The 72,089-nt window shown below is 31.8% G+C and overlaps 2 protein-coding genes across 10 annotated transcripts in view; both read left to right on the forward strand.

The window, feature by feature from the left end:
- Positions 1–18,466: 18,466 nt before the first annotated feature.
- On the forward strand, positions 18,467–48,728 carry LOC108767065 (sodium-coupled monocarboxylate transporter 1). Of its 3 annotated transcripts, XM_018516734.1 has the most exons (7): positions 18,467–18,944; positions 36,651–36,693; positions 40,478–40,877; positions 41,845–42,019; positions 42,900–43,054; positions 43,514–43,654; positions 46,941–48,728. In XM_018516734.1, the coding sequence occupies exons 3-7, from the start codon at positions 40,522–40,524 to the stop codon at positions 48,091–48,093; spliced, it is 1,980 nt and encodes a 659-aa protein (XP_018372236.1). In that variant the 5' UTR covers positions 18,467–18,944; positions 36,651–36,693; positions 40,478–40,521; the 3' UTR covers positions 48,094–48,728. The 3 variants fall into 3 exon arrangements, with proteins under 3 accessions (XP_018372236.1, XP_018372238.1, XP_018372237.1); XM_018516736.1 differs by lacking the exon at positions 36,651–36,693 and having other exon boundaries at positions 18,467–18,935; positions 40,475–40,877; XM_018516735.1 differs by lacking the exons at positions 18,467–18,944; positions 36,651–36,693 and adding an exon at positions 39,959–40,305.
- Positions 48,729–51,943: 3,215 nt separating this feature from the next.
- The window catches only part of LOC108767066 (putative aminopeptidase W07G4.4), a 20,686-nt gene continuing 540 nt past the window's right edge, over positions 51,944–72,089 (forward strand). The window contains exons 1-9 of one of the 7 annotated variants that reach the window (XM_018516737.1): positions 51,944–52,044; positions 52,196–52,511; positions 57,927–58,208; positions 61,527–61,635; positions 67,240–67,387; positions 68,845–69,191; positions 69,757–70,035; positions 70,570–70,809; positions 71,978–72,089. The exon at positions 71,978–72,089 is cut by the window's right edge and continues 540 nt beyond it. In XM_018516737.1, coding sequence (XP_018372239.1) covers positions 52,495–52,511; positions 57,927–58,208; positions 61,527–61,635; positions 67,240–67,387; positions 68,845–69,191; positions 69,757–70,035; positions 70,570–70,809; positions 71,978–72,089 — 1,534 coding nt within the window. In that variant the 5' untranslated portion in view covers positions 51,944–52,044; positions 52,196–52,494. Of the gene's footprint in view, positions 52,075–52,195; positions 52,512–57,926; positions 58,209–61,526; positions 61,636–67,239; positions 67,388–68,844; positions 69,192–69,756; positions 70,036–70,569; positions 70,810–70,909; positions 71,570–71,977 lie in introns of those variants that run through there. The other 6 variants (XM_018516744.1, XM_018516740.1, XM_018516742.1 and 3 more) reach the window with 6 other exon arrangements.

The following is a 72,089-nucleotide window of genomic DNA, read 5'->3' on the forward strand; positions in this document are numbered from 1 at the left end:
GCTTCTTGAGAATCTTCAATAGTATCTCTCAGTCCGCAGAAGAGATTTCTTTTTTGCGAAAAAATTACATCTCGTTTCAAATGATGACAGGTACTTTTACGTTTGTATGGATATTGAATTTAATTAATTGAAGCTCGTTTCTGCAATTTATTTCAACTATTATTTCTTGGAGAAATGCTTGATTTTCTCGGCAAATCTAGATGCATAAATATAAGATTCATAAAACTTCAACGTTTAAAAATATTTTTTCATATATTTTATGGTTTCGGCGATATTCGCAATCGTAATCGAATATCTCGATTTAGTATCGGGAGACTATTTCAACTCCTAAACCTATAAATCGACACATAAAATATATACAGTAAATGTATACTTTTTATTTTGAGTTACCGTATCATATATTCAAAGCTCATAAAAAAGTTGAAAAAGATAGGTCCGATCTTTCTTTTCTGGAAATAGCATTTCTATAATTCTTTTAATTCACTGCTGTCAAAGTCAATAAATCTTGACATCCAATTACCGCGTGTTTAAAAATAATATTTTTCAATTGAAATTATCACGCAAATACAATCTGTCAATATAGATTAATTATAAAATGTATAAAAAATTCAAAAAATTTTCAATATTTTTTTTCTTATATTTTATACGAATGATAATTTAAATTTCCTGATATAAAAAAATTATAATAAATTCAGCAAATAGGGAATTAGCGCTGTAATACGTGCGCAATCAATTTCAATATTATTGAATTGTATGTATCCTAATTTAATTATTGATTTGTAGAATACATGTTTCGGCTAACTTTTTAGCCATCCTCAGTACGTACAGATAATTCCACGTGGAAACGTAAGCGTTGAGATATATAAAATTAAGCTACGGTACCCGCATGATTTTTCTTATTTATGTGGATATTAAAAATAAGGAGAATCATGCGATAGTACCTTAACCGTAGCTTAATTTTATACATCTCAACGCTTACGTTTCCACGTGGAATTATCTGTACGTACTGAGGATGGCTAAAAAGTTAGCCGAAACATGTATTCTACAAATCAATAATTAAATTAGGATACATACAATTCAATAATATTGAAATTGATTGCGCACGTATTACAGCGCTAATTCCCTATTTGCCGAATTTATTATAATTTTTTCTTATATTTTATGGTTTCAACAATATTCAAGTAATCAAATCTCTATTTTATAGGGAACTACATATATATTTCAACTTCTATGTCTGTAAACAGAAAGAAATAAACATAAAATATGCATAGAAAGTATCTCTTATTTTAAGTTACCACACCGTTATATATATGTATATACATATATATACTTTAGTATTAACAAACTTTCTGCCTCATCTCTTTTTTAATTAAAAAAGATATAAACTCTGTTAATAGCGCAATATATGCATCATTTGCAGGAAATAGTTACAATAGCTGTCTTGATAAATAAGTGATTAATTTAATCGATTTGGAGTGCCGCCTATTCGGAGCACTGGCACCAATTGAAAGAGTCGAGCTCTTTCGACCTTTAATTGGATATAAATTCGGCAAAGTGGGAAGATAAGCGTGTATTTTCTTTTTTCTTGTTTCTGCCCTGTCAACTCGGTACTTGCTCGTCTGTCATGCTCTGGTCTATACCTTCCTCAGTCCTTCTGTCCGCCTCCTTGCCGAAACTTTCTCCGGAGTAAGTTCGGGATATCGTCCTAACTCCGGTCGACATGCAAGTCCATGCCTCCTTTTGCGCACTGGCTCGTTATTGGTGAAAGATATATACGTGTATCGACATTGTTCTCACTCGAGGACACGCAGCCACAGTCGTGATAGAGAAACTAGTTACGAACTAGTTCTCCCTTTCGGCCCTGTCTTTACATTGAGATACAGGTACGCGCACTGACTCGTCCTTACCTTGAATGCTACTAAATTCGATTGCAACGAAGTGCCAGTCAGCAATTGTGCTGATTCATCCGTAATGTCTACGAACATCAAGCGGAACATCTTCGATGTATTTGAACTTTGGCGACGTGGATACTGTCGGGGATTAATAATAGATAGTCTGAGTATGCTTGAAGAAACTTGATTACACACACACACACAAGAGAGAAAGAAATCTCTTGTTTTGTAAAAATCTACTTTTATTATAATATATGTAACTTGAAGGTCTTGAAGTAATACTACATATATTTAATAAAAATCGACATTATAATTTTATTATATCAGTTACTTGAAAATTTATATAATGATTGCAATACTCGCAAAATCGGTCATTTCGCAATATGCAAAACTAGTTAAAAATATGCGAATCTTACAAATAACTACATCAATCAATACTTCAACACTTTGAAGTATCCATGTGTAAATCTGAAGAATTTATAAACTCCGTCGGTTTATTACTTGCAGATGTTGCTAAGAATATCAGAATGCAAATATTGCGCCCGGATATGTGAGACAAAATTAGATCAAGTAAACTCATATAATTTTTATTAAATACGAGATGTACAATAAGTTATATGATATGTTCATATTCATTTACACATGATAATGTGAATTAAAAAAATATAATTTATCTAAATATTAGCTTTAATTCATTTTCATTGTGATATGTATTTTCGAGGCAAACGTTTCCATAATTAAATGATATATAACAACAATTAATGTTTCAAACATTAATTTTTAAAGAATTTATTTTTGTTGTATTCGTATATGGAAAAAGATATTTAGTTACACTTTCATAACAGGATATTTGATATTTATTCAACTATAATACATACATGTGTGTGTGTAAAAAAATATTCCATATCGGATTTCGTATATTGTAATTCTAATTGGTACACAAATTTCACAGCTGGCTTCTCGGAAACACGCACAAATGGTAGAGCCAATAATACAAACAATATGCGCTTATTTTAATTAGCACCTGTCAAGGAAAATTCTGTTCTGGCCTATTATGCCAATATTTTACACATGCTAAAACTGCAAATATCCAGATCGTGTTGCCTGAATATATTATATAATACAAAAAACAAATGTTGGGGTAAATAAAAATTAATATCATAATAACATTGAAAATGTAATAAGATACGTGCGGCTATTTGATTATGCACTCTGTTGTAAAAATATAAAAAACAAAACATATAACATACATAATTTCTTAATATTGTATATTATCGAGAGAGAAGCGATGAGGTGGTATACCTAACTGAATCATCTCATTAAACTCTCGATTACCCTTCAATCTCTTGCATATTGACTGACATCATGATCAATAGAGATAAAAAGTATAAAATTGTAATGATATTATTCCGCCATTTTTCACACATTTTTATAGAAAACATTTTAAGATATTATTAAAGCATACAAGATGAATAATCTTTTCTTTTATTAAAAAAGTTGGCAATAATAGATAAATGAAATAATTAATCTATTTAATTCAATCACACGTGGTATGGTTCGCTTTCAGTAGAAATACACATGATAATCTATTTATGTTTATCATTGCATCATCCTTCCGCAAGCCTTACCAGTGCGATAAAAATTTGTACATTTCCATAATAAATAGCCTAGTACTACAAACGTAGATTATTTGCATTTGTAAAAATATCTCTTAATGGTGTGTTATATTTGTGACGTGTTTACGATTGAATTGTAATGCCTCATGAATAGCTTTGTAACAATTGACTTATTTAAACTAAGTCTTTTAGCATTCTTACAAAGATGATATTTTTTATATTATTAAAATTATGTTGCATTTCAGGCAAAAATAGTTCTGTTTGTAAGACTGATAAATTGCACAACTTCAACGAGATGAAGATTGAGCTGTATGCATTTAAGAGTTATAATTCTATTATCTTTTTTAGTAGAGTTATTTCGAGAGAGGTAAAAAAAGCTAAGGTCAAAATGCATTTACATCGTTGGTCAATAACTCATACGAGTTTATAATGTAGCTTGCTAAAAATTCTAGATATTTTATCCTGCACGCTAAAAACCATCTAAACAATTGGGCATCAATATGGATGCTATGGTTTTTAACAAAAATATGAGAAGTATACAAGCGTAATGAAGTGCATCGTTTTATATTCCTTTTTACACGCAAAATTGACGTGGCGGGATTCATTCATTTTTACGTTCATGTGAGATAAATTTTCAATACAATATTATTGAGGTAGAATAACGTTATATAGAATCTATCTTTTATATATATATATATATATGTATATATAGCTAGAAAAACAAAATCTCTCTCTCTTGTTTCAATTATCTATAAAATATATTTCCAAAGAAATTTCTTTTTAATGTTGAAGTATTCAAAGTTAAAAAAATTCGTTTTTCAATTTCATCATTAAAGACTAGATCGAACTGATTAAATGAGAAGTAATATTAATCGTTAAACAAACCATGCAGATAACAAAAATGAGAAATCTTTTCTCTTTTTTGTCATTCCTTGCCCCCCTCTCTCTCTTTCTCTCTCTATCTCACTCTCTCTCGATCTATTATTGCATCCTCGTGTTTCGAAGCTTCCGACACGCACTCGAAACAAATCATCCATTCCCGTTTACTACGGAATTTACTTCCGAAATTGTACCACGATCGTCGTGAAACTCGACGATGTCTGTTCCGTGGGTGCAATCGTGATCGGTCTTTCGGTGTAGTTCTGCGGATGCATCGAGGATTTCCCAACATACCTCTTCGTGGTTCCATGTAGACTGATCAGAGTATCACAGTCGATCGCAATTCTCGCACCTATGTAACCGACCGATTGCGCTTTCCCGTGATGCACATAAGTCGTCATCCACTGTAAGAACTCCTAACATTCTGTTAGGGATTCCTACTACAATTACGTCTCTCGATCCGTATGCGCCCTTTCACACGCATAATCTACACAGTAGATGTGCCTAATGTGCTATCGGAACATATGTTTTTCTGACCTATCGTGCGGTTAAAAGGTAGAAAATTGAAGCCCAATTTCGATAGATGCACTGACGAAGTACTCGGTACTCCACTGTCGAATACAGATAGCAATGTTATTAGACGGAAAACGACTCTCTTCCGAGACTCTCCGCCGAGAAAGAAATTATCGAGTGCATTTACGGCAAACACCTTATGCTCGGCCATCTATCGCGTTTGAGTTCCATTTTGACGAAATTGCGACCAAAAGCGATCCAAATTACTCGCAACGTTTCATTTTTTAACTAAAAAAACTCTATCTCTACAATTTCATGTTTATAAAAAAAAAAAAATATAGTTTAACGTTACAATGATTATTTTATATGTATTAAAAGATATTCCAAAGGATTTTATTTATCAAAGCGAATATTCAACAGCAGTAACGAAATATAATATTGGAGTAATATATCCTGCGCGAAAATGTCATCTTCGCAATAACCCTTTAATGACTTCATAAAACGCGGTAGGGAGCGCACATTCAAAGCATCTGCTATTAACTCTGATTCTCACGCTCTTTAAGTGCCGTAACTGTTGGGCGGATCAAGACCTTTTTATGGATATTTTGCGCCTGCAGGAGTTGTAACCGTGGTTAATTCGCCATTAAATAGTAATGAGGAATAAAGAGAGGCTGCGAGACAATAGTCCGAGAGTTGTTTAGCGTGCCTGCATCTCACGAGAGGACAACGACAGCACGCGTGGCCCACTTTTCACCCTTGACGGCAAAACGTCGTCGCGACTACTTATCGAAGGGCAAGAGGATGTTCTTAAGAAGAGCAACGTTACTTTTTCAGGACGGTACTGGCGACGATGCGCCCGTCCGCGTCGGTCATCCAACACACCAACCCCATCCCACATGTTGCACACCCTTTCGCCGAGCGACGATGCAAGCAGAGTGCCTTTAACGAGAGGACCCCGCCCTTGTGACGTCACAGTAGAGGGCGCACCTGTGTGCGTATTGCGTTCACACGCAGACACTTAAGCCAACATCTCCATACATCCCTTAAAACATCATATCACTTTCATCCTTTGCATCTTTTATTACTTAATCGTTTTATTTAAATACTTAAGATCCAGCTTGACCACACTAAAGGTATTTATTTCACACTTGTTGTGTAATCACATTTACGATTCTAAGAAATATTTTTACTTAACATTGTTAATCGTTTTAATCTTTCTTAATCTTCCAACCTGCTGTTTGTTTAAGTTATAAGTATTACTATTTTTTCTTTACTCTGCTATATTTACCGAGGTTAATGAAAATACATTATTCACACCCAAAATCGATCTCTTACCATTGTTTCAACTGATTTTAAAGTCGAACGTTTCTTTGATTTCTTCCTTGCGAAAAATTACCGGAAATGCATATGACAATCCTGTACATGGAATAAATACATAGAAAAGTCATCAAAATGTCAAAATCTTGAAGTAATCAATCGTATTCCTAGTTATCAACGTAGATAAAAAGATAAAGAAGATATTTTGCTGCAGACGTAAAATATTTATTCCCAACGTAATCTCTTTTTTAGAGTAGCATTGCCTTCGTTAATGTGACTTTTTTCACCATCTTTACACCAGTCACGATATTATGATCTTACATTAGTGCGGTTTTTCCTAATTTTCTACCAAGATTTTGCGTCGAGATTTGATTAAGTTTCATTTTAATTATTGTTTATGCGATATTTAGCGTCGATTGTGATATATTCTCTGCTGTGATACTCCTATATTTTCATCCTATTCGGATTTACTTTGATCCCGATTACTTCCTTCCTATCAGCTTGCTCGAACGCGATCACGTTAATGCTCTCTTCATTTGTTTTCCATTTTCATCAATATAAAAAATCGTTCTTTCTCCGTTTCGAAGTTACGTTTCTCCACTTTCTCATTAGCTAAAAATGATTTTCTCTTATGTCAATCTATTTTGACTATTTCTAATTTTCGTTCATTTACACACACATAACGCTTTGATAAACTTTTGAAAAGCGTATTACGGATATTTATTTCTCTTCAGTTTCCTCTCATTCGCTCATTTTAATATTCCGTCCATAAATCGCTCCCATTCTTCTAACTCGGCCGTCTCGCATTATCCGCATCTCAACTTCGTTCAAAACGCCCCGTTTTTCTCTTTAGACTACGTCCTTGTCGAATTTTCGAGCGTGCAAGCGCGCCGTGGCTATAAATTTGCCCTCATCCCCTGCTTTCTCTCTCTCTCTCTCTCTCTCTCTCTCTCTCTCTCTCTCTCTCTCTCTCTCTTTTTTTTATTCTTTTTCTCTACTCGTATTCATCTATCTATCTACCTATCTATTTATCTATCTATCGAGCCATTTATATTTTACAGTTTCTTTTTATGTCTCTCATTTATCCACATCACCACACACTCTGTGCCATCGTTATGTTCTTATTCACCTTTGATTCTGTTCGTCCTTAACCCTTATTACTGCTCCGTTATTCAGAACTTTCTTTCTTTTTCTTTTTTTCTTATCGTCCCTACGGATCTTGAAGTACGTGACCATACTAACGCCATTTATTTGTCTTTCTCTCCAGTGTGCTAGCTATTCTTCATATGGTAGACCATCCTTTGCCACCCATTCGCTTCGTTTAAAGTTTTCCTATATGTATATATATATATATATATATACACACACACACACACACCACACCGTCCACTTGTCTTCTACTTTAATTCTCGCATATGTATCCTTTTTCTGTTGCTCCTTTCAGCAAGCTTCTTTATTTTTTCTTCTTTACTGGAACATCTCTCGCTCCTTTTCCCACATAAGAAGATAACTTTTCACTTTCTTGCATATACCCTCCTTTTTTTTCCTTTCTTCCTTTTGCTTTCTTGCAATCTTTGCGTGCATGTGCGCCAAGCCATGTGTGCGCGGCTGAACCGTGCACAGACGGTTGAGATGGCAGAATCGTGCGAGTAGGGATTGGGGTGTATCGACCCCTGCCAGATTCGCGATTCTTTCTGCGACAGAGAAGATAAGAGTGTAAGCGAGAGGGATAAAAGGGAAAAGGAACAAAAGCAAGAGAGAACGCGCGCGCGCGCGCGCACGAGAGAGAGAGAAGGAAAGACGGAGATAGATCGCCGTGGGTTGAAGTGTGACCGGGTGACTGTGGTAGGGATAGCAATGACGTCATGGATGTGCGAAAGAAAGGATACGGGGCACAGAGAGAGGAGTATAACAGAACTTTGCCGACTAGGCCGACGCACACATCGTCATGGCGACTTGTACAGAGAAATACATACGATGTCTGCAAGTGTGCTCGTCAGCCCGACATCGCGATTCTCGATCGTAAGCATCGATTTTACATCATCGTTGAGCGCGCTGGTGACGCACGATGCCGAAATACGAAGATATCGAATTTGTCAAGGAACATATATCGGCCTCCTGGGAAATTGTTGAACGTCCGCGAACGAACTACGTTTATCATTTAGTCGCGCAAATTTATAAAATACGGCTGTATCACGACGATTTATGATTATGTACTTGTAATTCGATTTGAACTACAAAATGTAGCTTTTTTCGGAATGTAATTGCGATGATGGAATCGCATAAAATTAAAATGCTTAATAATATTTTTTTATCATCAAAATCAGTTATATCATAGAAATTATAAATAATTACTTGAGATGCAATTATGCCTTTGCAAATTACTTTACGAGTACACTTATAAATTTTTAATACTTCGCGTAGCTGAAGTTTTGAACCTTCAAAGTTATCTTCAAACTCCAAAAAATAATTAATAAAACACCAACGCTATTGTGAGAATTATACATCAAATTGACATAGTAATATGTAAACACTCAAGTAATGTAAGTTTACTGTTGCTACCGTAATAAATTTCTAGCATATATGTTACACCTTACTTTATAATTAAATTATATATACATTTCTGAGTAGAGAGTTAAATTTAAATTATCTTCGCCGAAACTTAGAACATAGTTATCATTGTAATAACATAATATTAATATTACTATTGTTATCTCTTCATAATGTAATTACTTTGAATGATACATCAATGTGAGTATCAATTAAATTACAATATAATTTTAGGAAATGTTCATCTTGTGTGTATAAGAAATATATACAATTATCTTCAGAAGAATATTGTGTATTTGTGCGAAAGTAAACATTTTCATAAAATTATCATTTATATTGTGAGAAGCATACAATTTGCACAATAAATAAGAGAATGAAATAGTAAACTCTTACACATCAAATATTAATATTAATAATAATATTAATAATAACGGTAAAACTGCAGAAAAGGGGAGCACCTATCGACGACCTTGACCTTTCTGCAGTTTTACCATAATAACTGTAATACTGATATTATTGATAACTGATGAATACAATCCAAACCTTTCCATGATTTATAAAAATACATTTGTGAATTTTGTATAAATCTTACGGAATTCATTATAAAAGATATATTTTCCTGTTTGTGTTCCATTGCATATGCACGGAAGATATACAGTACGCACGACAGAGAGATATTAACAGACATAGTAACAGTAACATTAGCAATCCACGAAACAGTGCGTGACTGTACGTAGCTATTTTGAGCTTCGCTCAGAAGCTAAAGTTCAACACAACGAATGAAATTCGATAGAACAACGTATGGCAAACATCGCGAATTATTATGTATGCAGCGACATAAACCGCTATACTCTGTATTCCTTTAAAAAACTCAACGATTAATCCTACACTGAAAAAAAGGATTGGCTGTTGCAGCAAATTAGATGGTAAAATATGGCATAGCATTTTTAATTGATTGCAGCAGCCAATTTTTGACTGTGTTAACCTATCGAAATCCTATACTGACATTGCGGATAGGCTAACGCAACCAAAAATTGGCTGTTATATAGCCAATTAAAAATGTTATGCCATATTTTACCATCTAATTTGTTGCAGCGCCAATCCTTTTTTTCAGTGTACGAGTCATTAAAAAACCATAAATATTATTATAACATTCTTGTGTAAAAATTATAGATATATATGTTATTATTATTGCGCCATAATTTTTTTTTCTGTTATGTATCTCAATATAAATTTTTTAATTTTATATTATTTAGTATTTATTTATTTATTTCATATGAAACCGGTATACAAAACGCAATTAAGTATAAAATTTATAATACGCTATAATGACATATCTTTTTCTATCTTGGGCGTATATTATAAGGAATAAATTTTATAGTCAAAAATAAAACTTATTTTAAATATTGTATATTTAAATATAAAAACGATATTTTTTATATGTGCTATTTAATTACTTGTAAAAGTTTTCTACCGATTATTTCAGTTCGTCCATCATGAGTAGGATTTTAAGAAAATGTTTGAATATTATTACAATTCCATTATAACAAAAAAGGCAAAGGAATGAAGTATACACAAATAAAATAATTACTTTAAAAAATAGACCGTTAAAAAATTCCGTAAAAAGTTTCAGCAGAATTTTGTTATTATTACTGGAATCTACGCAAGAGTAAACGTTTTTAAAGCAGAAATAAAACAGCCAATGATTCTCATTTAACCTTTCTCAGATAGAGCATCAGATACATTTACGCGCGTGTAATTCAGTGGAGTTCTCTTCTCTTAAAGTAAAAGCCATATACTTTCCACCTAAATAAGATGATTTATGAACAGAGATATATATTTATCTTTTATTTACCGGCCATTAAATATGACATTGCATTTAAGAAAAACTTAGAGATACGCTAGATATTCTTGTCGATATATCTTTTGTCAGGACCTGGTACGCGAAATATTTATTAAAGATATTCTCACGAAATCTCTGTGTTCGTTATCAAAGGGGAATCGATATGTATTCCAGCAAATTGCTTAAATTCATGCGATAGTACAACCTTTCACTGAACAATCCTAGTGATGAATACCATGCGATACCTGCATAGCTATGTTCCTGTAGGCATCATAAATCGTGATACATCGCGCACAGCGGTTCTATGCCTGCGCGGTCAAGCGTGCCCCCAAATGACTATTCTCACGGGGAAATAACTACGATCGAAGTAATTTGATATGATTTAATAGTAACTCCTGTTACCGTTAAATTTCGTTGTTTAAACGAATTATTGTCAAATCGAATAATGGGATATCCTGATAGATCGTCAATTGCGCAGAATTGATTTTGCGTTGCACCTATATTACTCAATTTGCCTTTTAACTGTAAAATTTGTACATATGTACATGTTCAGTATGCACTTTATAAAAGTCTTTATTATTTATAAACACGTATGTTCCTTAGAATTAAAGTCGGATAATCTTTAATATTTTCAAAACGCATAAGATTATTTCGCAATATTAAAAATAAATTAATATTTCACAAATAGCAAAAATATATTAATAAAAATTCAATCATTTAGATTATTATAGTATAACTATAATACTCATATAAAAAATATTGGTACATTCCTAAATTTCAAACAAATTTCATTTTACAGATAAATCGCTTAATTTTTAGTATATGCAATTTGCCTATAATTTAAACACAAGGAAAGATAATTTGCACTTGATTCGCGTTGCATGCAAGTAATATTATACGTTAAACACTGTTAATTGCGTTCTAAGTGAAGAAACAATAAATTGGTAGGATCATCCAAACAAGGAACGCAGCAGTGTACGACAGGAAGGACAATGGCTCATCCACTATCCACAACACGTGACTAGATGGGATTTATAAGGTTGTAAATTATGTCCGTAACAGAACAGCAGTCGATATACCTCTAGTAACATGCACGACTGGACGCTGACATGAGTTGCTTCACAAACAATGCCCGTTATAGAATGGAAAATAATAACAGATTGTAATCTTATTTTCACGTCATCAAAATATCGCATCAGAATTACAATTTCCATGCTAAAAATCGTTCCTAAATTCCATTTTCAAAATGTAATTGTATGATTTAAAAAATACTTGTAGATAAACGTAAGTATATAAATGTGTATATGCGCGCGCGCGCGCGCGCGCGCGCATGTGTGTGTATAAGAAAACACTTACGTAATATAAAAAATAGAAAATTTAATTTAATTTTTCAATAATCTAATTAAATTAGAAATTTAGTTATAAAACTATCAAAGTTGGGATATGATGATTGATAATCATCCTACCAAATTTTTACCAGAAAGAATTTTTATTTTTAATGTCAGGTAACAAAAATGGATTGCAGATTTTGAGTTTCTGCATGTGCTTTCCGTTTAGTATATACATAATCGCACACATATTGTCAACAGAGGACTGTCTCACACATATACCCCTCACACACACACAGCCACCAAAGCAACGTGTCGCAACGTCAGGCACGAATGCTCATGGATACGCTCTACCAGTCGCAAACCGCTTCGGAATATATAAGCGCGGAATATACCTCAGGAAGTCATCTTCACTCCCTATTCGGAGCATGAGAATTCGCAAATGACAATTACAGATGACACCGAAACCAACGAATTTAACTTAAGATGCAATCAATAGTATGAATTGCTTTTAATAAATTTTTATATAATGCAATACAACATAAAATGATGTCCTATATGTTTTGAAGAATACTTGATAAATTTATAAAACTTAATAAAATATGATATAAGATGTAATATAAATTTTTAGAAAAAATGCAATTAAAATTCAATAAATGTAAAAAATGAATTACTGTAAATAATTAGAATCGTACAATTTTGTTGATTATATAAATAAAGCAGAAATATAAATATAAATCTTCAATCGATTAACAAAAACTTCACTGGGACAACGTCCCATTTACAACGTATCGGATGGGACACGCACGTGAACAGAAAAAAAACAGCGGTAAATATATTAGGTGTTAAACTTAATTCCTGCCGTTTTTCGTCTCCAAAATTGATTTGTTTCGGAGGGAAATACCTTAATCAAAGTATTATTAATAAAGTATTATTAATTAGTAATAAAGTAGAAAATGGAAGAAATTACTTTTAAGATATTCATTCATCTTCCCTTCGAAACAAATTTAACACCTAATATAATGCATCTCCATATTCGAAGAAGAGATTGATAAATTTAAATAGTTTAAATTACAAAATTGTTAAAAATGCAGAATAGCATGACACGATCAAGATAATATTAAATTGTCATAGCACATCTCTCTCTCTCTCTCTCTCTCTCTCTCTCTCTCTCTCATATCCTTTTACATCGCAGTATGTCCGAACTTCAAAGTGACGCATAAGTTTTACAATTGCACGTCGACGTCTTTATCAAAGTACGGAAGCAATAATTTTGCATTTTTTTGTTCTTTTATACTCTGTAATCATAGTGCTTTAATGATAAAAAGAGAGATAATATCGCTCATTTTGCTGCAACAACAATATGACTCAAGAAAACAAAATTTTCCAGAAAATAAGTTTAAATGTTTTAAGTTATTAAAATTTCGTAATATTAATTTTAAAATGCAATTTTAATATAATAACTGATTTTAAAGGGATAAAATTATGTCCTTTCAAAGTTTTTTTTCTTTTTCTCTTTATATTTCCGTTCTTTTTTTTTGCAAGCAGTTCAACGACATTTTTTTTTGGATTATTGTAGCAAAAAAGCGATTCGATAATAAGGATAATAAGGATTTGTATATCTAATATACAAATATTTCGAGATAAGATAATTTAATTAGCCGTAATTAGCAGCCTATATCCTTAATTTAATATTTTAATTTCAATTTTTTTTAAATAAATGAGTTTTTAGTGTGTTTCTTTTTTGCAAGTAGTAATAATGCATTATGTGTTGAATATTATTATAATTATACATATATAATTGTTGTGTTTTGTATAGTTATATAGTCATATAGTTACACAATTTGATGGTGAATTGTGTGTGTGTGCGTGCGTGCGTGCGTGCATGTGTGTGTGATACAATTGTATGTATATTTGATTTCGATTGTTTGTGGCTATATTGCGATATACACATCGGTTTTGTATCATATTTCCGTTTCCTGGTTGCAACTGTAACGTGTTATGCGTTGCTATGGCTGATGAAATTCTACGTTATATGATTTGAATTTCCTAAATATAAAGAGAGCATTTTTTGAAATAAAAATCAAATATTATGACGAAGAAAGCTTCTTAAATAAAAAATTATACATTTTCTAGCAACGTTTATTGTTAAATACAAAAAAAAGAATTAATCGATTCATTTCATAAGCAATTCGATATTGATCGATAGCAATCCCTGCGTATGATCGTATTTACAATTGTAACAATCTGGTCTGCAAAATTCTGCAATTTAATTTTCAATTGTAACGTGTATGTTAAGTTTAGTTATAATGTGTATTTTAAGTATGTAACTGTAATAGCAAATGTATACTTCGATACGCAATCCATGAATTTGTGTCTCGATGAGAGCCGAGACCTATTTTACGTGGTCGATTGCTGACGTCATAGCTGTACTACATGTACATAAGAACATACACCAGCTTATAGAGCAGTGGAAGGATGAATGGACGAACATATACACTCAAATAGATGTTTTCATTTTCAAAGTTTTGCAAAATATTCCGTATCATGGTAAGCACAGGACATAATATTGTTACGGATTTTTGCTGAAGGGGTCATGCGATCTGTTTGTACGTAGCGAAATTCAATAATTCAATTCCGTATCGGATGGTAAACATAGAAAGTACACTTGTCGTAGCAAAACTTTGAAATATGCAATGATTAAATGAAGCAATACGATCAATAGAAAATAGTATACTGAAGGAGTAAGGCCTTCTTGTACCGTTATCATTGTGAAATGGCGCACAATATGCAGCCGGTGCATGCATGTAACTCAACCTTATCGGATTTAACCACCTGTACGTAATGGTACCTGCTGCAGGCAGCATTCGATTATCTATCTGCAAACTCCGCGTGTATCTACAAACGCAATTAATCATCAGCGCCAAATATAAAGCACGTGACGAATTGACGTCATGGGAATCTCCTAATGCTGAAACAAACAGTTGCAATCTTTCGCGGCCGCGCCGTTTTGGCAAAAGTTTGGGACACGTCGACGTCTCTTACTAATACTATTGCTGTCTTTTACGCAACGGTCCATTTTCGAGCGCGAGTATTTATAGACCATGTACCTTACTTACAATCATCCTCGGCTGCAGTGCGGCAATTGTCAGGCGCATATAATGGAATATTTACCGGGTACGAGTATAAAATCTCAACTTCCGGACTTACAGAATCACTGTGCGTAAAGATATCAGCGTCGACATTATGCAAGCAGACGTGAACTGAGCGCAAAACAACAAAGTCACGAGTGGAAAAAGACGAGTGTTAAACGACGCAAAGCTCGAATTGGTGCAATCACGGTGGGATGTAACGACAAATAAACTACAGGCTCAATGCTACTTGCGTAAGTGTATACTGCTATTTTGATGCGTGTAACACGTTGAGTAAAGTGCTCGTACAATCATAAGAAAAATCTTCTGTTCTTTTACACTGAAAAGTAAAACATACCATGTAGGTTATCTATACGTTATATGTACGTATGAAACTAAGAATAACCATATCTAATCTATACGTTATTTATGTTTTCTTTACGTAACATGTAAATTTAAATGGTTTTCAAATTTGATAATAAACCATCAATTATCTATATCTATAACAAATATCCATCCTGGAGCAAATGTTTCATTGATACTGCAACGAATAATATGTAAACTTTATCACGGAGCTAATATTCGTTACGCAAGGGTGATTTGCAACTTGCCAAATCCAATCTCCATAATTCTACAATTACATTATGGAAATATAACTTTCGCTGAAAGTGGATTATGTGATTGAGAGTCTGTTCGCATCCGCTACTTCGCTCGCGAAATTTCGCGCGCTACTAAATGCGCACGTTAATTAAATAATCCGGTTACCAGTGCTGAGCATTCTGTACATTGTTGCAACAACAGATTTTCTATGTTAAATAAATCTCGTAAAACTGAGCGTCAACAGCATCGGTACGTATATCACGGGATACATATGTCAATCATCTCGAAAATTGCGATGCCAAAAAGGAGAAACCGTGAATGAGACAAAAAATAATGAAATTGGCTGAATTCACACAGGAATGCTCCATTTCGCTCGCCAAGCGCTTCCTAACTCGTATCAATCTTCATTACTATACATATAAGTATACTATATAACTCGGCACAGTTGGGGGTGCTGAGACGCAAGTTACTTTCTACTTCAGACGCGCGTTTTAGGTTTCGCGAACAATGCAGTCCTTGAGGCGCGTTTGCGCGTCATTTGCGGTGCAAGTGCTCTGAATCCTTCACATTTTTCTCCAGTCAGGATACAATAATTCCACATTTTTAAGTATTGGCCATATCCCAAGAATTTTCAAGCGAGAAGAAGCCGAACTAAACAATTTGACATTTCGTTCTTGGATAAAAAAACAATGTCTCGAATAAAGAAACATAAATAAATAAAAAATTAACGAAATGAATAATTAATTGAATACTTTTCATTTTTATTCCGATTCTTTTGCATTTAAATGCTTTTTTCTACGTAAAATATATACAATTTAGAAGAGAAAAAATACAAACAGAAAGATTGTAAATATAAAAAATATAGATAATAATAATAATATAATGATGATACTTGATAGCCGAAATTATTTTTTGTAGCACATGACAGTTACGATTACGAATTTCTTATCAGAGATAAACTGAGAGATAGTGATGAATTAGTGAAGATTTAACGAGATTATGTAAGTAATTAGCTTGTATATGTATACATGCAAGTGATACAAGTAAATGCAAAATGATATATGTTATTTGATAAGTAAAGTCTGAAACATATTTGTAGGCACTTGTATCTACTCGTGTCATTCGCGTATGTACAAATGTAAGCGATTGCGTGCTTTTTATTCGCTCAATTTTTGTTAATTTATCATGTTTTCGTTCTCTTTCTACCACTGATAATGAATTATCAATTAGAATCACGTGCTAATCACGTGCGATTTGCTTAAACGCATTGCGTCAAATTGATGCAATTCGTTTTGCCGTTCGTTTACGCCATAACTATGTGTGTCAGTATCATTAATTAAAGATTATACGATAGTCTTTTCTGTAAAATTCTATTCACGATCAGTTATGAGTTTATTTTTACCTATATGTATGCTAAATAATTTTTTATAAAAAAAAGGAAATTAGATCTTTCTTAGAGATGTAATTTAATATTTATTATTTTAGGTTTTAAATAGGTACACTACACAAAAATAGATAAAATAAAATAATAAATACACATGAATTATTTATTTTTCAATTAAAAGTTGTAACTGATTGGAATAAATCAAATATTACTTAAATAATTTTTGATCGAGAATAAATAACTGTCGTTAATATTCATGTGAAAGATAGAATATATGCTAAAAAAATGACTAAAGGCGATCTTAAAACCGGTTCTGAATAGAATATACGAATGTGCAGTCTACCCGAAGATGCGTTCACCGATTTAGCAAACGCAAAAAATAAAGTTCTGCAATTCACATCAACGAGTTCATATACAATGAGACAAAAAAATTTGATAAATAGCCATAACTTATGAGAATTCACTATTGACGATCAAAACTATTTTAATTCCGCAATGTATTTATAGGTTATTTCTGTTTCTGTACGGTATAATCCATCGAAAGAAAACTATTCTCCGAATAATTTCTAATAATTATCACTATTCGATCGTAAAAATAAATCTTTTTTCGAGATAGGTACAGAATGATCACAGGCGTGTATCATTAGGCCTGTTCCTTTTAGTTCATTTTTCTTCCTTTTCTCTTCAGGAAGAAAGAAGAAGAAGAAAAATAAACGGGTGCAAAAGTTCAGCCAAAAAGAACAGGCCTATTATTTTGATAATTCGTTACAACTGTACGACGAGTAAAGTCAGCGCAACTAAATAAATCAATAATAATATCAACAATAAACTTAAGATAAATTATATGAACTTTGACGAACCAATTTGCTCTAGTCACAATTTTATTGCTAAGGAGGACTCCAAAGTGAGTAAAAATGTCCAATTGAAAAAATTTAAAGATGTCATCTTACCCTTATAATACAATAAAGATTTTTACATAATTCCGCACATCGTAATCTGTGCTGCACTCTTATTAGCCCTTTTATGTTAACAATTAAAAGTTTGAATATTAAAATATATACAAAAATATATTAATATATTAATTTCATAAATTAATATGGTAAAAGATGATAATTTTGTTATTATATTTTGAGAAAAATAAATCATAAAATGTCATCAATCTCTCAAAATCATTATAGATGTGTGCGGTCTATAAAAATGATAACACGTGACTGATAAGTATTTATCGTAATACAGTTACTAAAAATAAAGTTATGTGTTATATATATATAATTCAATATTCGATATTGTTAATCTATCAATCAGCTGTTCTGCATTCGACGTCATCAATGGACGCGCGCTAGTCACGATAGCAACTGACTGATACTTTTTAAATGTAGCAGCCGTACTGCGTGGACTTCCCAGTATTACGTCGGCGGCTGACCACGTCGCATGGACTGCAAATTCACTTCGAAATCGGATTCAGCTGATCTGCGAAACGAAATGTACGAAATGTACGGAGTGCTGTGAATGAACTCATGAATGTCGTATGGTGATTGATTGACGACCATATATTTTCCACGACGTCTTATCCTCTATCTCGATCAGGAAATCTATCAAATTCACTTGGCCGGAGAACGTAGGAGCCCTTCGTAATTTTACGCCAGACAGTCAATCGTGAAGCTAGCATCTGCGTGCCCATAAGTGCTGCTGAATTACCCGAGAAATTTATCATCATCGTAAAATAAAATAATATGATGTTGTACAAAATAATGCTTACGCAATAATAATATTATCAGGTGAAGTGAAAGGAAAACGTACGACCTTGGCAAACAACACAAAAAATATCCAGAATGTGGATAATGCAGATATTCTATTCCATATCATCAAATATGTGACATTACACATACAGGTAATGTAAATTTTATAATGTTCAATAAAAACGGGTTTTATATAAATTAATGGAAATTTTATCATGTGTTCCGCGACTTCATCCTATAGGGATTTTGAGAAATCTAACATCATTTAAGACAAAATTCGATACCTTAATTCAAATGAGTAATAGCTTACGAAATTGCACTTGACTGTAACATTACAAACTTCCCGACAGCAAGTTTTCGCGTAAAAAACAAAAGATAAAACTTGTAATTTTGTATTTGTGGAAAAACTTACAATATTAAGCGAGTGTTTGACGTTAGAACATAAGATAACAGCAGAAATAATAGAAACATTAGGTAACAGTAGAAATAACAAAACTAAACTCCTTTTTTGAATCATTCAAACCATCTTATTCGAATTAGTTCAAAGTCTAAAAGTCTTGCAAAGAATTCTTAATAATAGTACTTAGCGATATAATAACTTTGATAGGATGCTATTAATTTTATTATGCTCTTTATCCTTCTTGTGAATCGCGAGCGAGAAAAAAAGAGCGAGAAGGACATTTACTACGTGTTCTGATAAAAATAATAAAAGTTTCGTTGATAAAAATTCTAAATATTAAGCTTACGAACTGTTATGATATAGATGATTCTCTAAAAATTTAAATTCTAAATTGTTATTCGATAACAATTCACAAGCAATATTAAGTAAAAATAGACCGAAATGGGTTCAATATAAATTGAGTAAAGATTCATATTCTGTGTGTAAATTTTGTTACAATTTCCAATTCAAGCAACATGTGCGTCGATTATTTATCGATCTTGAAAGACAGTCCTAGACTGAAGTTAAAGTACCTAATATCAGAAATTAAATTGACAAGCAATTTAATATTACTAATACTAATGAGTATCTTTAAAACACCGTGTAAAGAATTTATTGAGAAAAATATCCGTGAGGGCGTTTTATCAATTCGACTATTAAGGTGATATTAATCACGGTAATCAATATACGTGGGAAAAGCATTTTTCAGGCAACATAAATAAATAATATTAAAAATAAATCAAGGAAAAAGATTCAATGCAAATAAGTGAAGAGGGCCATATTCTGTCAAAGCGGGTCTTGGGGCATAGATAATAATTTTGTATGAATTTTTTTACAATTTCCAGTTGAAGCAAACATACGTACCAAGAATAGCCATTCGAGACATATTAGTTTCTGCTTAGTAATGTTACTAGCAGTAGTTTAGATTAGCAGTAGTTAGCAGTTCCTTACGCAACTATGTTTGCCGTCACGAGCAATACGTAATATACGCTATTACTTTGCAACACTTTTTATGTAAACTTGAGATCGCGATAATTATTTAAAAGCATCGTGTAAAATTCTTAAAAGTTCACAACTGACAAATTCTCAGTATACATCTTTATCTATCATAATAAATAAAACATAGTTTAAAAATGATAATTTAAAAATTCATACAACACTACACAGATAAGTAGACGACATTTCTGCATTCAATCAATACATTTCATAGGTCAACACATTTTAAAAACATGTTTAAAGATAATCCATATATTTAATATTTTTCCCATTACTAAATATATATGTATACATAAGAACTGCACATTTTTACTATCATATCAATGCCATTATATTTTACATTATAATTCACTAGCTGAGAACCGAAATGTATGAGTTTCATTATAATTGCAAATCTGTTCGATTGCTGGATATGAATTCATTCAAGGAAACGCTCGGATATTACCCATTTAGCATCAGAAACGCGATCAGACTATGGCTGTATTTGAAAATGCTGTGATTATTCGTATCAAGATCGTACATTTTTATCAAGGATACCCGAGCAACATAAAGACGGTTCGAGCAATGTATCCATTGATCTAAAGCGACGTCAATAAGAAAAACTTACATAATTCCTTATAAAACTATTATAAAACATCATCAAAGGCGGAAAGGAAGAATAATCTTTTGCTATTGAAGCTATTTTCAACGCACATTTACATAGCTTTGTTATTTTGCATGCTATATGTACAGACACACACACATTACACATAGGCAATATCGTGATATACACATTACATAGACGAACAAACTTGAAAGGTTGTGATTAAATAACGTTATTTGTAGACACAGAATGGGTTCTTATTGGCATAAATTTACTTATAAGTACAATAATTGTTAGGCAAATAAGTAAAAACAATGCAAAGATCTCTTGAAAATAGTGCGATTGTGCAATGCACGGAACAAAAGCCGACCTTTGATAAATGTACCGACCTTGCTTTTAAGTACTATGATTCAATCATGTTTCATGTCGCTTAAGATAGATATGTTACTTATTTTCGCATTGCGAGACCGTTTTGCTAGATGATAAAAATAGTTGTTGCCGTCAGCGAGGTCCACGTTCAAATGGAGACTTAAACATGCTCACACGCAGAAGTAAACTGTCTTTTAATAACCGCGTCCGTCTAGATGTTTTTTTCGGACGCAGCTGCATGTCAGACCGGAGATATGTTATAGAAAGAGAAGAGAAAAGGAAAAAAGCAAGAGTAGTCGAAGTGGTATCTTCTCGCAAAACTTTCCGCAATAATCCGGCGCAAAAAACGCAGCATCTGACGCTGTCAAAAAATCCCTAATGCGAATTGGGGAGATCTTGTAATACGGCAGACGCGACCCTCGAGTTTTTGCTGGAGTAATGGGAGAATGCTTCCTCTACCGTCATCAGCAACTACCGCTACGAGCGACACGGAGAACAGTCCAGGTCATGGCAGCTAGATTTGCATTGTAAAGTTTCCCGTCTCTCGCGTCCTACGTGCGCAATTTCGCTCAATTGCGCCGTCGCTGCTAGTAGCTGTTCGAACCGGGTAAAGGTAGTTACAAAAGCTCCTTCGCTTCGTTCCACCCTCGTCTTCCTTCCATCGTCTTTTGCGATCTGATAAAGGTTCGTGCATTTCGCTCCCAGAGGGCCCTCGTTCCGTTTCAGTAAAACACGCGCGAGAGTTTTGATAGAGTCACAATGGAAAACCGTAACGTCGATGTTAGTTACTAAAAAGATATTCGGATACTATTTCAACTACAGATTCTTCGATAAATATGCATTTTTCGGATAAATTTCCGAAAACCGAATCCCTCCGATTTCGATAAAACTTTGCAAAAGTTGCTTCGCTTCATTTTAAGTCAAAATGAAAGCCTTTAAAGGGATTTTTAGCGATTCTTAAAAAAAGCTATTTTTTTAGATAAAGTAGTAAAATGAATAAATATTCGCGTGGAAGTCGTGCGCTCCTAAGCAGGGGAGGAGGTGGAGTGAGAGTCGCTTCGCATGGAAGTCGTGCGCCCCTAAGCAGGGTGGGAGGTGGAGCGGGAGTCGCTTTGCGTGGAAATCGTGCACCCCTAAGTAGGAGGGCAAAGGTGGGGTGGGAGTCGCTTCGCGTGAAAAATCGTATGTCCCTTGGCAGGAGGGAAGTGGGATAAACTTGGCTTTGCCTGGAAAATCGTATTCCCTTTAGTTTATACAATAAAATTGATAATTTCATCATTAATATAAACACAACGTGTATTTTATTATTTTATTTAAAAAAATAGCTTTTTTGTAGCAGTCGCCAAAAATCCTTTCGAAGGACTTCCATTTTAACCTGCAAAATGAAGCTTTTTACAAAGTTTCATCGAAATCAGAGGGATTCAATGACAAAAGTTTGATAATATAAATTATATTTTTCTAGATCTTCAATATTAATTGTTCTTCCAATTATGTCCCAATTATAGTTCAGAGATTAAAGTTTTCTTAAAATAAAATTTAGATAAAGATAAGATAAAAAGTATGTGATAGTTGAAAAAATATCAACTGTAAATAGGAATAGTTGAAACAAAATAATAATATTTAAATAATAGTTTAAAAATTTATGTAGCAGTTGGGATCACGCTAAATTCCATTTGCACAAGATGGGTATCAATGGAATTACAAGACTTGGATGACAAGATTTGATCTTGCACAGCTTCACATGTTAATTGGATGTCTCCATTTAAATAACTGATCAATATCAAGTAGAAATAATGCTAATTCAGTGTCATCTCTCGATATTACATAGAAGATAGTAGAAATAATGAAGTTCCTTATCGGATAAAAAATTTTGAGTATTGTGTACATAAAAACTAAAGTTCGAACGTTTCAGCACGATCACAGGACATACGCGGAGAACCGCTGTATGCGAGAGTGAGTCAGGTGCTTGCTGAAGTGAGGGGTTGCAACATTTCAGCTGGCGCGCGACCTCTTAAATATAAACAAAACGCGCAGCGGTTCTCTGCGCAATTTAAAACCCTAATAAAAGAACATATCAATGATATTGATTCAATAAATATAGAATGTGTGTGTACACATGCACGCACGCACGCACGCACGCACGCACGCACGCACGCACGCACGCATGCACACACATATAGTTACTTATGATGATATAATATTGATTTTTGATAATATATATTTTGTAATTTTTCGAAGTGTCATCCTTTTTTGACACAATATTCAAGTAAAATAGTTTGTAATATAATATAAATTTTTCTTAAATTACGTCTACAATTAAAAAAATAAGAATTGCTTCAGATTGTTATGCTCAGTTGTTAGTCGTTCATTACTTTGCAATGCGACATATAAAATATGCTTTTATAATATAATTAAAGATTTCGTAAACTTTAAAACTTTGTTAGATAAATAACTTCTGTATATTAACATCATGCACACATAACACTAAAGATATAACTAAAACTTTTACTCTTTTTTTTTTACATATTATGTTTAATACAAATATTTAACATGTATCTTTAGTTTAGTTAATAAAATTGATAATACAGCATCATTATATTTAGTTTAATTATGAATATAGATCATATTATTGTATATTATGAACTGGAAAGTAATAAATATAGAAACAGTACAAATGTTTATTAATTACTTACTGATTGTCCATTAATTATCTATCACAATGCACATACAAAATTGACATACGATAACAAAATTAATGCCTCAATTGACGATAAACTTCACGTGATAAACAATTTTATCATATTTCGTACGATCATCCATTTTTCACAGAATTGTCAACGGATATACAGACAGGAAGAACTGCAGCGATTAGGACAATTATCATGCTCAACGAAACATACATCACGCAACACAATGTAATATACTAAATGTGCACTAATATATACGAATATTTATAGCTAATTTTTTCAAATCAGTTGTTAAAAGAAAATGTTGAAAGAGAAAATACAAAAATTGCAACTACCATGCAGTCTTAAGTTCCATTGTCAAGATTATTTGCAAAACAGAAAAAAATATTTCTCGATTTTTTCTGGTATTTTCATTTTTTGACAAAATTTCCTGACTGAAGCCTGAAAGACTTACTTATCCAAAAGAATTACTTATCTTAAAATAAGTTATAAACTTGTTATCACAACAAATTAATAACGATGACTTATTTTAGTCCGTACTGTATCAAAAAACAATAAATTACAGGAAATATTTCGTCTTTGTTTTGTATATTCTTTATTGATATTTAATCATTTCACTTAAACATTGATATAAAAAAAATTGAGATTTCGCAAAATGTTATTATATGAATAATTAAAGACTATTTTTAATTCAATATTGATCATTTAAATCTAGTGGTAAAAGAGTATAAATTTTTATTGATATTTCAAATAAAAAAAAGAGAGAGAGAAAGGGAAAGAGAAAAAAATCATTTTTAGCATTATTCAAGACTAATTACATATTTTTTTTTATATAAAATGTTGCAACTCAAAATATTTCTGCAATTTAGTCTTGAATGATACTAAAGATGATGCGCTCTCTCTCTCTCTCTCTCTCTCTCTCTCTCTCTCTCTCTCTCATTCGAAATAATTCAACAAAATTTAAAGGCAAATTTATTTGAACGAAATATAAATGTATAAACAATATTAAGAATATTTTAGAATTTAGACTTCATATGTGAGAAACACAATCAATACTAGAAATTAAAAAATGCCTATTACAGTCGAAGCTGGATCTTCATTGCTTTAAATAATTCAATCTTGAATTACTAATATATACTATATATGTACTTGCATATATACCATATTGTAGTCTTTTCAAACTGCGAATTGTTTTTCCGAACTATAAACTCAATTAAAACTACTTTAGTAACCGCGAATTAAATTGACAAGCAATTTAATAATTTAATGCTATCATCAAGCATCATATTATAAAGATGTTAATATGTTGAAACTGTTAATAAATTTATTGTGAAAAATATTAGCTCGGCCAGGACTTGAACCCGGATCTATTGTATTCCATACGAGCATCCTAACCCATTAGATCACCGAGGCCTTAGCAATATTCTTCGCAATAATCGGTATAATAAGGAAACAACGTCTTTCTTTCAGGCGACATAATATAAACAATATTAAGAATCTTTATTTTAGACCGTATATGTGAGAAACACAATCAATACTAGAAATTGAAAAATGCCTATTACGGTCGAAGCTGGATCTTCATTGCTTTAAATAATTCAATCTTGAATTATATTAATATACACTATATATATATGTACTTTCAAGATTGAATTATTTAAAACAACGAAGATCCAACTTCGTAATAGGCATTTTTTAATTTCTAATAAATCTATAAAATAATGTCCTGAACGTAAAACTTTGTTTAATTTTTTATTAATGCTGTCATCTTATACCTCGCGTAGATCGCAAAAAGCAAAACTTTTTTCTATGAGCTAAAAGCAAAAGAGGAGTTTTCCAACGTGCTGGTTCGCAAGCTAGTTCGTTGATCGGAACAGTAGTGTTAGAAACTTTGTTAATTCCAAAACTTTGTAATTAATCCACTGACAAGTTATCCTTGAGTTGTATTAGTGTGAAAAATATGCTAAAATACGATGGTAGATGTCTTGATGGTATGACTTGACAATCAAGATGAGTAAATAATAAATTTGTAAAACGGTAATAATAAATTTTTAGGGAATTATGCAAAAACCGACGAGCAACACACACGTTTGTACTCGAGTAAGTGTGTTGCAATTTTGACAAATCTTACGGTATATAACTATGACATATGCAGCCACGTTAATATACATTGTCTCATTCGCACACGGTCAGATATATATACCCTTGACAAGTTTCTGTCGAGAGAATACATTATTTGAAACTGTAATGGTTAGGTAATGCAAACTCGGTATGGAGACGAGTCAAGTGGACAAATTACTTGCTGCAAGTTACCTGTCGCGTGCAAAACATCTGCCCACCTAAAATTAACGACAGGCCCAGGGGTTGCAAGCCAAGCTAAATAGATAAGTCTTCATTTGGGCGATGAATAGAAAGGTCTTCTATTTTTGGACACATATGAATTCTTCTATTACGTATACATGTATATCTCACATGTCAGTACAATTCCATTCCGTTTTTGTAAATTCCAACCTTCCTTCATACAAGAAGAAAAATTACCTTTTGCCGCTTTTACTGACAATATTTCGTACTGCGAGGACGAATCAGAATAAAATTACAGTTATTGAAAAATTTAACAAATGGAATTTAATATACTTAATATAAGACTTTTAGAAATATTATCGTTATATACACAGATATAAAATTTATGATTTATATATGTACAATATTCTTTTTAACATTAAGGAAAGATTTCTCTATAAATCTTGAACGCTCTAGCTTCGAAATAGGACAACAATATATAAATCTACACGAATTTGTAAGAGATGTTGCTACGAAAGAAGGACATGCATAAACGTTCTCATTTTATTGTAGATTGCGAAACGTTGCAATAATATATATATTTTTATAGCAAGTTATGCAGTTTACGAGATATTTCAAAGAAAATTTCATGACTATGCGCAAAATATTCATCAACGAATGTGAAGCATTCTATAACAGCTAGCTTTTTTTTGTTATGAAATCAGGGTGCAAACGGATGGAGCGTACACACGTCAGCGAACCGAAACGGCAATCGATTCTCCGTTCGGACGAAATGTAAATCGTCAGGTAGTTCTGTCGAATAGAGAACACTTCATGTTAGTTGAAAGTCTGGCACAATACTTCTCTCATGTTCCGTTATTCAACGATATACAATATGTTCGCCGTACGGCACAGATACTATACGACCGATTGACTTTCATGAACACGTCAATCACGGCGTGTGACTCATGTAACATCGCCACGCGGGAAGTAGCGCGAGGTACAACGACAATAAAATATCCGTGGAAAACTGTGGTTATCGCACTTATAATTGTGCATCGTTCTAAGAAACTTGCAATGCTGATCATGCTAATCAATGGATCGGAATACATTATCGGCGAGATGAAGGAAAGATTTATATAACGTAAGCTATAAACACTTTGTACTTTGCGACAATTTATCCGCTTATCCTCGAATGATCTCTGCAAAGATGTAATTTGGAAAAACCAACGCTTGTTGATACTTCGCGGAAACACGTATGTGTATGCCGCTGTAATAACATCCGGTTATTTTAATTATTATATTCTTGTAACAAAAGCCACATTATTCTATAAATGTTACGCTGATTTGTTAGTTAAGTATTGTTGGACTTGTTTTCCGTAGAGTTAAAAATTACGAATAATTATATAAAATCATTATTAGTATATAATAGATATATCATTAGTACATACAATTGCAATGAAAAATTTTCCTAAATTACTTTCATTCTATCCCCCCGATAGATATTTATTATAACATTAGAATAGAGTTAATCTCGGAATTAATTGTGTTAAAATTACGATAATTCAATAGTATAATTTATCAGTTTCAAATTAATATCGAAAATAGAAATTATCTAATAACCATAATATAGCATCTAATGCAAATAGATATGTATTATGTACTAATTAGTTATTACAATTATTTAATGCAAATAATTGTAACGTGATAAATAATAAATATATATGATGCATTTTATCTTTAATTATATTCATTCAATTCTTTGTTTTTTTAAATTTAAATTATATATTCGTTAAAAATAACATTTCAAATATTTACATTTTTTACAATACAATTTAATAATTGATAGAATGATGGTGATTAATAATCACGAGTAACGCGAATTTTCATTTAAATGCTTTGCGGATTAAACTCTAAACTTACGTGCTCCGTCAGAAACTTGTTAATTTATGTTGTAATGTCACACGTGACGAGTGTTCAAAGCTACAAACTTTAATAATTGTGATGCTTTAACAGGAATATGGACAATGTGCATATATATCAACACTAAAATTCTTCAATTTTTATTTATCAAACATTTTAAATTTTTGTTTCTTCCCATGAAGTTTACGTTCTATATTTTCTATTCATGAGTCTAAACATTGTTTAATGTTTTTTTTTGTTACGACAAACATTGAAAAAATTTATTAAAATTACAATAATGGGAAAAAACATAAAGTATAACAATTTATAATTTTTCTGTAAACAGAAAAATAAATTTACATCTATTTACACCTATAACATTTTTTGCCTCAGAAATTAAGATGATTCGTATCTATCTATTTATAGAGGCGGAATATTTAAGTACAACGATCAAATTAACATAATCAAATTAACATAATCAAAACATCTTTAGAGATGTAGTATGCAAATTTTGAATAATCACAGACAGTGTGAAAAAGGTCAAATAGACTATCTAAGTTTTGTAAGATGTTTTCTTCACTATAATTAAAGATAAATTATCTTAAATAAGAAAAAGAAAAAGGTGTTTTCAAGAGAAAGAAGTTTTGTTATTTTCATCAATTGCATTGCATTGCAACTGTTGAAATTCCAATATAAATGGTAAAAGAATAAGATGGCAAATAGCATCGCGGTTATATCTTCTTATTCTTATATCGACATAATCGTTGTTACTGACAGAAACATATCACGCTCACAATTTCATTCTGCTTTCTTTATACATGCCTTGTACATTCCCTTTTACATTCGCAAAGATAGCGCGCGAAGAGAGAGCGGCTATTACATACGCTCCATTTTTATCAATCCAAGCGATTTACCACTGAAAGAACTGTAATGCGGAAAAATGCCCGAAGCGAAATTTTCAACGATTTCAACCGGGCGAGTCGCACTCTGAAATGCAACGATTGAAAACGTCTTTTGTCCTTCTTTTGTTTTAAAATTAAAGATGTACTTGTACACATATCTTCAAAATAATGAAAAAGTTACAATTATTTTAGATCGCACTTAAATGTAATATAAAAAATTTAGCGACATCTATTTAGAACATGGATTAAAAATTATTTCAAAATAAGAAATATTATTTTTTATTTGTGTTCTAATGGAAATCTGTAGAAAGATATTATAAAATAACAAAAAATCTTAATCTTTTTATTTTTAATACTTGAGGTATTCAAGATGATTTATGTAAAGCTATACTCTGCGACGCAGAGATTAATTGTTTAGTAAATAAATAAAATATTTATTTCTTCAAAATCTTCGTAATTAAATCGCAATGATACTTTACATAAATCATTTTGAATATTTATAGTACTTATATGAAAAGATTTAAATTATTTTTTCAATAGTTTTCAGTTTATAAAAATAACATAAAGCGTAAATACACAATAAAAAAAATATTATTTAATAAAGACAGAATGTTATAAATAAAATTTTCATATGTATATAGTTTATTTACAATATAAATTCAGTAGGCAAAATCTCAATCGGAATGCGACACACACAACAATCGATTTAACACCAATATATATATATATATATATATATATATATATATCTACATCGTGTCAATGGTTCGATCGCGGATTACCAAGTTTGGTGGTAGTCTAATATAGTCAACTCTAGTCAAGTTGAGTTTATATTCCATGAAGTGTGCGGAGAAACTTGGTTTACAAACCGGTTACTAATGCTAAATTTACTTCGCTAACTGTGCAAACTCGTTACTGAAACATCGGTACAAAATCCACCAATCCCATTTGTTTGAATTTTAGGAAATCCGTAATTAAAACATACAGACATATATATATTATATATATATATATATATAGACATATGTATATGTATAAATATTTCAATAATCAATGCAATTTACCATCAATGTACATTAATTTTAATTTAATTTTAACTTTACTTTTTCTAATCCTAAGAATTAGTCAGTTGAACCGAGGTTAAAATTAATTACATAGTGGAAACAGACATTAGTCATCTTTTTCCGTGAGATTACATGCCCATATTATAAATAACAGCATAAAGAAATAAAGAATGCTAAAAAATAAATAGCGTTTCTTGCGTTAGTAATAAATTGGAAAAAAAAACCAGAAAAAACGTAATTACATCGTATCAATATAAAAAAATTAAAATTTATTGTAATATCAAAATATGAAAAAATGAGATTATATCACATATAATGATGTAGTAACACGTACCTAATATGATATACACAGAAACGTTCCATAATATTATTCATTAATATACGATATTGATTTAGTATTAGTTTTGTTTGCTATTTCACTTTTTAATGACAGCGTTGTTCTATTTAACTGTTATAAACATGTCAGTTTAGTGATTCAAATATTTTAAGTATTATTGATAGGTCTCTTGATAATTTAACTCTTATTCTATCTAAAATCCCGTAGATAAATTATAATCAAATATTCTTGATATATTTTTAATCTAATACAAACATAAAATGTATACACTTTATATAAAATTCTACGAAAATTTTCGTCTGATTTTAGAAACATAATTTTTCACTAACAATTTCTACATTTCTAGTGGAGTATAATAATGAATCTATTTAATAAATATTAATTTATAATGTAAACCATTTACTAATTTAATTATTATTAAAGATTATGTATTAATATTGGTAAAAAGATCCTTATAACATCAATTAGAAACAGTAATGTTTTACATCGGAAACTATACTATATTATATATGAAATCTTTTAGATGTTGCGATTAACACTGAAAGCAAAATTTATCAGCCGGTACGTAATGATAATTTATGATATACAGCAGTGTATGCAGAATTCCATAAAAATATAGCACATAATGCTTTTGAGGCTTCCATATGTACTTTCTATACAAGAGCTATGTGTTTCGTGAATTATTTCCATGTCCAAATCCATTATCAGAATACCAAGATTTCGTGAACATTACAGTTTCATCAGGCTGCAAGAAGCAGCCTGATACTAAGCTCCTTGATCGCTCTGATGATATAAACTGCAATGGTCATGAAAACATTAGCATTCTAATAATGGATGTGAACATGGAAATAACCCGCGAAACGCATAACTTCTGAATATGACACATATTCATAAAAAATTGTTTAGATAGATAAGAATGACACTTAATGCCGACTTGACCTCCATGATAACTGCGCGTGTATGTATGATTAACCGTTTTAATGTAAGCATATTCGTGTTGCGCTGAGATAACGACTAAAATATCGATATGTGATACAACGTGTACAAAGGAACGTAAGAAATGCAGCAGTGGCCAGTTTTCTGACATTACATCGAGTACGTCTAATAGTCGCGCACTTGAAATCGATGATCATTCACAAGGTAAAGTGCCAATGCACCGAACATAGAAAATTGCGTCATTTTAATAATGTTACAACATCTATAGATACTATTCGCAAATAAGCACGTGTGATTAAATGTTTGATGTTTGTAGTTGAGTTTAAAAAACAATAATGAATATAGTGCATATTCATTTTCAAGCCAAATTGATTTATTGATAATTTACTAACCTTCAACTAAAAATTTAATGCAAAACACGTTAAAACAATTTTTCATAAGAATGTAAAAAAACTAATTTAAATTTAATTTATATTTCCACTCTTAAAACTTTTTTGTAAAAAAAGGCAATTAAATGTCGCATTAAACACTTTAATTATACAATAATTCTACAGACGCTTATTTTAGAATATAAATTAATTAGTATTAAATTATTATTAAAATTATTATTACCTCACAAATTATTATCTCAATTATCATATGCCTAAAAAAATAAAGAACCGATATCAGAGATCTCTCAGTCAACGTGTTTCCAGTCAAATATTTTGGATATTTAAGAATTAGAAAGAAATTTACCATCGGTAATGCTTCGGAAAGACAGAGTGCCACGACTCGTCGTCAATCACGCGATTATCGGGAATAAGATCGCAAAACCATATCTGTCATACTGCTATTACGTATCATATGCGAGTGAGTCACGTTCAGAATCACTGGAATTTTATACGTATAACAAAATAGCATCTTCGCAACTACAGCAAACATTTGCATATTTCGTGCGATAAATGCAGTCATTTTAAATTTTTAATGAACGATTATCGCTATATGCGCGACGTTTATCACTCATGGGTTATTTTTAACTTCTAAACCATTATTATTTTTTGTAGTTTCAACGAATATTAACACATGCGACGTTTTTTTCCATGGAATAAGCTACACACTTCCGGATTCAATTTTTTACGATCATACATTATCAATCTGACATATCGTATATGTAGATTAAATAATAATGAAAAATAGACATAATTAACTAAATTACACTCGCGTCACATTGTCAATTTAATGACAATATGACGCAAGTATAAATTAGACAAAATCTAATACGTAAATTTTATTATTTTTTTTTTGCTATTTTGTTAGACAATATAACAAGAATATTGTGATTCTTATTGCCAATACGACAAAGTTTCAACTGTAAATCTATTAATTTCTAATTATGTTAAATATTAATCAACAATTAAATCTTTTATTTCATGTAATTTCATGTAATTTCACAAATAGAAAATGCGCGTATTAATATATAACCGAGAAAAATAATGATAATATACGATGATTACATTTCAAACGAGATTACTCACGTAAGTACATGTTTGTCGATAATATCAATGATCACGTTTTGCTATATCACGTGAAAATGTTTCCTCTAGCAAACGTTAATGGATATATTTTTATCACAGCTACAGAGGTCTGATTAATAAATCGATGCATAATATTTTGTCTCTAATCTTTTAGAATTTAGATACGAAATTTATTTCTTTTAAATAAGACAAAAACAGCAAATTTTTATTTTTGTCTGACAAAAAATTAACAAAGAGTTGTGTTCTCGTTAATATTGCAAATATTAATGGGAACACAACTCTTTGTTACACATTGCAAAATTAAATTTTCAGCAAAAATATTTACAAATTTTCGTATACATACATATATATATTTTTCATTAATTAATTGAAGAATCAATAATCCGCAAATTAAATCTTATTTCTTTATTAGCTTGCGGCAACAATCAATTAAATATAGCAAAATAGACAATGAGTTCTATCATGGGACTATGATATGTGTCACATGTATTAATAAGGCTATATTGTAAAATATATATTGCAAATATTATAATTTGCAATTAATGGCAAGCTTATTTTTTAGGAATATTATTTTTTTGTGAAAAAGAAGATTTTTACGATGTAATATTTTATCAGATATTTCCAGGATATTAAACTATGACGTATATTTATTAAAAATTGCTTTGCGGTAACATAAATTATATTCTCAATAAACGATAATCAATATCATCATTCCGATTTCATAAATTTAAAGAAAACAGAGGAAAGAAAAAAAATAAGAAAAAGATCTTGGGACACGAGATTTAGTATCATGATGAACACGTGTCGATTTGCTTGTTCGTATGCAATGGGTTTAAGCAAAAAGCAGAAAGAATAGCATGATAGCACGAACCACGTGATGAGGCGCCGTATCATATTCGTAAACAGCTTTTAATGGCTTTCACTTTATTGAATGCCGTTGACTCTTAAATAATGATCTAGGATAATTTCGCCAAATTTCATTTTATTCTTTCATTTTGTCAAAAATCTTATAAAAAATATAAAAATAGAAAATTGAATAATAATAGACCTAATAACAACTGTTTCTTTTTAAAGAAATTTATATTATTTTATTGTAAATTAGTGTGTGTGTGTGTGTATAAAATAATACAGATATTTTTTTATAATTTCTCTATTAAAGTAGATATATATTATATATGTATATATATGTATGTATGAATGTATGTGTGTACATATATATATATATATATATATATAGAGAGAGAGAGAGAGAGAGAGAGAGAGAGAGAGAAATTCTAATTTATATATATAGATTCGTTTAGATTCTAACACACATTTAAAAGTATTTTAAATGAAAGTAAATCACATTTATAATTAGCATATTATTATATATCGTGCATTAAGTCGTATAAATATTTACATCGACTAGATTATTGTAGCAAATGCAAATTGCGATTATAAATAATAAATTAATAATACGATGAAAATGTGTTCTCTAAACTTTGATAAACTCCGATTATTCTGCAATAGCCACTGAGAACGGTTTCAGAGTATACACGCAAATATGGCGATAAATCTAAAGGTAACGGAAATGAGAATATATGTACACGGAAGCGCAGTATGATTTAAATCCGCTCGAGCTAGCGCGAGTGAATTAGGCTAATGGCGCGAGCGTGTTTTGTACTCTGCGCTATAATAAACTCAATAAAATCAATAAAATCTGAAGTAGCAGCGAGAAGTGGATTTTTCTCAGATGGGAAAAAATGGTGGTAATATACGCATGAAAAATTACCCGTTGCGCAGAATTTAGCAAACATTGCGTTAAAACGTGCCGCTGCTACAGATGTACACGCTATCAACGACAGTGTGAGAAAAAATTCTTGGCACGCTTCGGGCTGTAGCTAATGTACGCTGCAATGGTAACTGGATATTCGGCTACAAAGAATTCGCTTTGTACTCGACTCACGGATCTAGAACAACTGTATAATCTGGATGTACATTCGACACAAGCAATTATCACCCTATTCATCCTAGATCTCGAATGTATACTTTTTCAGCAATTAGAATGACTAAATTTATAGAAGTTTTATAGCCGCTCAATAAATGTCCTAACTGACATTTCTAACTCGATCATTACTTTTTCTTTGCGCGCGCACACGTTTGTTTTACTTTTTAATGATTTCATGATATATTTCATAAGTTGTATTGTATTGTATATGCATTGCATTAATACATTTGAATTTTCTTTCTATGATATCCACGCGACACTAAATATACTATGATATTGAATTTATCACGTTTAGAAAAGTCTAGCGGAATTTTTATAAATCATAACATTTTAAATTAAATGGTAACTAATAGACATTTTTATATTTCACCTAATGTATATATGGTTATATCACATATTTTATACATGTATAATGATATATTGTACATGATTAATTGTCCTGTTAAACAATCTTTGATATTTGTTCATATTTATTCTTTTTACAAAAGCTTTCCTTTCCAAGGAGATAACAGAATATAATTTGTTTAATAAATTAGGGCAGTCCTACAATTCTGGCAATAAGTTGCATATTTATCATAAGATTTAAACGCTTTTGTGTAAAGAGATAACAAACAGATGAAATTTGCAAATCAACCGAGTGTTTACCGAGTATTTCTTGCGGTACCGTACAACCGGTTTCGTAGAAGTCGTAACACATTTGCTCAGATATCTGCGCTATGATTTATGTACGTCCCAATGTTGACGGTGATAATTTGGACAAATGGCACATCTAATGGATAAACGAATGTTTCTTGTGATAATAATATTGACATTATAACGTTATTTTACTCCAAACAAAATATACGAATTAATATGTGAATTAATGTGATGAGATTATGCAGACAGCAATAATTCGTGTTTGTTAAGAAAACATAAAATCTATCTTGATTTGTAGCTTGTTTCTTAAAAATTTAATCTATGCAATATACATGCGTTGAATTGCTATAGGTATTAAAAACGTATTGCGCAATGATTTATTATCAGAATTTTCTTACAAGTGAGCATTTAATTTTGCTGATACTAACTCGAAATATGTTTGATCTGTAGTAACAATGGAAATTAAAAGTTATCTTGATCCCGACTTGTGTGACAAGTCAATGGAAAATTTTTGGGGGATTTGATATTATTTGCGATAAAATCGTCACAGTTGCTTAAATCTTAAACTCGATCTTTCTCATGATTGTATAATATAAAGATTATAAAATGTCATATTTACTATACTAATTCATAAGTGCAGGCATTTTGGATTTTTATAAAAAACCAACGTAGCCTATCCAATATAACGAATGATGGTGATTAAAGTTGGTATAAAATATAGATATTAAAATAAATGTTTAGAGAGAGAGAGAGAGATAAAGAGCTTTTTGTCAAGATGGTATCTAATAAACGAAATAAAATGGGAACGTATCTGAAATGAAACATGTTCATACTTGAAAATTGAATAATTTTGCCTCGTTTTTATCAATATCCTCTTCTTCATTTTTATGTCAGTATTTTTCAGTTAATCACATAGGTATTACGAAAAAAGTGCTTCGTTGTTAAGACTCTCTTCGCCCCTCTTTTTTTTTCATTTCTTTTTCGTGTAAAAATATTTGTAATAATCACTTGTTTTATTGGATAACATGAGACGGTCATTAAAATCGTTTGTTTTTCTTCGCGTGACATTATCTCGTGAACAACATGGTATAAAGTACATGAAGAAATGGAAGAATGCAAATTTATCATTAAAATGTTGATAATAATTAAAAAGCATTTCATTCGATTTGATCTTTTCCATTCGATTTGATTTATAACATTTGATGATTTATTATATTTTCTGCTTTAAGGTAACGAGAAAATCATCTTCTATAGTCGAGCAGTATCAAATCAGTAAGTACCTATACGTGTATTATATTATTTGATGTCACAATTGTCGGTGCATCGTTGATGCACATTCGCGAATAATATGCAAGAAATAGTACCTTACTGGCGCCAATATGTATCCTAACGAGTTTTATCGACTTTCATTAATTAAACAGTCGAATATTAAATGATGACGTAAATCTTACAATGACAATCTTATTTTCTGTTTCGTTATTTATGTCAACGATGACAAAACGCGTTCTTAGTCTGAGTCACAAGATAATTGTGCCACCGGAAGCTATTCCACTTAGTTTCATCATTATGACATATCATCATTAACGTAGATAAAGTCAAATACATTGTTATAAACTCATCAATTTGTTGTCAACGATATAGCAAGAATTTATTGGTATTTTAACGTCAATTTATGAATTTTAAAGTGATACATTTTGAGATCTTATAAAAGTTATTAAAAAATAAAACTTTATGTGATAAATATATATAGACAAATTAAAGTTAATTTAGTAAAAAAAAAATTTAAGAAATTAGATAATACTGCAATAGAAATCTGTCAAATTATATATGTTTTTCAAGAAAAAATTGAACAGGAGCCTTCTATTGACGTTATAGGCATATTATTAAACATTTGGAAAAATTATATATATGACAAAAATTAAATATTTCCTTGAATAATATCATTACTCGGAATAATCCAAATTACATTCCCCATGATCCGAAGGAGCCGTGAAATAACGGTATTTCCTCGGAACTTGTTTCGCTCGAATTGGCGGCAACCTCATCGGATGCATGGTTTACAGAACATTTAGCTGCGATTTTCACACTCGACTAGCTTGCGGTTCTTCTTTTGTGCACACGTGCGTCGTGCATTCATACATTGGCGTTACGCGAGCATTTTACTGATTTCTTGCTGTACACTCTATATGCGCCCTGTCACTTTTATCGACGATAACGAATGTCAGAAAAGATTTTCGATTCTGTAAAAAGATGGAAAACGGGATGAATACGATAAACTATAAAGCTGAAATGCGACGCAAGAAAGAAGATCGGACACGAAATGAAAATAGACATCGTGCAAAAATAGCAAAAGCCAAGTTTGCCAGAAACGCGGGCAAACGTGAAAGGAACTGTCACATTCTCAGAGAAAGCTGGCGAGGGAAAACGAGCTAAAAGCGAAATGGAAAATAGAACCAGAACGAAAGGGAATGGACGACGAACGACAGAGAGAGAGAGAGAGAGAGGGGGGGGAGGCGGGAGGGAAAGTTCGCGAACCTATTGTTTCCAAGTGTGATACAATGGATTCTCGGTTGTGTTAACTCCACGAAGGCTGGTTCTTCATTGGCCACTCGCGTTAACGCGTACGCCATCCGGCCAAGTCCTCTTGTCGTTTTGCACACCGAACGCATACCGCGTAAATGTGTATTGTGTACTCAGCATTGTTCCATGCTGAGCGAACCATGGTATCGCATAGGATAAGGAATGAATTTGAACAGTAGGAAATGGGAAGTGGTCCACGAATTCACGGAGGAGTTACTACGAAGGAATGCCGAACACAATTCACTACTTTCCCCTTTCAATTTTACAAATATTTTTTAGTAGCTTGACTTGTGAACAAAGGAAGAGCATTGTTTGCCTTTAAGTCAGAGATGGTAGTTCCATACAGCTTAATTGTAGCTTTCATTCCTATATGAATTTATGTAATACATATGTATCTTTTCGTCATATCCTAAACTATACTACAGAGTAGCAAAATCTCAATTTTTTAAAAGCAAATAATTCATTAATATTAATTAATTGAATATTGTTAAAACTAATAATATTGATTTCACTGATGACTGGTAAACTTTTTTTGTAGTCGAAAAGTATTTGATCGTTCTAGTGTTAATAAACTAGATTAAAACAAAATTTCAGAAGTAATTAGATAGGATGATGTATTCACAAATCTGTAATTGTATAAGCGCTTGAAGGAAATCGTAGCACCAGTGATTAAGCAACATTCTTACGCATCATCTCCATTTATACTTTTGTAAACAACTTTATCAAAATTGGGGAACTACAGAGATGATGTAATATAAGGTAATATAAGAGTGAATCGTAGCGAATAAACAAAAGTCACCATTATATTTCGTTTCTCTATGTACATGTCAAAATTAAAGTGCTTTACAAAAAATACCTACTCTGAATGATGCTTGGGAGAAAACTTTTTATCAAAGAAAATTCCCGGATTAACCGTTCCTCACGAACTATACAGAATTTTATAGCTCCTACGTAATGAACGCGTTGAGTTGAAGTAATAAAAAGTTTGGGATATTAAAATAACGCGGGCTCTTGCAAACAATTATCCTTAAACTTTTTGTGATATAGTGGTAATTGTCTTACTTTCCTTAGAAATCAATTTTAATCAATTTAACTACATGTTAAAATTAATTGTATGTTAGAATTATTTTTGTGGATTTCTTTTTCATAAAAAATATTTTTATGGTTTCAAAATATTTAACTCTCAAATAATTAATGTGAATTATAACAAAATATCTACTCGTTATTATTTTGTGCACGTGTATATCATGTTCTGTTAATTTAAAATTAACTCAACAGCACGAAATTATTCTGCCAATCATTTAAAAATCCAAGACATCAACTTTATTGATTTGCTTATCAAAAATAAACAATAATAAAGCTTATAAATAAATTTTATCTAGCGCAACGTACCAATTAATTTATATTGCACAACAACAAGCTTTAATCAATCATATACGAATTTATCACGTATACACTTAAAACAAGTCCGAAATATTTTCTATGATAATAGGATTAATATTCATACGCGAAAATGTCATACCTATTAGAACATGTTTATTTTTAGTAATATGAATTGTCAATAATGTTGTAATAATGCATGTATGCAAAATTACGAGCATAATTGTGTACCTTTCCTTTTTTTAAAGAGATGAATGCCTTTGTGCATAAATGTTGCGAGAATTGACGTAAGCAGCATTAAAATTTGTAAGCATTCTTACGGCCTGTTGCATACATTTATTCAACAATAGATCATTTATAAACAATTATGCTCTTTAGAAGATCAGGTGCCTTCTTTCACGAGAAGTGAACGGGATATAAATTCAATGAAAAGAGCTTATGCAGAAGTGCCGGCACGACGCCGATAAACAATAGTGGTAGAAGATAAGAAGCTACCGTGTTCTCTTCCGGGCTCCCTCCTTCCGTCACATCACATCCCCACTACATCCTTCGTTCCTTCGTCTGTCTCTTTTTCATATAGGATTACGTTTTTCTTCTCTCTCTCTCCTTCGAAATTGTCAGCATAATAACGTCAAGTGCTTCACAACGTTGATAGTCAATACGTACTGTCGCTCCGATCGCGTCGCATTGATCATATTGAGTTATATTAATGTATATCTGAAATGTATGTAAAATTGCATAACGAGGCTTACGTGCGCATATGCACACACGCGAACAAGATATAAGCGTATGTTATCAGCGAATTTCCATTATTAGTCTTTCCGGAACTTATCACGCTTATCATTCTTCGTGAATACGAATCTCTTCGTAATATTTCAACGGGCATAGTGATCAGACGAAGATCAGACAAGAATCACGTTAGAGGTAACATTCGAGCACCCCAAATTGACACTTCCGATAGAAACAATCGTTGTGGCACTCGACAACTCGAGCGTCTCTCAAAAACCACTTGCCTCGTAATCGAGAGCTTCTAGAGTATCGAGTGACACACTCCTAATATGAATCGTTGTTGAACCTGGCATCTTCAATTGTGCAGACGAACTTCAATCGCAGGAGTCCTGAAGCAACTGCGGATTCAGGATGACGACTGATATCACATCGATGGTGGTGGACTATCTAGTGTTCATCGGGTTCATCGTGATTTCCTTCCTGATACCGCTATGGGGGAACTTTAAAACGAAGAAAAAGGAGACAAAGGCGAATTACGTCTTTGCCACCGGCACCGTGTCGATGGGTGCGATGATGTTATCAATCGCCCGTGGAACCCTCGGTGTTAGGTCCTTCTTAGGTTATCCTTCGGAACTGTATTATCGAGGTAGTGCCATGTGGGAGACTCTATACGGAATGCTATTAGCATATCCCATCGTCTGTTTCGTCTTCGTACCTGTTTACTACAGCCTCGGTATTACGTCAGTCTACCAATATTTGGACATGAGGTAATTTTACAGTCCTTCTTCCTTTCATATCGCGAAATAATCAGCGTGATATTATTCTTTGAATTTTATATAAAAAAATATCTATTAATGTTTACGTAAATTGTATTAATGGTATATTAAATCATAAGTAAAGACAAACGGAGAAAATTATACGTATTGCATACAAGAAAACGTAAAGTTATAATTCTATATTGAGATGCAATCTCGATAACAAAATCATATTGAGTTCAATCTTAAAGTTAAAAAATGTAAAAATAAAAATTGTTTTCAGCATGTGCATGCATACTTATCCGAGGATTTTAATCGGATAATATTGATTCTGGTGCATTGCCTTGTGCATCGCACGTGTGTACTGTCAAAATATTCTGTAATAACATATGTCCGCTGCAATGTTTTACTACATATAACAATGTTTTTATGCTATCTTTCATTAATTCATAATATTTGGAAAAAGTGTTATTAATATGGAAGAGTTATCGCGAATATATTTTGCAAAATAAAAAGATGGTATACATATATACGCTAGTCACAAAATGTTTTTTAAGTATTATTATTAGCCAAAACTTGTACATCATATGCACTACTAGAAAATTATAATTGATTAATTTTAGATTAAAAAAAAAAATATTAGAATCGTATTTTTTAATAAATGTTCAAACTGCAGCAAAAACAAAAATTGGATAATATAAGTATATTACAATCTTGTAGTAAAACTAAAGTACCAAATAAAGCATTTTACAATTTTACTCGAGTGTACATTGACAGAAGGATTAAAATAATAGAGGTCCTAGAAAAAAATTGTTTCTATACATGTATCGGCTATTAATATTTAATATAGAGCACTTTGAACTTAAATAATTTTTGCTTTGACGTGAAGAACGTTACACATAACGATCGTATCTCAAAGCACGAAGATAAATACGTCAAATTTTTCATTTAATCTCTCTTAATTATGTAAATTCCCCAGGTTCAAGTCAAAACTAGTCAGATGTCTGGCGAGTTTCTCTTACGTCGTACGGAGTCTACTAAACTTGGGAGTCACAGTATTCACCCCTTGCGTCGCGTTGAAAGCGGTAATAGGACTTCCGTACTGGGCTAGTATCGTGGGAATAACGGCTATTTCTGTGGTTTTCACGATCATAGTAAGAACACGTATATTATAATATATGTCATATATTTGTTTCATAAATATCGATGTTCATTCATAATTTCTAAATACCAAATACATATTCTCTCTTAATTTTCTTGTTCAACATTTTGTTTAGAAATTAAAATTGAATAATCAACATTGAAATTTCATGCAAAGAGAATAAATTGAAATCACAATATATGCAAAAGATACGACAAATGAAAATGTCTTTTATATTTATTCGTGAATATGCGAAAAAATTAAAAAATTATCATCTTTTGTTATAACATACAGATTATATTAACAAATAATGTTGCATTCTGTAATTGACATGCATTTATCTAAAATTATATTGATTTAAATTTTTGTGAAAAAGTAAATTATTTGCGATGGTTTCTGTGAAAATAATTTTCAGAAAGTTCAATATTTCGAATTTAAATAAAGAATAAAACTACAATAAAATTTTAATAAATGTGAATTTTCTGCGCGCAATGTAAAATTACATTCTAGTGGTAAATTACTTATATTCGTCCCATAGGAAATTGAAACAATCAAGCACGCATATAAACAGGACGCATTGAGCGAATAACAGCAGCAAACAATGTTATTATAAAAAAATAATGAAAACTGTATAACTTTTAATATTAATCTCTGAAATAATGGAACATTAATGTGTGGAATATAATATAGTTATAACAAATACATATTTCGAATTATAGTAGATTACTTTTTTACGTGAATCGTTTAGCACGATTAAAATTTGTAAAATTAAATAACCTCGTAAGTAACATTAAATTCGTCATTTAATAATACATTATATAATTAGTCACTCAGTAATAAATTGTGTTATTTCACAAATACTCAATATTTATTTATGTATGTTCGCTTTTCAGGGAGGTTTAAAAGCCGCTATTCTGTCGGATGTTATACAAGGCTTGGCAATGATTGGTGTATCTGTGGTAATCATTATACAGGGAACTGTTAATATTGGTGGACCAGTTAACGTCTTCAATGTAACTCAGGAACGTGGTCGACTGGATTTTTTCAAGTATGTTACACTGATAATTTGTATTAACATTAAATACATGTAATTTTGATATTAATTTACGCTTAAAATGAATCATGTATGGAATTCCTACTGTGTAGTTTCGCATTTCGTCTGTCTGAACTTTAGAATTATTATCTCGGCGAAAATATACAATTCCAACTGTCAGTAAATTGAATAATGTTAAAATGCAATTTTATATTAAAATTCTTCGCTACGCATTTCACAATTTAAAATTATTAAATTCCGCAGCGGCGCAAAATTATTTCACGGGCTATGCATTTTCTACATCTTTGAAATTTTGGGGAGACAATAACATATTCATCCTTTTTTAAAATTGAGAAAGAATTTAAATAATTGAGTATTTTTTTAAACGACATTTAATATCTTAAAATTTTATTTTAAGTATATCTTACAATAAAATCACGATACTTTTAATTTAGTAATTTATTCTTTCTTCAGTTTTGATATGGATCCACATCTTCGAGTGACGACGACATCGGCGACAATAGGTCAGCTCTTCATGAGTTTATCCATTTTCGGATGTCAGCAGAATTTTGTCCAGAGATATTGCAGTATGTCCAGTCACAGGAAGGTTGTCAAGTAAGTAAACTCCATTCAAAATTTTGAACAAATTTCCTATCCACACTTTTAGCGCACAACGACAGACTTGTACGATACATTGTGCACGAGTCGTCGGCAAGCTTAAAATATAATATGATTTATGCAAAGTGTTCCACAAATTATCACTTTACACATTTAAAACATAAATGAAACTTGAATATGACTACGTACATGTAAAGCACAAAATAGCTTCAATCAAACGAAAAAAAGATTCAGTAATAAATTTTTTATTTTCAGAATAAAATTGTATTTTAAGAGTATTGAATCATAACATTAAAAAAATTCTATTAATATAAACAAATCTAAAAGATACAGTCTAAAAAATAAATCCGAAAAATGTAGTAGTAGGATAATAGTCATACCCATCATTTTACAACGCTGCATATTTTTTCATGCTGCGTTTGTAAAAGATTTTTATCAATAAATAAACATAATGTATCATTTTAATTAATGTTTGAATAAAATTATGACAAAAAAAAAGAAAGTCATATATCATTTTAATATCAGTCTAATATTTTCTGACAATTATTCAAGGTTTTAATATAATTTCGTGACTTCAATTGCTTACTTGAACACCTTGGACAGAAGTAAAATAATGTAAAAACTTGATTAAAACTATTAACTAAAAATTTGCAAGTTTTATTGATTTAATAAAAAATGAATGTTTTAAGCAAAAACTATATCAAGAAGAGAAGAAATTCAATTCTTTTAAAAAAAATGTTAAAGCTTGCATAACGTCATATCATTTTCACGATATATGAGCACATTCTTCAACGTAAAATTAAATTCAAGTATTTTCGTTCGCGCGTGTGTATTATATTTAGCCTTAAGAAAACGTTTCTTTTTATCTATCAATTTTATTTGTTATTTTTTATTTGAGACTTATTCAGTTTATATCGTATAAATGCAGCTGTCTGCACAATTAAAGTTTGCACGCTCGCATAATTGTAACCGTGGCGAAACATTGAGGCACATATAGTAGTCAACGTAAGACTGTACATTTTTCTAGTCCGATGTCTGATGACAATCGAAAGCGTATAAAAGTCCATGGTCACAAATTTGCGGCGGTGCCACCGCACTCAAATTGAAACACCACGTGGAACAAATGCATTACCATTGGTCCGTCAAATTTTATTATTCGCAAATGTATCGTCAGAGGAATCTACGTGGATATTTCCATGACAAAAATTAAGTGTATAATTGATCCAGCGACATGCTTATGAAATTCTCGACATTTCAGTAAAAATTTAAAGATTAAATAAAATTTCATTGTCATTAAAAATTTTCTTTCACTATACATATTTTCGAAATATAATGAAATAAATATTTGAAATCAATTGGGAATATTACGTGTATTTATATACTATTGATAAGACTTTGTCTTTTAATAACTTTTTTTAAAATATTCATTTATATTATGATAACAGATTAAAAATAAAGAGGATTTTATAAAATTGTTTATAAAAGATAATTTTCATATAATCGTTATACACTAATAATATAATTATTTGTACTTTACATAGCGTTTCCATTCTTGTAAATGTAATTAATATGTCAGAAATCAGTCAGAAACTATAAAGTGAATTTCTCAAGTTATGACAATAAATTAATAAACTTTACATCAATAATTTTCCATGCTCGTAGTATTAGTGATAGAAATTATTTTTGGGAAGTGGCACAATTGAACCGATTTAGGAAATTGTGCCCACAGTTACTATTATCACATAATCAATGAGCTCCGTAGGGAACTGAATGGCGTCGCGCCAAACTTTTAGTATAGATATTCTCACTATTCAATAAGAGGTCTATAATATCGGTGCAACAGACGTACGTTAAAATAAAATCTTCTCTGTACATTTAAATTGACTGAATAAATACCTCGCTAAAAATGAAAAAGCAAAACTATTCTGGAATGATGAATATAAATTCTTCATTATTTGTTAGTGTAGATTGCTACAAATTATTCAACGACATAAAATTATAATGAATAACAGCGTCGTTATTGTCAGTTAACTAAAAATTTATGTTGTTATGGGATTTACCCGTATTAATGTATATTAATGTCATGCATTATGCTGCATAAGCGATTATTTGATATTCTTTTAGACTTCCTTGACAGGCATTTTCATTAACATCGAGATACATTATAAGTGATTTAATTGCCACGTGTGTTAATGCAAATCGCAAGTATCTGCTGTATCTCAATCTGTATTGTTTTTGTTTTATACTTTAGAATTCACTCACTTATCTTATTTTCCTTGAGTTCTTTTTATTTTTCATCGTATTCTTAAAAAATTAAATATTTAAACGGATTCCATTATCTCGAAAAGTTCAAAAAACAATACAAACAAACGTTATGCAATTGTCATTTGCACTCAAGCTTCTTTCATTAATTATTCGTTACTCTCTGCTTTTATTTATGTTTACGTAACAGTTCTTCCGCCGTGCATGATACTGTCGTGCGCTATTGTGTTAATCTTACAGAAAATCTAATATAAATATTATTTGCATATATACATACATTATTTTTATGTATTTGCATCAATACTGTTTTAAATAATGCATTTTAAACGTATGTCTGGAATATACTCGTACATATAGAACTTATTGTAAACTCTGATATTTTGTAAGACTAGAGTAATTTTAACAAATAAAAATAAATAAGTATTCTTTCGAATAAAATTCAAACTTTACTATATTAAAATAATATAAAACAATTTAGAATGTTTACAATTATTATAAAAATAATAAGCATTCCACAATATATGTTATGTAAATGCAAATATATATTGACTACTTTATATCCGATGAATGTACACATATTTCATTTTTTAAAATCCGTTTTTTGTGAAACATTTAATTTAGCGTCAGTCAATTATAATAACTTACTATCATCGTTTTTGCATTATCAGTCAATTATATTAAATAAAGTACTACTGTGTAAACAAATACAAAATTCATTTCAATCATTGCACGTACCGAGAGCATAATGCGAGCACAAAAGTTTATTGCACGCATTAAAAGAAAAAAAAAACTTATTTAAAAAACTTGTAGCATGGACGCAAATAATAATTATATAACATTAATTTTTTCAAAAATTGTATCGTGCATTCATGTAACAACATAAACAATCTCCTTACATAATTTTTAATATATTTTAATACATTGCTATCTTGGGCTCAACATTGTTGTATCAATTTTTTATTTATAATTTTTAGAATAGTTTAATCGATTTTTTGTAAAAAAAAAATGTTTTTATTTTCAGAACGATGATGGCCAATGTACCTATAATCACAATCTTGTTCTCGTTATCTTGGATCGTTGGAATGGTGATTTTTGCTAATTATGCCGACTGTGATCCACTTAGTTTGGGATATATTTCGAAGATTGACGAGATTGTACCATTCTACGTCGAAGATAAATTCTCAAAAGTACCCGGAATGCTTGGTCTAGTTATGGCAACTCTTTTCAATAGCGCCTTAACTTTGGCGGTATCTAATCTCAATTCTCTTGCGACGGTGACTTTCGAAGATTTCCTGTGTCACATACCTGCATTGAGTGATATGAAAGACACGCAGCAGCTTCACGCGATCAAAATAATCGGTGTTATTTATGGTTTGATAATAATCGGCATTAGTTTCTTGGTAGCTATGTTATCTGGCGTAATAGAATCTTCTATGCTAATGACGTCAGCAACATCCGGACCTCTTCTTGGTGTATTTCTCCTCGCTATGTTGATACCTTGTGCTAACTGGAAAGGTGCCGCCGCTGGTATGATTTTTAGTCATGTAACAACGATGTGGATCACTTACGGTCACCTCAATCAGGGTAACGTGCCTGAGATGCTACCTCTATCGACAGAGAATTGCGACAATGAGACGTTTTCCTCATGGGTCATCAGACCAATTAGTCTAGAGTATTATGCAAACGTCACTAGCGGGACAACAATTCAGGAAAACATTACGCCATCATCTGTCAACATAACCAATGAAGCATCTGATCCTTTAAATGTTCTTTACGGGATCACCTATATGTATTACGCTCTTATTGGTAGCATAACGACCGTCGGCGTTGGTATCATTGTCAGTTTAATTACTGCCGATGCCGAAGCTGACAAATACGAAGAGCACTTGCTGCATCCTACAGCACGAAAGATAGCGGGATTATTTCCTGGAAAACGGAGGCTATACGTCAGCAACATTCGTCTTGGGAATAAAAACGATACAGACGTCACGAATGCCACTCTTTCCTCTGTAATGTCTATTCCCGACAGTGTCGAAAAAGTAACTTCTCCTCAAGGATGCATCGATGATAGAGGAAAGCTACACCTAGATAATAGCTATGTGGAGAAATTGAACGCGCTAAAGAACGCTTCTCTCGATGTAACCAATGAAATTGGCAAGCATACTAGATTATAAATACTGCAATGCAAATTTGCAAATATTCTTCATGCATTGCTCGCAGTATCACTATTGACCATTGAATAAAAAATCTCAACACTTGCGAGAGTTATACTATAATAAGTGAACAGTTGCGTATATGTTAGTGCCAGATTTTATTATCCAAATATGATACACGTGGGTTTGTGAACTGTGCGCGTGAAACGTAATTACGCGTAAGCAAAGTTTCCCTCGATTACAGTGCTCGAGCTACTCTCATATTCAGCTCAAAATATTGCTCAAATGGAAGCAATTCAGAGATGCAATTCATGAAAACTTTTAACTTGCGTGTGCCAATTAAAGTTAACTACAAGACACGTATAAGCTGCATTTAGACATGAACACGATTTACTAGAGAAGATTGTCAAGTACACATGCTTTTGCTGACTGAGTTCATGTCACTGCTCGCAATGAATGATTTCTGTATCTAAGCAAAGGAGCATAGAAGTGAAAATCAGTATAATTACTATTAGCAACTGAATACATAATTCTGTAACTTGATTATAGGTAATGGAAAATTAATAATCAAATTACCGACCGACAAAGTAATTTTTTTGTTTTTGTTATTACACATTATTTCGATTGTATATTCGAAATATGTATTCAAAAGTATTCTCGCTATGCTTCTTCTTTAACTGTATTTAATAAGAGGATTGATTTCTTGAATTATTTTTATTTTTCAAAAATAATTCAATATAAGAAATAGATCAAAATTGTAAAAAAATTTCTCTTTTGTCTTTATACACTTGTTCGTGTCAAATTCATTCATTTTTTCAAGACATGTTCTTTTGTACTATTTTTATTTTGTAAATGTAAAGAATGATTGTTTCTTATATCATGAAAATAATGAAAGTAACTTTTGTCAGACAACAAAAAAAATATAAGGAAAATATTAAACAAGTTAAATAAAGAAGCCTAGTCTTAGAGATTACAAAAAAATTACAAAAAAGAAATAGAGCCGGATTTTTTATAACTTTGTATTTAGATTCAATGATTCAAATTGATACTCTGCAATAGTATATAACTTTGTATTAGGTAAAGATATTTGATTGATTGCAAAACAGCAGTCATACGCGAGGGTTCCTCTAACATAGTATTTAAATCTTAAATGGATTTTGAACTTTTTATAGTAATAAGTAATATTTTATAGAAGATTGCGCATATCTGTACATACGTATGTAATTCGTGTGTGAATTGTTCTTAAATTTATCTAGTATTTCAAACATTGATATTAAAAGTTATTTTTATACTTCAAAGAATGTGACTTATTTTCTAAGTTGTGTATTTTTTAAGTTGTGCTCTTCAAAATATGTAGATACGTAATGGAATGCCAATCCAGCGACTGTGATCGTTGATTTTTATTTGCATCATTGTGCCTATATATTTATTATGTCAATAATATAACTCATTAATTTTTATCTGTTTTAGTAGTTACTTGAGAACCTTAAGACAACCTCTTTTCACGTAAATGCTAATATCGAATATGCTGTACTTTCGATATGACAAAGATTAGTTTAATTTTATTTAAGCTTATTCAAATTATTAAATGTCTAGTCTAAATGTTGGCATATCTGTAGATATAAGTCGATAACCATCCAATAATTGTCAACATAATTAAATATTATTGTATAAATACAATTTTAATATTATACATATATTTTAAATATTATTTCCTTATTAAATACATAGCAGACAAAAAAATGAAATAGTGATTGCTTCCTCTCTTCCTCTCTCTCTCTCTCTCTCTCTCTCTCTCTCTCTCTCTCTCTCTCTCTCTCTCTCTAAAAGTTATGAAAATTTACGATGACAAATAATATCTCTTTGCAGTGATGTACTTACATTATACAATTATAATTTCTCTTTAAAAGCATGAGCACAACCTTCAAATATTCAATATGTGCTGTTGAAAAACATAAACATTATGGCAAAAAAAGCCTCGCTCTAGCCTATAGCAACATTTTTTTTTCAGCATAAACTTCAGATGATGAAAGTCATCAATCAGTTCAATTAAAAAAATGATTCATTTTAAAGATAATTATCCAGCAAAAATTGAATACAAATTTAATACAAACTGATTTCTGAAAACTTTGTATTCTAATATATTGTACGAAAATTCGTCTTAAATATAATTTCAAAATAAAAATTGCATATTAAGATAAATATTTTTTTATTTGAACAATTACAAATCAATTTACCATTTTAAAATTAAACTAAAAATAGTTTGAAAGTATTGGATAATAAAAATTCTCGCAAAAATTGAGTTTTGTTAATTCGTATTTGTTGCTGGAAAATTGTTAAAATATCTACATTTTTATTCACGGTTAGTTACTTTTAAAAAGTAACTCGTTACCCTGTTACCATTGTGTTTTTATTTTCGACGTTTTGTGTACATCAGTCGCCCTAGCTTGTCTAACATTTAGATCGCGAAATGCAAAATAAGGCCCAAATATTTAGAGGCTCCGCATAATAAAAGGAACAGGGAATAGAGAACAGAGAATAAGAATTTCAATCTATATCAGAAATCATGTATTGTGGAATACGTAGTGCGTATTCCACAATACATGATTTCTGATAGATCGAAATTCTCGTTCTCTGTTCCCTGTTCCTTTTATTGTGCGGAGCCCCTTATGCGATTAAGAGCTTGAATACAACTACGTAAGAGTGAGATTGCGCTCTAACAATTCGGATAGATCGATTGCGATTGGCGCGCGAACGTTAAGGTATATTTCGGCTACAATCATGCTAGGAAGTTAATCGCGTACAACTTATGAATATGCCTCTCCGCGCGTGCTCTCTGAAGAGAGAAACTTTTGAGGCGAGCATACACACATGCATAATGAGTCGTATCTGTGTGCACGAATACTAGTCCGCACTGAAGACAATTGAAACGTGGCAACAGCATGTCCCTGTCTCGCCGCTTGGCGTGCGAGAAGGAGAATTTCATCAAATTACAAATTTAACCTATTCTAATTCAGAACCGGCACTCTAAGCCTTCCCATTTTTTAAATAAAATTCCTATAATATTTCTACATTACATATTTATTTTTTTTTTAATTTGTAGAAGATTTTCGCCGCAAAGTATTAAAACGTTACTTCGACAAGGCTTGATATAGGAGTTTATGTGGTAAGAAATGAAACTTTGTAGGTGAATACCTCCATTTCGGCACCGCTAGGGTCTTTGAAATTTAGCCATATATAGATAAAATTATTTTAAACATAATATCCAAATTTCAAAAAAATCTGTAGAAACTCAATTTCTCGAAGAAATATCTTAAATTTCCTTACAAAACATTATCTTACTCACACGCAACATTTGGATTGCCTTAAATAGTAATCAGATGCTGAGACATCCGACTAAATATCCAGTAAACAACAGTAAGAACAATTGTTATCAGACAAAACAAAATATAAATAGAACACTTATATTTACAACTTATAACTTGGAAATTTTAAGTCAGCTCAGGAAAAAGAGTGATTACAGTGACTCATTTTAGACGATAGTGACTTTTAGTAACTTATTAAAAAAAAGTAACAAAAGTGATTTAATTAAGTGACTAAATGAGATAGTTATTATTCTTGTTTATATTTGTGCGAAATGATTGTTTGCATATAAATAAATTAGCATAGATAAATAAAATAAAGATTTTCGAAAGTCAGACATAGCTTACAAATATAGATCGTCGACCATTCGACCATCAACACTGCATCTGTTTGGGATTGGAAATTCAAGGTGATCCGGTGTGCAGGCCACGAACGCTGGCAACGTTGCGGCGATTTACCGGTAGTAGTTTCATATCAGTGTATATCCTACTCCGGACAGAATGGCTATGTAGTGGTAAAGACGGTCGGTTATATTCGAGAAAACCACAGACTTTAGTATTGTGCACGTTCTCGAGTTGGTCGCTCACAAATCTTATCATGCGGGAGAAGGTAATATCGCTGGCACATCGAGCGATAACAGTATGCAGTTTCTACTTTTATCATTCTCTCTCTCTCTCTCTCTCTCTCTCTCTCTCTCTACTCTTTCAAATACATATGCGTAACATACATTTTTCTTTCCCTTTTTTTTTTACTTTTTCAGCTATTTTCAGTGTTGTTACAGTGACCGTCGCCGGATTTGAGATTTGAAGCGTGCCGCGAGTACGGTTTCGATCCTGCGCTCTTCGCTTTTTCGAGGCGTTCGATCAGGCCACGCGAGACATCCATTTTGACAGTACGACAGCAAGATCGTGTAGAACACGCGCAACAGCCATACGTCCATTTTCGTTGGTTATCAAGAGGCGTATGAATTTCACGTTACAGTTGTGCAGAAGATAATACATATCCGTACGCTATCTCACACAGAGTATCTTTAAGAGTACGACGTGGGCGCGGCGCATCATGGCGGTGGAATCAAGGTAAATACACGGAAAGCTCACGCGACATGCGCCGGTAAATGCTGTATTCTAAACGCGAATGACCTTTGACGGGACAATAGTAACTTAGTGCACAAGGGCATAATTATTCATGCAGATGGTTTGGATTCGATCATTAGCCATTTAAATTTTTTTAAATGATGATAGAAATACATAGGAATATGAGATACGTCGCGCTTTGACTTTAAAAGAACTTTAAAAGAGAATAATACCATCGCGTAAAATTAAATGCTCTCATACAAAAAATTTCTATATACATTTCAATGCTGTATAAGCATAAATTTATTATGTTTTCAAAGGTTTTACATTTGAAAGATTCGAGTTTATATATCTTAGTGCTTTAAATTTCTATCATATCTAGTTCCAATCTTTCGCTGTATTTTCTGAAATGAGAATAACTATTGTTATTCTTCGACTTGTATTATATATTAATCGTTGAAAATATCAAGTGGCATATTGAGTTGTTTCTACAATTGTGCGCTATAATTAATAAGTAATTCGTAATTTCATCGTAAATTGTAAATTCTTGATGAATAATTAGGTAGTCTATGTCGAAAACGCGACGTGAACATATTTGCTTGCGGATTCGCGCGAACTCATGAGAAATGCGAATTTCTCTAAGCCAATGCTGGTTCGTTTTGCACTGTTACGCGAGACCCAGTGGTGCCCAACTGTTTCGAAACTGCAAAGTTTCCGGCATCATTAGCTCGCGACTTAGAACATGCTCCTGATTGATTGCACATTGTGCATGCACTTGATAGAAGTAAGTTTCATTCATTAGCAGCTGAGATAAGTCGATATCAGAATCCAATAAAATATAATAGTTTCCGCGATGTTATTTGTATCTCTTTCTTAACTCAAATTATGTAAGACTTGACGTCGTTGACTTGTTTCTTTCTTAAAACTTTTGACATATATAATAATTCATGAAACTGATCAAATCGTTACAAATCGTTATGAATTTCTTTTAAAAATTCATAAACAAAGATATTTATAGCAAGATCATAAACGTTTATTTGTTTATATATATGTTATGTTGATGCTGCGATAGTACATTTGATCAATTTTGAGTTATTATACTTGATAACAGGCTTTACAAATCATGTTTTAATATATTTGAGCATGAATAGTAAAACTGGTAACAATGAAAAGCAATAAATATATTTTTGTTAATGAGTTTTTAAATTAGCAATATGATGTGTGTGTGTATTCCTTACTTCATTAATTTATTTAAATACTTTGGTTATATAATATATATGGGAGTACTTTATTGGAATATTTTTAATCGAATCCATAGATATATACATATGCTGCATATATTTTTTATGATATTTCCAATTAAATATATTTCTAACTATACAAACAATTCATATGTATGTGTAAAATGAAATATTAATACTAACATTCGTGTAGTAATAAAAGTAAAATATTATTCATCGAAATATCACGCGCTACGCAAAGTGTACCCTAATAATTCCTAAAGGCTTGTGTTTTTCGTAATTTTTCTATTCTTTAAGCCATTGTTAGTTTTGGCAAATATTAGATGCAGTCAGATAGATAGTGGTAAATTCAAGGATAAATTATTAGCGAATCGTGCATAAACCGCACGAAGCGAGCTCATAGAAACACCTGATAGTAGCAATGATCGTAGATCTATGAAGACTTCATTATCTCTGCGTGATGTATACACACACACACACACACACACACACACACACACACATATATATATATATACACACGCTCATGAGAGCGCGAGGAAGCATTATTGTCTGTTAGATTATGTTCGTAATCGATCGATGTTCGATTTACCGCGTGCGCGATATCATGTGTGTACTTGAGATTTATTATCTTCCATAGAATTCAACGTTATTGTGCCCGAATTGTGACCAGTCAGCATTGACTGGGTTGATTTCGCGTGTGGAAAAACCTGTTAACGCCAGAACATGATATACGAATATGAAAACTTTATCATACCAAGTTAAAATAAGGTCTGCGTTAATTGCTATTGTTGCAAAAGAATATTTCAAACTTGTGAGAAGATATTTTTTAATTGAACTGTTTATCTTTCGATTGTGACATAAAATCTAAATTAAATTTAATCACCGATTTTACTTAACAAAACACTTCACGACTATATTAATTACACATAGGTAGCAGGATAAGTATTTTTTATTTCTGGTTTACACACACACACAACACAAATAATTCTGCATCGATGCTAGAGATGCTACTAGATACTTCGAAAGATGTTATCGTTAGACGATCGTAAGAATCGAATGTTTTCATAGCAACTCGCTGGCACCATTTTTCGGAATTACCTTCAAAATTTTCGTACATTTCATGCAGTACATTTCCTATAAAGTATATGTGCACAGCTACTTCTCTAATATTTTCTTTCCTTTTGTATAAAAAGAATCTTGTGGTATTATGACAAGAGGTTTATGTAGACTTTTTAGATGTATATAGCAATATTTGTATAGACTTTATATAAACTTTCTTATTCTGGAATATGAACGTTTATATATCAACGAACACATTCTACAATTATATTATCTTTAGTTTTTTACTCATCTCTGTATGTTACATGTTCAAGTATATATCCACATACACTAAATCCGAGATAAAAACATAAAATATATTTTACAACTTTCATTTTCTTGGAATTGATTAACATTTTAATGTTGGATTTTTTCCATTTGTTATCTCGAAAAATACTAACTAATAACTAAAAAGTGACTTATTGTGTCTGATACCGACTGGATAACATATCAGGAACCGGTTTTTTAATCATTCATGCATGGTAATGTTTGCGATATGGTGCTTTGTAATCGTGGTAAGCGTCCTTATTTTCGAGATAATTAATTATATTCTTTTAAAGTTTTTTGATATATAAATTAGTTTCCATATTCTTCTAATTCGACATTTTCAATATTTCCCTTCTTTTTCATTTCCTTTTCTTTCTTTTTTTTTTTGTTTAATTCTGGCGTTTAAATTCTCGATATAGGGGAGCTCACCATGACAGGATAACTTTTAGTTTGTATATGTTAGTTTGTGTTTGCTCTGAAGAAGGCTCAAAAGTGAGCCGAAACATGTAAGCGCGTTTAGTGAATAAAGAAGTTTCACGCTTCATAGATGTATTATTTGCGCGACGTCTTCTGCGCCTGACTCCTAGTGCCCTTATTCTTTCCAATTCTTTGATTTATAAGGAATCTTGGTTAGTTTGATTTGTTATACGGATAAAATTATATATTATTTAATAATTATTTATATAAATATTCATATTCTATAAATATTTAAATATCATTTTAATAATAACAATTTTCGACTATATATATCTAAGTAATTTAGCAGCGACTACTTTCGTCTGTGAAAGCGATGCTAGAGATGTTGTTAATATAATGCTAATGTATTCCACGTGAAATTTGCCCTCAGTAATCTTATCCAACGATTATATTCATCTAAATTACTAAACCATTTTGTTCTCCAAATCGCACATTTAAATAATATGTATCTTAATTTTAGTGCTAAATATAAAAGAAGATAACGATATTTATAGTTACCGTCATCGATAAGAATACTCTATATTTTACAGAATATTTATATAGTTGCAACATGGTATTCTAAAAGCTTTATCTTCCAACTAAATGCCGTATCTATGATTAAATAAATTAAGTTGAATTTACAAAATATTGACAATATTATACTTTCACCGTTATTCGTGGTTTTATTTAAATTTAATATGTTGATTTTTACATTTAATAAAATACAATCGTACATTTAATAAAGAACAAATGAAAATAATTTTTAGTCTCAAATTATTATTATGAAAGAATATTTGTTAACATACAAACAAAAATATTAATATAGTAGAGATCGCCTAGGACCGGTCAAAGTTAGATATTTCGAATAATATAATGTTCTTGGTTCATGAATTTAATTTATCTCAAATGTGACTATGTGCCGAAACGTTCGGACATTTAAACACAATCAATCTGAAATACTAAAAAAATATTAATTATAATCCTTTTCCATTTTGTTAACTTGTTCCCTCTCCAAGGAATAAGCTATTTAATGTAATTTAATACAATGGCATTTGATACTAAAAATATAAAATATATAAAAAAAATTAATAAATAAGATATAATAAATATAATATAAAAATAAAAATGTTTTAGATACGTTTACTATTATAACGATCCTACCTTTAAAAAAATTGATAATAAAACATTTGTATTATAAATAATATACAAGATGAAACAAGATCTCTCTCTCTCTCTCTCTCTCTCTCTCTCTCTCACAAAATAGAAATGATTCCCCACATTCCCCAAGTTAATAACTCCAGGATTATTAAAATCTGTACCCATTGAAATACGTTATCCACTTATACTAAATAAATGATAGTATCGATATCATTTAAAGATACTATAATATAATCAACGTAAATCATTTGAGAACAAAAGTCTTATCCGACCTTTAACTATTACTTTATGTTTATCGAATAAATAATGTTATTTACATAAAATGATAGGTATATACAAATGCTCGAAAATGCAAAACATGTGCATGAATGCTTAAACTTTAAATAATAAGTGAAAACGAATGGAAATAAGTCAAAATTAAAGTAATAATAAGGGAAAAAGAAACTTTTAAATTGTTTTAACATTACGTTCGGCAGTAATAGCTGTGTAAATTTTGGACTGTATTTATCTTGGTCTTTTAACGTTTGCGTCACTAATTCGCCATAAAATATTATATAGTGATTTTATTTCTTTTCACATGCGAATATTCAATCCGCTCTCTTATCCGATTTTATCCGAGCAAAAATAAGGAGAAATTGCAAATATGAAAAGACAGATGTATGGGTAAACATTCCCGCAGAGAAAATCAAATGCGACACTATCCCATAAACACTGCAAGACACATCGAAAAACCAATGTAGGAATTTTATATTTCCTGTTTGTGATTCTATTTGAGAGATTTTGTAGATAATTTTACTGAAAATACGCGCACAGAATTTCGAATATAATTATAGAAATAATACGAATAACAGTTAAAATTTGTTTACAAACATTTATATTTATGAAAATGAAATTAAAGCATTTGCATTTACTCTTTAATATACAATATCTAACAGGCCACAATTTTAGTAAATAAATAATTCTAATGGATAGATGGCATTGAATGAATCTCATCATTCTTTCTCATTTTCTTTTTTTTTTTTTTTTTTGATGAAGCATTTTCATCTTCCTCTGCTAATTTGTATTCCATTGTAATTATATTGACTTCAACGGACCTATCGTATTCTCGCTAACGATTAATTATCTTGCTTTTGTCTAATCGGATTTGCTAATAAGTGGGACGCGTTCAAATAACATGGATAATGATTCATTTCAGATGGATGCCATGTCAGTTGAAAATTGAAACGAATATCTGCAGCGGCGAATACGATGGCATTATTCTGGTGTCAGGAAGTACCCCTGGATCCAACGAGCCGGAACCCTTCAAAACCGTCCTCTATACCGCGGCCCAGATCGATGCTGCACTGGGCGTGATCGGCGCGGTTTTGCCCATCAATTTGCTCGCAAAAAGGCTCATTTACAGCCCAACGGGTCCGCTTAACATGGATTATCACGATGTGCGGAGTTTCGCAGAGGCAGCCACGAAGGGAATAAAACGGTAATTCTTTTGTATGATCCCACACGTTTTTCTTCCTTTTTATAATTTTTTTAACGTGAGTGCCAAACTAACAGAACTGTTATGTCTATAGAAATATATTTTATATGTACTTATCATATCAATTTATTTTATCAGCTTTTAAATATGATTTTATAATACATTTAAATAAAAATATAATATATTGAATAAAGATATTAAGAAGCGATATGTATTATGTTGTAGTTGGGTAATATATAGCATTCAAGTCCGCATTTATTAGCTGAGCAAAAGCATACGGTCAAACGTCTGCCTAGCTGACCCCCATCACTTAACCAAATCTTAATGAATAAATTATATAATAATGCGCTATTTATGCGCTCTCAAAATCTGCAAAAAAAATGTTTGTGCTCATTTTAGCTAAAAAAATTTACGCTTTCATATTCATATAGTTTCAATTTTTGCACTGCATCCCTTAAGGCACTTCCCTTTTGGAGCAAACAATCATATTCATCCCTAAGTCGTTTAAAATTGCAAAATTACACTATCTAACTATGCAAAATATATTTTCAATTTATGCGCTACTGTTTCCAAGCAAATCCGATTTTTGCGCTGCAACCCTTAAGAGTTTTTTTATTGCCTATTTTACAAAATATTACATTTTTTATTGCCTTTAGCTTTTAATCTTCTTGGTAATTACGGACTAACAATTACTCGTTAATCCAATTTCTTCGTGTTATCAATTAATTAAATGATAGTTGTCGACATAGCATATATAAAACTTGGTTATTTCTCATTTTGGGGAGAGATGGGAATATAGCGAGACAATAAAAGGAATGATATACATACAGTGACACAATGCTATCAAAGCAACGCCACGCACCTACACTGTCTCTTTTTAATTTCAGTTCAACAAGATTTCTATATGTTCAGTTTTTGTCTATACGAATCAATATTTATTGCAAAGCACAAAATATTTTTTTCAATTTTTTGATTCTTTAACAATAATCACTAATAATTCAACAATATTTTTAATCTCTTTGGTATTTCTAATAAGCATTCTTCAACTATATAAGGGACACTTTACTAAATTCCACAATCGAAGCGCACAAATTCCAGTGTTTTTCATTGTCCGGATATAATTGGATTTAGCGAGCACCCAGGAAGTGACGTTATATCTGCGTTCTCGTGTCGGCAATTTGCATATATTTGAAAAAAATCGTTGTATTTTTGTCGAGCTCGTTACAATTAATTGAAATTGGTGTGAGAGTAATTAATTAAGTGCTCTTGATTGTATGTTTACAATTTCGAACATCTTCGTATAAGTATCGAGTGTTCATTCACTAGCGACATGATGGTCTTGCAACGAAACGAGCCACGAACGATTGTCAGCGTTTTGTGTACTCCAATAGCAGCACACGGGAAACGCAATGATGTACGAACGAAATTCCGCGCGAACCATACGCCTGTCCGTCCCGAAATTCGATTGAAAAATGAAATTCCTGTCCGTTTGGCACAACTGTTTTTTTTTTTTTTTTTTACGCGGACAGTAGTGACGTTAACGGAAGATTGGCATGGATCAGCACGTTCTATGTTAGTAGAAAAAAATAATGAACGTATCTTGCGTATCAATTTAGGGTAGAGCGAGATAATTTGAATAGGTTAACATTGCAGAAATTTTGAAATTGTGTAAAAGATTGAGGATATAAGGTGTATTTAATTAAACATACAAAACATACATTATTACACCAATAGTGTATGTTTTGTAAGTTTAATCACACTATACGACCTCGATCTTTTACACAATTTCAAAATTTCTATTAACGTATCCAAATTACCTTGCTTTATCCTATACGCATTTTGTTTTAATGGTAAGTATTTTTTAAATTTGGTTACAACACTTACAATTTCGCATAATATCAAAAGCGGGCTAAAAGATAAGCGTGGCATTGTTATCACCATATCACCACGTGACAAAAATATACCAATTTTAATAAATACTTAAAATATTAACATAAATAATATAAACAGTAAACAACAAAGTAATAAATTAAAAATAAAGCATAAAGGATAAAGCTCATAAACTCTTGGGTGCCAGCTTCTGTATAATTATTCGAAAGTATAATTTGCTTGCATTTGCAATTTATTTTTCTCCTCATGCAAACCTTCGTAGTATTCTCCAGAGGAAACTGGTCACAACCTTCGAATTTTATTCTTTTAGTCTGTATTTTAATTATTACCGATGTTTCCTGCGGGCAAAACTGTTATCGTGCTCCGTTACATATCTAAGCAATAATGTGGTATTTACGGTCCTTTTAAGATCTCGAAATAATAGCGGTGCACGGTTCTACGCGACATTAATACCAAACTCAAATCAGAAGTACTTTGTTGAATTGAGAATAGAACGGGAGATTTGAGAACTGTGATATAACGACAGTTTCTCGAAATTACCAAGTACGAGACATCGCACGCAACGCATCAGGAACATTTAACAAAGTTTAAACATGATAGCAATATACTTCAGGAATAGATTAATAGTTCGTGATTCGCAAAAGTGAGAGGCACCTTCGGTTATATAGCTCACGTTTATATTACACCCGACAAGATGAAAATTAGATACAAGGAGAGCGAGAATGGCCATTGTCTCGGGATACTCAATGAGAATCGTACTTGTCCCCAGAGAACTCATTTCTCTTCTCTTTTTTGCATGAACGTCCTCTGGAGTGTAGTATTACTGTAGTTTCTATGGTAGTAATATTACTGCGTGGATTATGATGTCCGCCGACAATCACTAAATATAAACGATATGTCCGCACCGTATAATTACTGTCGACTTCCTTTTGAGCCTATATACGTGAATCCTTCCACCTCTGAATTCCATTTTTACGATATCTCTTGATCTTTTACTTAGATCCTTTATTTAGATTCTTATTTTTATAACTGACTCTTATATGCTCTTTCTATTGGTTACATTGTTATTTGACATTAAGAATCCTTGATTTTGATTAATTTAATTTAGATTCTCAGATTCGTATTCTACTATCGATTTATCAATCTGTCAATATAGGATAATTCTTGACCAATTGAGTCTTTTGTTGACATCACGTTTTTAAAGAAATAATAGAGTTAACGCTAATTTATGGGAAATAAAACGAGAAAATAAATTTTTATTTCACATACACAGGATTTATCTAATCTGGATAATTTTGGATTAAAAAGACTATAGTAAAATATAATTTTACTCCAAAATTCAATTCATTACATGATTGAATATTATTGTATTAGGATAATATATATAATTCATCAATGTAACTGAGTTTATGACTTTTCTGCATTTATTAGGGCTTTAAAAGCTGGCGTAAAATGTCCTTTGTTGGTACTACTGCCAGATGATCGTTTTGAGAACGTTGAGCTAGTCACGCTTCTTGGTGCCTTGGAGGGTCTCTATGTGGTGAGTTCTATTACAACAAATTATTTATCATAATAGTATAGTTAATATCGAAATAATATATTAAACGGATCATATCATATCTTTTGTCTGGGAAGTAGAATATTAAATGATTTAAAATATTATTAATAAAACAAAATTTATAACTGCATAAATGTACGATTTATGTAGTAAGATAAATGAATAATCATTACTTTGTTGTTAGAATTTCATGCATGGAGACGTTTAAAAAAAGAGTCTCTGTTAGCTTATTTAATTCAGTTGAAAATAGCAATCACAGATTTCCCACTAATAACGATTGCTAAATGTGGAAAAGTTAAATCGATTGGTACTAAACGTTACTGAGATAGTAGAATTTAAAAATAGAAATAGGAAAAATCGCTGGCTGAAATTGAGAGAATCGATAAGCGAATGTTACTCGATTGTGCCAATATATCCGGTTAAGGCATTTCGCAGATAGTTGGTACAGTTGTGGTTATACGAGAGCCGTTTAAACCAATCAAACAGATACAACATAGCTTTGTGCGCATCTATACATTGGCAGAATAGGAAGCCTGTAGTTGTATCTGGAAGGAATTCATCTCCGTGTTTCAGCCGAGTTTGTGTGCTGCGGTCTGATTGGCTGCCCCCAAGTTACTCACCATATTCTAACTCTAGTAAATCCGTCTACCTCATCTCTAAACTAAATTGCTACTGTGATCTTAATCCATAACTAATGACTAAGTGAGCTGTGCAACGCAATTCAACTAATCTATAATATTTTACGAAAATAGAATTAATTTCGCTTTATTAATGTCCGATTGTTCTAATAAGATTCTATTCGCTATAATCGGATAATATTATCATAAACCTCTGGATATTTATTATTTAATAATTATGAGAAGCTAGGATACGTGGATAATTTGCAAACATTTGCATTTCACAATGATTAATGCAAGTATCATAATCCATGCTATGCATCCAATGTAAACTGATTACAACCATTCGGTGCTGACAAGCGACCGTACATTCGAGCTTTCAAGATTTATTTTTCTCGGATACGAATGTATGTGAAAGCGACAAAGGACACATAACTTCAGCACAAGACATCGGCCAATAAGATCATAGACGTTTCGATAAATAAATTCGTTCAATATCTTAAATAAACGATAGCCCGATGACAGATACCGACGGCAAAGAGTGCGGTCAACATTATCATCAAACAACACCTGCCACGGACAGACTCCGGCGCGGGCTATGCTTGATCGATAAGTGTGCAGCATGTCTTACGGAGGATATCGGGTTGCACAACTCGATTGCGAGCTTCATTGTTCATTAACCTCAGCGCCGCCGCGGTTAATTACGGTCGGACGATAGTATCCGCGTTATTATACGAACTTCCAAGTCGGAAGTTATCCGGCACGAGTATACGCGGTACGATCGATTTGTGAATTCTATAGTAGCTTCACCAGCGCGAGTCGCACCACGATCGACTACATACGTCACTCACGCACGCGTACATACATTCAACAATTAAAAATATTTAATTGAATAAAGTCTTCCCATAAACGTCGTGAATACCAAATTTCAAATATCTTGCTAGCATAGGAATAGTGATAAAACAGAAAACTTTTTGTAACGATTTGTAACAAAATAATGTATTAACCTACAATGAATGAAAAAAATGGTTGCCATAATTTAATCATAATTTATAGTCATTTTTGGGACTATATACAGGATATTCAGCGCAACGGTCCGCACGATTTTTCAAACACTTCCGACAGTTAAAAAAAAATGAAGAATGAGAGTATTCCTCTGTTTTATATAGGCTACAGTATTCGATAAAAAAATTAAAAACAAATTTTTTTCATAAGAAAATCAAAATCATCTTCAATTTTTTAAGTAGCACCATACAATTTTTTTAAATTCTTCTATTGCATGTTGTAGCCTGTGTAAAGCCTGATTTACAATGGCGTAAATGTAGTTGTAAATGGTTGTGAAATGTTGTAAAGCGAAGTTTTAATCTGCCATTCTCGGTTGTAAAGCGTGTTGTAAAAGATGGTTCAACTTTATCTTTTACGACTACGACTGCATAAAACGTAAGAGTGAACCAATTAGAGTGCTGTCATGTGTCTACATTGTTATTGTCCTTTTTGTTTCGACGCATGGAAAGAAGTGCAAAGTGTTCTTTTCATCTTTTATCGAGTTCATTTTATGATTTATATTATTTAACGAGTTTATTATATTACAAATATATTATATTACGAGTATGAAATACGGAGAAAGTGTTGTGAGCAATGTTTAATTTGAAGATGAAAATTCGTTGAATCTTTACTCGATTGTAGATTAATATATTGTACAACATTTACTGCTACTACTACCCCCATAACCTTACATCTACGTTTACGCAATTGTATTTGCTTTTAATTTTTTTTTTTAACTGTCGGAAGTATCTGAGAAATCGTGCGGACCGTTACGCTGAACACATCCTGGGTATATTTATAGTTATTTTAACCATGCAAATATAGTCAATTGTGCTATTAATAATAATCACACACAATGTTTGAAAAATTTTAATTCTTCCCCCTTAACATATTTTTTGTTATTATTACCACATAAATAGTAAGTGAATTTAAGAAAAAGACTATAATTCACTATAATTGCAATTGCATTTAACACGATGTATTGATATCATCTTTACTTGAAATTTTGAAATCTTGAACGTTTCGATTCTCTTTGGAATCTTCATCCACAATCTTCTTAAACCATGCTAGATTTCGCGAACGTTCGATGTAGAGTCACTCGCAAGTTGCCAAAACTGTAGTGTTATCTGTTTAAATTCATATACATAAAATATTGAAATTCAATCAATAAAGTAACGAGTAACTCACCCACACGATCGCCAAATCTTATCATGAAACCTTGGATAATATATTAATATATATTAATATATTATAATATATAATATATAATAATATATGATATATATAATAATACATAATAATATATAATAAAAAATATATGTTAATATATTGATATATTATCCAAGGTTCCATGATGAGATTTGGCGATGAGTGAGTTACTCGTTACTTTATTGATTAAATTTCAATATCTTATGTATATGAATTTAAACAGATAACACTACAGTTTTGACAACCTGCGAGTGACTCTACATCGAACGTTCACGAAATCTAGTATGGTTTAAGAAGATTGCTGATAAAGATTCCAAAGAGAATCGAAAAACGTTCAAGATTTCAAATAAAGATGATACCAACACATCGTATGGATTAACAAAATTATTTGTGAAAGATTTATTGCGCACCTTCGTTCGCGCTGACTCTCATTAGTCCAGATTTAGATTGTTTTTGTTATTTTAAGGAGGGAGAGTCCTTGTTTAACATATTTAAATTATCATAATTTATAGTACAATTTTTTTCTTGTTTTAAAGAACCATATATGGTTATTATTACTAAAATGATAGCAGTAATAACCATAAAAAAGAAGCTCCTACACCATAATTATTTTATCATGCAATTATAATCACAAATACCAAACACTTTTTTCTCAGTATATATAATTTAAAAAATTACTGTGTTATTCCAAAAGATTAATTCTCTTTACGACATTATGTCAATTAAAGCAAACTTATAACTGTTTTTTGTATAAAGTAAAACAATATTTTAAAGGTAAAAAAGTAGCGTTTTGTGCAATTTCTATGTATATATACATATAAATTTTGCAGTTGACTTATTCTTTTATTAAATTTTAATATTCAATAGTACATAAGTGTTAATATAGTATTGATTCATCCGTCATAAAATAAAATGGCTGTTGAAGTAAAGACAAGATCTAGATATTCATCTCTTGTCGAAGATTAAAGAAAGAGTGATAACTTTAAACCGATAAAGTAAAAGCAGTTGCAAAAGAAGAAGGGCACTACGCGCTTGTGATCAGTGTAGATTACACGCTAGATAGGACAAGAGACTTGTTCTCAGACTTTGTATCACGGAGAAAGACCTATGAAATCTTTTGGATCTTCGCTGGGATGAACATTATTTATAAAGAGAGAATTTTAAAAAATTCTAGATTTAAGATAGTAGTACTCCTCAAAAAAGTAAAAACTATCTAAGCAACATATGTCAAAAAATAGACTTTATCGGAAATAGAAGCAAATTTCCATTTTGATAAGATAGAGGATTTATTTGCATTTCTGCTGAATGTCTTTTTTTATGTAGATTAATTTTTTATTTTGCACATAAAAATATTCAACGATTATAGAAATATCATCAAAAAATAAATATATTAAGTACAAAAAATATTTCATATCTTTTATTGATACAAATTGGTGATATAATTTAATATCATTACTATTTTTAATAGTTTTATGTTAAAAATTGCTTCATTAATGTCGTTAATTTGTTATACCATTGCATTCAAATTTAAACCGAGATTTAATTATTTCTTTCGGGACTTACGTATGCGACAAAGCTTATCTAATAGTGAATGTTCTCAAAATTCGTTGCTCATACATAACAGACATTCTTTCGCGTAAGTTCAAGGACCAAAATTCTAAGTTTGGATCACCAAGGGAGGAGTAGTTGGTCGGGGCTTGTTTGTGGGCGGCAATGGGGTGTGGAGCAAGGGGTTAGGAGGACGCAGGAGGGTAAGCCGAGTGCTCTGCCCTATCAAGAGTAGCAAATGCTTGGCGTTCCTGAATCCTGGCGGCCGGCGAGGCGACCTAATTAGCGAAATACTCGGGTCTCCCCTCGTCTCGCCTCACCAACCGCTCAGCCTGCGGCACAGGAACGTTGTTGGCACCGAGCTCATACGCTTCTTTCTTGATAGTTCCCTCTTCTGACCCTCTTTCCTCTCCTGCGTCGCTCGTTCCTTCCGTCCGACGCAAATACGGGGCATCGTTTTCCAAATACCAGGAAGCGCCCTCGGAATTTCTGCGCCGCGTAATCGGAACACCGCGTTGTCGCGAATCTCGCATCGGTCTCTTTCTCGCTTCTCTTGCAGCTAGCAGTTTTCCGACTTTTTCAATTCTTTCCGCTCGCTCGCAAGCTGCATGAACGCGCACCAGTGACAACACAAAAGGTCGCTCGTGATAAAACGAACCGCGCACGTGTCAGGTCGTAGAATCTTTTTGTTGAAAAAATTTAAGCTCTGTATATATATATATATATATATATATATATATCAGAATACTGGCATTTTTAAAGCAAAGAAAATTAAAGTTAGTCTTTGTCGGATGTATAAATCAACTAAAAAATCTTTCAATTGATTTATATGCAAGTTCATATAAAAGTTATATAAGCTCCAGTTCTATTATCTATATCTATAAAGTTCTCATTCAATAAGAAGATTATCATATTTTTCGCATCAACATTTTCTGTGCAGATGTATAAACTTCTCTTTTTTTATTCGATCTTATATAAAAAAAAAAAAATAAAATAAATGGTATATGATTTGATATGACAGATTTAAAATAGAAATAATATTATAGATTAATACTATTTCAGCACAAATAAATTATACTAAAAGGATAAAATTTTTTTGATTGTTCTTACTTGTTTATCGTATCTTAAAAATGTATAATCTTCGATCGACGATTTTATATTTTCACAGCCTTTGGAAGTGCGTGAGATAGGTCCGGATCGATGCTACAAAGCGTGTCAACTCGGAGTGTGGAGTCCGATTTGCAGTAAGAAGCTTCAGGGTATCGTGAAACTCGCCTCGGCGCTCGAGAGTGGCAGATACGTCGCAAGGGACATCGGTGAGTCCTGTTCTATCCCAGGCGTACACGACTCGTGGTAGTTTATCGAGTGAGCAAAGCAGGTTTTCCTATCTGTGTGAGAGAAGAGGAGAAGAGGAAGAGAACTTCCGTCGCGAGTTTCCTCTTTTCACGGAAGAAATAAGCTTTGGTGGGGAAATCGCCCGCGGCTTCCCACTTGTCCGAGAAAAGTCTTTTGGATCCCGGTTAATCGAGCACAACTCGTCGCTCTTCGCGTTTCAGTGTTCAAGTTCAGTCGGAATAGCCCTCGGGAATTATCGAGTTTAAAGTTTAAGTAGCCAGCGATTTAGAGAGTTTAAGTGTTCATTTTTAATGTTACGTTTCGTAGAACGAACAACGTAGAAGGAAAGTATGGAGCTCATTCCCTGTAGCAGTTAACAACAATTGGCGTTTCTACAATATTTGCCATAACGTTTCAAGGATTTATCCTTTACCGTCTTAGCATTTATATGCTTTATTAAGTATATGACTTTTATACATAAACTTCCATTTCCGCTCAGTTAGCTTGGATAGGACGTATACTATTCGCTTGCTCGTAGAGCAAAACGAGAAAAGTGGATAATGCAATTTTGTAAAGTAAATTTTGATGACCTAGCCATTGCCGCAAGCTCAGTTGAAACTGAATTATTTGCATGTGCCAGAGCGAAAGATAAATAGTAAGCGCACATTTTTCAATATAACTAATAAATATAAATATAGAAAAGATATTCGCAATTAGCAACTCGAGATTTATAACGCATTTTTTGAATAATTTATTTCAAGATATATTAATTTCAACTAAAATTACAATAATAACGTTTTTTACAATATAATTGCAATATTGACAATACAACGTTTTATGAGTATTAACATTTTTCATTATACATCTCGATCGAACAAAGATAATGAAAAAAAGATGCAAATAATTAAATAACATAATCTTACACTGAGCTTATCAAGTGGAAATAAATGCTGATGAAAAATATCGTATTTGTTTGAAAATAATTGGCTGAAACATGGTCTTTGTATAAAAGAGAAGAATTCAATCTATTCAGTTTAGTATTTCAGTTTTATATTTCAATATATTAAACGAACAAATGCGAAGCTTATTCGCAACTGAGAATTGTATGTATGCATGCATGCATGCACAAGTTTGGATTGATTAAAATAAATTATTAATAAATAAAACTTAAATGCAAAAGGCAAATAATTAATTTTTACAAAAAATTGCATAAAATAAAGATAGAAATGACAAGAACATATCGCAAATTTTTCTCTTTATCGAATGAATTTTATAAGATTGTAAAATATAATCGCGAAATAAGAAAATAGTATCTTGTATCCAATTATTTAATTGTAAAAAACGAAATCTATCGATTAATTTACATGTATTTATTTAATCCGTATCTATTCATAGTCCTATTAATAGTCAGTGGTACTTTTATTTTGTGTTAAACTAGGTGGTGCAGACCCCGAAAGAATGGCTCCCTTGAGAGTGGAGGAATACCTGGCGGATCTGTTTTGCGGATCGAATGTCACGATGCAAGTGATATCCGATCAGGATACGCTACTTCAGGAATACCCATTATTCGCTTGTGTAAATCGTGCTGCCTCAGTAATACCGCGTCATGCCGGTAGAATTATATTTTTGACTTATGAGCCGCCCGCTTGCGTCTTGGAGACGATCTTGATCGTGGGGAAAGGTGTCACTTATGACACCGGTGGTGCCGACATCAAGTGCCAGGGCATCATGGCTGGCATGTCGAGGGACAAATGTGGCGCGGCCGCTTGTGCCGGATTCATGCAGGTGCTGTGTAATATATCGAGCATTATACGTCATGCTGAAACGATCGCGTTTCACCTCGCTTCTATTAATAATATGTCGTTTTAATCAGCTTCCTGCTTGGCTATAATACAAGCTGGTAGATTCTTGAATGATCATCTCATATACGGACCGTAATTCTATTTCTTATGGCATTACGGTGTAGGGTATTAATGATCTCGGCGCAGGTCTCCCCCCCCCCCCCCCCCTCTTTCTCTCTCTCTCTATATATATATATGTGTATATAATGTATATGTACATGTATACGTACGTATATGTATATATATATTATACATGGATACACATATACATGTACATATATGTGTATAGCACGCCGAACCTATTATTATATGCTCTTATGATCGAGATAAAAGTTTTGAACTAATCATCGTTGTGTAAAAGATCAGGAATTATCATTTTGAACATATTTATTTTTGCTAAATCGAGAGTTAAAATTAAACAAATGAAACAAAGTAATGCGTTTTTTAAATATTTAATTATACACAAATTATATTTCATACGTCTAAGTAAGATCTGTTATATATCGTAGGTAGTAAATTTATTGCAACCACCAACAGTAAAGGTCGTCGCCGCTTTGTGCGTTGTAAGAAATAGCGTAGGCGAGAACTCTTACGTCGCTGATGAGGTAATCACGGCAAAATCCGGTGCAAGGGTACGTGTGGGCAACACGGACGCCGAGGGTAGAATGGCTATGGCCGATGCTCTCTATTATCTCAAAGAAATGGCCCTATGTTCTGTGAATCCGCATCTCTTTACAGTAGCTACATTAACAGGCCACGCAGTATTAACTGCAGGTTTAGGATATTCCGTAAGTACTGTAAAGTCATATTTTGTGGTTATGCTTTTAATCGCATTTTAGCGAATAAGATAACGCATGTAGCAATTTGAATTCCTATTACTCGGATGACGATATAACATTACTTTGAATGAAAAGAGCGAATAATCCCTATATAGTTGTGCTATCACCGCGTAACAATAACAAAACTAGACGTTAAAATCTAGGTGCGAACTGGCAGAAATGTATACAGATAGTTATGTTTGTTGATTCATTGACGAAAGCGTAATTGGACAGGGTTATGAACGATCTAGATACGGCATGCAGTTTTCCTGTGTTATATTAAAACGATCTACATGCAACGTGCAGTTTCCCTGTGTTATATTGAATCCCGAGCGTGACATATGATATGATTTTGTTATCAAAATTGCTTGTAGACGTTAGCTATAATTCATCCTCTGAGGATACTTTGTTGGTAAAAAATTCTCCGATAAAAGATCCATTCTATCATGTATCCATATTTTTTTTTCGAAAATGCAGAACTTACATTTATATTCATTGCTATAGATTGCTATGGATAATGCTGTGGCACGACTAGCTAGTAATGCAGAAAAGCTTCAAGCTTCCGGCGAAGCTGTTGGCGATCCATTCGAAATATCGCGAATACGTAGAGAGGACTTTCTTACTCATCAAGGGCGTGCGGAAGGTGACGATATTCTTCAAGCACTAAATCAACCTAGTTCCAAGACTCCGCGAGGTCATCAGGGACCAGCCGCTTTTCTAATTAAGGCTTCCGGATTAGACAAGGTGTTATGTTTGTTGTTATTACTATTCAAGTTTAAGTTTTTATTTAAATTTAACGTGTTTCTAGATATTATAATGTCGTTTAACAATTTATGACTTTTAGCATGGTAATGAGTCAGAGAAGCCATTAAAATATTGTCATCTGGACGTAGCCGGCAGTGCCGGTAATTTTCCCGTACAACCAACCGGATCACCAATTTTAGCATTAGCCAAAATGTTTCTTTTTGATAAAATAGAGACCAAAAATCCGTAATGCTGATATAAACTGCGATATTTTATGTATCATATATATATCTTAATACATATCCTTATGCTGTATACCTAAAGCAATTAATATTCATGACTGGCGCAAAGAACTTTGGATATTAACCGGAAATGCAAATAATAATTAATCATCTCCATAAATCCTTGAACCTCAGAGTTCCCATAAGCTGTACAATACGGATTTACTTGGGACACAATAAACTGCATTAGACTATGTAGCGGATTTGCCAATAGGCATTTATCTAAGACGGCAAAATTTTAGGAGCGGCAAATTTTTAAGATATCTTTTTAATATAAAATATTAAAATAAAGATAGAGTAAAAATTTATTTTTTATTGTATCATATTTTTTATCAATCAAGGATAAATTTGTTACTCCAGATCTACCACAACTCGCCGGCTCGCGTAAAGGAGCACGGCAGTGCCTCGCGTCATGACGCTTCGCTTGTCTTAGCGCCCAGACACTACCGTGTCTCCAGATTTATTGTGATATTAAATATGAATAATGAATAATAGCTATATAGGTAACATCATAGCTATTTTAAATTTGATTCCAATTTAATAATTAATAGTCGTTCTCTCAACTCGCAACATGTTGCGAATAAGTACAAGATGAATTATTTGCAGATATTTTCAAATTTTTTTGAATTTTCAGTTATTTTGTATCTATCAATCAAGATTATCCATTATCCACTTCATTCGCCTTAATTAAGTACAATGAATCCTTTATAGATGATCGAGTTAATACAGACATCGTGAGCAGACATTAATTGTGGATTAAAAAGCTTTTTCATGACGTTTCAAAATTCATTTATTCTCCCTCTCTCTCTCTCTCTCTCTCATTGTCCCTCCCCTCCCTCTCTCATTTCTCCTCTTCCTCTTCCTGACCAATTTCGTATTGATTGCAGCATGGAGTTTGTAGCTGTACCCCTTTAAAGTATACGCACATCGATTTATACGGACATCTACCTCAACCTCATTGCATCCCGTACAGTGGCAATCCCGTCTTAGCTATGTCCT

The sequence above is a fragment of the Trachymyrmex cornetzi genome, unplaced genomic scaffold (assembly GCF_001594075.2).
Source record: "Trachymyrmex cornetzi isolate Tcor2-1 unplaced genomic scaffold, Tcor1.1 scaffold646, whole genome shotgun sequence".
NCBI lineage: Eukaryota > Metazoa > Arthropoda > Insecta > Hymenoptera > Formicidae > Trachymyrmex > Trachymyrmex cornetzi.

Bases quoted from the DNA above. Each gene is read 5' to 3' on its own strand.
- LOC108767065 (XM_018516734.1), top strand. From the start codon at position 40,522: ATGACGACTGATATCACATCGATGGTGGTGGACTATCTAGTGTTCATC. The intron at 40,878-41,844 runs GTAATTTTACAG...TAAATTCCCCAG, and splicing joins TACCAATATTTGGACATGAG to GTTCAAGTCAAAACTAGTCA. The intron at 43,655-46,940 runs GTAAGTAAACTC...TTTTATTTTCAG, and splicing joins AGTCACAGGAAGGTTGTCAA to AACGATGATGGCCAATGTAC.